The sequence below is a fragment of the Callorhinus ursinus genome, unplaced genomic scaffold (assembly GCF_003265705.2).
Source record: "Callorhinus ursinus isolate GAN/ISIS: 27379988/994484 unplaced genomic scaffold, GSC_fseal_2.0 scaffold12, whole genome shotgun sequence".
In the NCBI taxonomy this organism is placed as follows: Eukaryota; Metazoa; Chordata; class Mammalia; order Carnivora; family Otariidae; genus Callorhinus; species Callorhinus ursinus.
Genome location: NW_027397074.1, coordinates 65,888,373 through 65,960,461, shown reverse-complemented (window position 1 = coordinate 65,960,461; position 72,089 = coordinate 65,888,373). Strand labels below are relative to the sequence as shown.

General features: G+C 35.1%; 1 long non-coding RNA gene across 1 annotated transcript; it reads right to left on the bottom strand.

Moving 5' to 3' along the window:
- Nucleotides 1-15,123: 15,123 nt before the first annotated feature.
- Nucleotides 15,124-53,569, bottom strand: LOC141373817 (uncharacterized). Its single transcript, XR_012380140.1, has 3 exons — nt 53,498-53,569; nt 53,354-53,407; nt 15,124-15,379 (listed from the first exon to the last, which is right to left on the bottom strand). It is a non-coding gene; the product is annotated as an uncharacterized lncRNA (long non-coding RNA).
- Nucleotides 53,570-72,089: the final 18,520 nt, after the last annotated feature.

The window sequence follows — 72,089 nt, the reverse complement described above, 5'->3', positions numbered from 1 at the left end:
ACATTAAAAGGTACGAAAACTCGGAGAAAAAAATAAATCAAGTAATCTAAATCACACAACTTGGGGATCTGAAATTTGAAAATAGATATGCCTGGCTTTATAATTCATTATGTTTCAATTCACCAACATGTGAACAAAGTGTGGTGTCTAAATGGGGTGTCTCTCAATCAGATGGGGGCCCCCAAATGTGGGGCGATGACTGGGTGGAGGCCAGTGGTGCCGGAGGTGAAAGGATTCACAGGAGGCAGAACAAAGGAGAGAGTTTACTGAATACACTAGATGGGAGCAGTGGGCAGGACAGCTGAGGAGTGGCTGTTTGCCCTGAGGTAGTGGATGTGGGCTGTTTTTAAAGGGGGAGGACAACTCAGGGTGGAAACAAATGGAATTTTTCCTTCTGTTTGCCTGAAAGCGGCCTCCACACAAAGTATTCAAATAAAACGTCCCTTGCTTCCAAGAGCTTTCGTATTCAGACTGTTAGAGTAAATGAATAAAGATTTAGCATTTCTAATTATTGTTTTGTATCTATTTTTTTTTTAAAGATTTTATTTATTTATTTGAGAGAGCGAGAACGAGAGAGAGAGAGCAATGAGATGGGGGAGGGTCAGAGGGAGAAGCAGACTCCCTGCTGAGCAGGGAGCCCGATGTGGGACTCGATCCCGGGACTCCAGGATCATGACCTGAGCCGAAGGCAGTCGCTTAACCAACTGAGCCACCCAGGCGCCCTGTATCTATTTTCTTTAGTGGATGGAGTTTCGGTCATTGGTGCTTACAGGTTCAGAGTAAGCTTTTGGGGTGATCACTTTGTAGTATACAGATGTCGATTATAATGTACATCTGAAACTTACATAATACAAAAAAAAGAGGTAAATACAATTTCTACTTCATTCTCAAATTAAAATGACTTGCTTGCCACAATTTAATAAAAAGTTGAATGTATTTTTGCTGAAGGAATTGTAAGACTTTTGCTACCAGTTCAGAGAGATTTACCTTTAATTTATTGTTAACATTTTTTTAAAGGCAGTCAACCAGGTTACAAAACATAATGCAGTAGGGTAGAATCCAGCCCATTGTTTAGGGCAATAAGTATGGCAGAAAGTCCCCATTACCATATTGCCAGTTTTCCTGCTCATTTATCCATTAAGACTTAAAGATGCAAAATTACATTTTAGAACTTAATAGTTACAATAAAAAACACTGGTAATAACAGTAGAAAATATTTCTGTTCACCACAATTATAATTTATAGGTTACAGAATTAGTGATGAGGGTGGTAAATCCATTATTGCCACAGCGTTAAAACCAATTTTTAATTACTTGTAAATGAATACAACAGAGGAAGTGTCCTGTTATATATCACAGTATAATCAAAGTGGTATATTTTGTATTGAACCACTTGAATTATTTAAGTATTACACTGAAAATTTGGTCAACATCAAATGTAATCATCTCAGTTAGCAGTAGGGAAATGACAGAGACCTAAAAGAGCTTAATTTAAGTGTTTTTGAAATAAAAACCTGATGTATACTAGGTCCAGTATCAAGGAGACTATTACTAAATGTTAAATTAGATGTAGGAGCAATACCAGTAGTTATAGTATTATCAATTACGAGTATGGTAAAACACAAGAAAATGCATAAAAACAGGATAAAAGAAAAATGTAAAAAGATAGTATTTCAACTTTTGTGAAAAGACGGGAAACTATTTTTTAACTTTCTTAACTTACTTCAAATAACTGGGGATTCTGGACATCTATTAATAAACATTTTATTTAGAAATTATAAATATGTTTTTATCTTTTCTGGGTTGAGGAAATTATTAAGTGAGATAGTTCTGAAAGGATAGGAAATGTACCAAGAGCAGAAAGTACTGATAAACAAAATAGCAATGTAAGAGTAGATTTCAGTGATGAGTTTCAAATTGGTGAATTAGCTATTGTTTCAGGAGGAGACCAGCTGTGTGGAATCAATGTCATCCCTATATCCTAAGGCATGAAGTCTCTGGAAGACACTATTCAATAATTATAATGAGATGTAAATGAGTTATAATAATGTTACAAGTTGTGGTAGAGAGGCAGGTATATTCTTCCAATTATTTGACACACAATTCTTCCCTTATTTGACATGCAAAAAGTATGACTCTCAGGCCCTTTGCATTCAGGTGAAGCCATTTGACTAGTTTTGAGAACCAAATGGAAGCTGAAGTAATGTTTGTCTTCTTGGCTGAAACAAAATGTCAGCGGGGCCTTGCTAACAAGCCACAATAACCCAATTTTCTATCCTGCTTGCAGGTGCTGCTTGCCACCAAAAACTAAGGCCTGATGCCAGAAGTCCCTAGCTCCAAACAAGCCCCCAAGAACCAGTTTTTGACTGGTTCGATCCAGTTCAGACACCCTGCTAAACCTCTAGATGATCTTGAGATCACTATTATCTAATTATAACAATAGAAAACACACCTACCAGTTCCATAACAGATCCAACTGTGCCCATTTAAGGGAAGGAAAGAAGTGGGACTCTGATTCTGAGAAGCCTCCTCCCCCTTCCCAAAAAACTCTGATGTCAGCTTACTTACCAGCCCCTTAATTACCTTAACCCCATAAAACCCTGACCATGAGATCTAATCCAGGAGAAGGTACCTTCAGAGCATGAGCTCCCCTTCTCCATTCTCTGGCCACTGAATTACCTGCTTGCCATCAAATACTGTTCTGTTATTTGGCTTTTTGGTGAATGGTACTGAGTAGGAAAAGAACCTACCATTTTGTTAATAAGAAGAGGAACCTCATCTTTCTCTGGAAGTTACACGTTCAGGTATCTCCATCACAAGATGGTAGAATTCTATCAGCCTGGGTCCCCAAATGACATGTTGAACACAGCTCCACTCATGCCATAGATGTTTACCATGAGTAAAAAATAAATCTTTATTTTTAAAGCTATGAAACGTTAGCTTATGCTAATAACAGAACAGGAATATTTAGTGGCCAAGACTTTACATAATGGGAAGCAAGAAAATAAGAGAAGGGTCAGGGCAAGTGTAGTAGGGGGAAAAGGAAGTAAGAGTGTACAGTTTTGAATTGTACATAAGCCAGAATCTCCAGTACATCACTGACTTTCTTCCAGGCAGAGGAATGAATGATTATTCGTTCTTTCTGAGGCAAAGCCACCAATGGGAATATAACAACAAAAAAATCACATTTCTATGATTCTGCAAAATATGTATTTTTTTCCCATGTTGATAGTTCTGAAATCTCATTACATCTTACAATAAATGTCATAAGATACAATTGTATCATTGCTTATTTGGTCATTTCCTTAGTAGCACATAGTGCTGCATCTACAAATAGGAATGGCTTAGATTCACTGAAATATGTTAATTTTTGCTACTTTGTCTCCAATTTTTATTAGGGAATATGGCCTACTGAATATAAATTAAGTTCTGTGACCAAAGTGGGGAAGATCCAAACATTTAGGTAATTAACATTAGATTCTAAATGCATAAATACATATCTATTTTTGGGGGGGTTTCCTTTTTTTAAATTTTAAGTTCAATTAGTTAACAATATAGCGTATTATTAGTTTCAGAGGTACAGTTCAGTGATTCATCAGTTGCATACAACACCCAGTGCGCATTCCATCATGTGCCCTCCTTCATGCCCACAACCCAGTTACCCCATCCCCCCACCCACCTCCCCTCCAGCAAGCCTCAGTTTGTTTCCTATGCTTAAGAAGTCTCTTATGGTTTATCTCTCTCTCTGGCTTCATCTTGTTTTATTCTTCCCAGGTTTATTTTTTTTATTTTTATTTTTTTACTAACCAGAATCATGCTGTATGTATTGTTCTTTGATGTGCTTGTTGGAGATGTTCTCAGCCTAGCACACTCCTTTTATCCATTCTATATTCCACAGAAATATTTAGATGTCTGGGTTGCTTCATTCTGTTATAATTATTCCCACTTTTGTGCACAAACTTGAGCACAGGGGCTGGAATTTGAGGGGAAGAGTGTCAATTTGAGCCCTTGGCAATCTGAGGTGAAGGCATGTTGATTTGGCATTTAGCAGGTGGCAGGTCATGCATGCTGACTCAGGTAGGAGGGTGGCTGGACTGTGAATTTGGGACCCACAGGCCAATGGCATTGTGTGTGACAGGGACGTGGCTGGTTTTGCTTTTAATTTTTGTTTTTCTGGGAAATTTGATCTCTCCCTCTACTCTAAATGAAAGCCTTGCTGGATAGAGTATTCTTGGCTGAAGATTTTTTCCTTTTAGCAGTTGGAATTTATCATGCCACTTTCTTCTGGCCTGCAGAGTTTCTGCTGAAAAACCCACTGATAGCTGTATGGGGTTTCCCCTGTATGTACCTGCTTTCCTTTCTCTTGCTGCTTTTAAAATTCTCTCTTTATCACTACTTTTGGCCATCTTATTTACTTTGTGTCTTGGTGCAGACCTCTTTGGGTTGGTCGTTTTGGGGGCTCTCTGTGCCTCCTGGATCTGGATTTCTCTTTCCTTCCCCAGATTCAGAAAGTTTTCAGCTATTATTTCTTCAGACAAATCTTCTGCCCCCTTTTCTTGCTCTTCTCCTTCTGGGATTCCTATCATGTGACTGTTATGCCTGACAGTGTTGCTGAGTTCCCTGGGTCTATTTTCATTTTGCGTAATTTTTCCCCCTTTCATCTGCTCAGCTTGATTGCTTTCCATGACTCTGTCCTCCAGGTGGCTGATCCTTTCTTCTACTTCTTCTACTTCCTCTTGCTTGCTATTTATTCCAGATGGCCTATTTTTATTTCAATTTAGTGAGTCGAAGAGCTCTACTTGGTTCTTTTTTATGTCTTCTATCTCTTGGTGGAGGGTCTCATGGAGGTCCTGCAGTCCTTCCTCAATTCTAGCGAGTATCTTTATGAGCGTTACTTTAAGTTCGCTATCAGACATATTACTTACCTCCGTTTCGCTTAGGTCTCCTGCTCTGATTTTGTCCTGTTCTTTGATTTGGAACATATTCCTCTGTCTCCTCATTCTGTCTCTTGCGTTGTCTGTTTTTTTGTGTTAAGAAAGTCAGCTACGTCTCCTGCACTTGAAAGTAGTGGCTTTATGAAGAGGTCCTGCAGTGCAATGTCTGTTCCCCAGAACCTGGTGCTTCAGGGGGTGTCTCCTATGTGTGTTGCTCCAGGGGTGTACTACCGTTGTGGCTAGGATGTGTTTGCCTTCAGTCCTGTTGTCTGTGATGGCTCTCTGCCTGTTGTGGGGAAGTCTGGTGCCTGTGGTGTTAGTGGGCTGTTCCGGGGCTGCCTTGGGCTTGAGTTGAGTCAGACCAGTCATTTGCCAGAGATGCAGTGGCACCAAACTGCAGGCATTGTCCCCGTGTCGTCCCCGAAGAAGCTTCTGTTGGTGGGTGGGGCCTGCAGTCAGACCCACTGCCTGCCCCCAGCCCACTACTGGGGTCACAGTCAGACAGGTGTGTGGTTATCTTCCCCTCTCCCTGGGGCAGGACTCACTTTGGAGTGGTGCTGACCCTTGTCTGGGCCACATGCACACTGCCAAGCTTGTGCCACCGCTTTGACAGGATCTTGCCAATAGTGATTGGAGGGGGTGGATCTGCTTCGCTGTGGCCTCTTGTTTATGCCGGGCTGTGGAGAGTCTCTTCTGCCAGTTTTCAGGCTGCTTTCTGGGCTACTTATGCCGATGTGGGTGCTCTCTAGGCAGCCATGCGGCAAGAGGTGAGCCCAGGGATGACCTACTCCACCATCTTCCCAGTAGTCTCAATACCTATCTATTTAATTTTGAGTTTGCAGAAAACCCCTGCCAGAAAATGATCATTTTTGTTATCTGTAATCATAGTATATGTTGTGGTGAACTGCTTACATATTTGTGACTATACACAACATACATTCCACAGTGTAATGATCTATGTATGCTTAGAAATATTGATTTTCTGATAGACTCTGTGTGGCAGACATGAACATATATCACTCAGATTGTCCTTCAAGATTCTCCTTTACTGTCCAGTTTCCAGGAATGCGGGTACCATGAAGTCTCTAGCTGTTAGTTATTTTATACTTGGCCTCATTTTTTAGCTAATAACCTACTTTTCCAAGGATGGCTCCCAGCTAATGATTAAGCAAGGTGGTGCTACAAAGGCCTAGTCATTTCCACCCAAAGCAAGATTTCCCTATTAGGCATAGGTTTTTTTTTTTTTTTTTTTTTTTTGCTTTAGCTCCTCAATGAGCTGACAGAGAATTTATCATGTCTGTGTAATGGCATGATGACTCTTCCTGACCAATTGTGCTTCCTCCTGTTTTATTTCATAGGTGTTACTATCCAATAAAAGTTTGAACTCATAAAAAGTGTTCCTGCCTATTTCCCAGAGAATTCAACTGGCAAAACATGAATATACAATTTTGATCACAATCAGAAAAAAGGCATCTATTATCTTCTTTGACTTTGAAAATTGCTGGCACTTTATATTTTCATATTCTTTTTGTTTCTGAAATCTGGATGCATTTTACAAGTAATATGAATAAGAATTATAAGTTTTCAGGGGCGCCTGGGTGGTTCAGTCGGTTAAACGTCTGCCTTCAGCTCAGGTCATGGTCCCAGGGTCCTGGGATTGAGCCCTGCATCAGGCTCCCTGCTCTGCGGGGAGCCTGCTTCTCCCTCCCCCACTCCCCCTGCTTGTGTTCCCTCTCTCGCTGTGTCTCTCTCTGTCAAATAAATAAATAAAATCGTAAGAAAAAAAGTTTAAAAAAAATAAACTGATACAAATTTTTATTAAAAATGGTGGGTATTTTTGTGACATATTATCCTGATATGCATATAGCAAATTATACAGTGTGCTGTCATTTGTATTTAAAAGGCTGGAAGCTAGCCAACACGTGCTACAAAACAACTCCCCCATTTGTAGTTCAGTGTTCATGGGCTAGCTAATTAACCTCTCTGTCAGTGTCCACATGTAAAAATATGGATAATACAACCAGTATCAAAGCTGCTATGAAGATAAAATGAGATCATTACTATGAAAGGCCACTGAAAATTTAAGAGAACCCCGTGATTTCTCCCACCTGTGTTCAACAGACTTTGCATATAACTAACAAACAGCAAATACAGCACCACTTACACTTCTTGGGCACAAAAAAATGAAGTAGGATCCCTAATTTATACAATATAGAAATATTAACTTAATCATAGACTTAAATGTTAGAACTAAAACTATAAAATTATTAAAAGAAAACAAAGGGGTGGATCTTCATGACCTTGGAATAAACAATGATTTTTTAATGTATAATACTAAAAGTGCAAAAGGCACAAGAATAAATAAATTGGATTTCATCAAAAGTAAAAACTTTTATGTTTCAAAGGACACCATCAAGGATGTTAAAGACAATGTACATAATGACAAAAAATATTTTCAAGTCATGTATCTGATAAGAATATATAAAGAACTCTTAAACTCAATACAAATAACCCAATTGAAAAATTATCAAATTTTTAAATAGACACTTCTCCAAGAAAGATACATGAATGGCCAATAACCACATGAGACAATGTTGAACATCACTAGTCATCAGGGAAATATAAAGGAAAACTACAATGAGAAACCATCTCACATATACTAGGGAGGCTAAAATTAAAAAGACAGAGAATAGTAATAATTGGAACTCTCATACATTGCTTGAAGAATTTGGAAAACAGTCTGATAGAGCCTCAAATTGTTAAACATACAGTTACCACATGACTCAGCAATTCTACTCCTAGGTATATACCCCCCGAGAACTGAAAACCTATGTTCACACAAAAACTTGTGAAAGAATGTTCGAAGTAGTATTAGTCTTAATATTGAAAAAGGAAAAACAGCCTATATGTCCCTCAACTGATGAATGGATAAACAAAATGTGGACTATCCACACAATGGAATATTATTTAGCCACAAAAATATGAAGTACTGATCTACGCAACAACACGGATGAACCTTAAAAATGTTATGTTAAATAAAAGAAGCCAGTCACAAAAAGCCACATATTGTATGGTTCCATTTAAATAAAGTGTTCACAAAAGGCAAATCAAAATAGAAAATAGATAGTTTGCCAGGGGCTGTGGAAAGGGGAAATTAGGGAGGCACTGCTAATGGGTACAGGTGTTTTTTAGGAGTAATGAAAATGTTCTAAAATTGATAGTGATCATTATACACTTCTGTGATTATACTGAAGACCACACTGACTATCACACTTTATTAAAAAGGATGAATTTTATGGTATTTGAAGTATATCTCAATAAAGCTGTTAGTAAAATGAAACGTTTAAATAGAGAGAACAGTGACTCTTTGTTGGATAGGGCTATTATATAGAGGGATGGTTTCGTGGAGAGATGGTAACTTTGAAGTCTGTCAGAGAAGGCATTTCTGGGAAGATAAAACTTATCGGCAACCTAAATGATGAACAGCAGAAAAACATGTGAAGATCTGGGTAAAGAATATGCAGGAGTAGAAAAAAAAGAATGCAGGAGAAAGAAAAAGCAAGTGGAAAGGCCCGAAAAGGACTAGCTTGGCATATTTAAAGAAGAAAAAAGAAAGCAGTATATCTAAACCAGCACAAAAAAGGGGGAGAGTAATATAAGGTGATGTCGGAGAGGTAAGTAGATGCCAATCATGTGGCTCCGATAGATATCAGAATTTGATCAATTAGTCCAACAAATATTTATTAAGCACTATGTACCAGCACCTGCATTAGATGTTTGGGGGAATATCACAAAAGAGAGCAGCCAAAAGCTTTTTGCTTCAAGGAATTCAGTCTCAAGGAGGGAGGTAGGGAAAAAATAGCTTTCATTGGAAATTTGAGAAAAACTTGTAAGAGGCTTAGAGATGCAAGAACCTATGGGAAAATTATTCTTGGCAGAAGCAATAGCCAGTGTGAAAGCCCCAAAACAGAAGCATGCCAGGCAAGATCTAAGAGAACAATAGCAGTGACTCCCAAATAATGGTAATAGCATACAAATTTGTGGGATTCTGATTTTAAAATGTAGATTCTGATTCAGTAGGTACAGGGAGAGGGCAGGCTGAGCTTCTGCATTTCTACTAAGCTCGAAGGTAAGGGGGCTGGTGCTACTATTCCACTGTCCAGACTCTGAGGAACAAGCAGTCTTTAAGCAGATGGAATGCAATTATTAACAAACTCCACTGAAAGTTTACCATCTGAAACTTTTAGTATAGAAGCAGGACTCCAAACCTTATGCCTCCAGCATTCCTCCCTATGCTGATTCTACTAACTCTTGTTTAAATTAGGATTAAAAAAAATTCAACCAAAATTGGCTTTAGTAGAAACAGAGAATATATCATTTCCTGTAGCTGAGCTGCTTTCTTGCTCTTTTGAGCTCCAAAGACTCAAAGGCTGTCATCGTCAACTAGTCTCTTTTGACTCTGCTTTCCTTTGTGTGGGTTTTATTTTCAAGCAGACTTTCTCCACGTGGTTCCCCCCAGCAACTCAGACTTAAATCAACACAGCTCCAAGTTCATGGAAAGAGACTCTCTCCTTTCAGTATTTCCAAAGAGCCCCAGGATTAAGTTGCATTTGATCAGCCTGGATCAACTGCATATCCTGGACCAGTCACTATTACCAGATGATCTTATGCTCTATATGGTTATGACAGGATCAGGTTAAGCTACTGTGTGATCAGAGTTGTTTCCAAGTGCCCCTAAACCATATATAAATGTATTGGGGGCAAGGGGATGCCCCCAAGAAAATTCTGTTACTAGAAAGAGGGATTAGGTAATGGTAAGGGGGAAAAAAACCCCAAAGTGTTGATTACAACCTAGCACTATCTGAAACACATCTGATTCTCCACACCACAGTATGAGAAGAGGAATAGTGACGAACTTCAGTGAGCCTAGATGAGTACCTTTATTACATGAAATGGAAGCCAACCCTCACGAAGAATGAATAAACGCTATGTGCTAAAAGAGTAGATGAAATTAAAACAGAACCACAAACAAAATATCTAAAATATCTGTAAGAACATTAGAGAGATTTGCATTATATGTATGCTAACAAGAACTAACAGATCAAAGCCAGTGGTTGGAAGTTAGGAAGAGACAGATTTGGATACAACATAAAGAAATCTTTTTTTATGTATTAGAGTTTTCCATGAGGTTCCCTTCAGTGAAAATATCCTGATTTTTCTGGAGATACCAGAAATTTTATTTTTTATGTAAAATGCTAAAATACTGGTGATTAAACTTTTTGATCACTGTGAAGAAGTTTTCAGTCTTATGTTTAAATTATCACATGTAAATCAGGGGAACAAAGAGGTTATTTTATGTGCTAATTTACTGAATTAGTACATCAATGTAAATCAGTTGTAAGTGCTCTTGGACCTGCTAAAATCTACATACACAGGTTAGCTTTTTCATTGGCTTCCATAAAAAGATCAGTTATACCTGTTCTATAATGAAGAGTTAGAGAGAAGTACAATTACATCTCCATAGAATTTCACTGGAAGCTCTCTAGTAGATGTGATTCTTTTCCTGGCCCAGGTCTTTGGATCACTCTTCACAATCCTCGTCAGCCTCTTTTTTTTCAAGTTTTTATTTAAATTCCAGTTAGTTAACATACAGTGTAATTATTAGTTTCAGGCTTGAATTTAGTGCTCATCACAAGTGTGCCCTTCTTAATACTCATCACCCATTTAGCCTATCCCTCACTCACCTCCCCTCCTGCAACCTTCAGGTTATTCTATTTAGTTAAGAGTCTGTTTTCTGGTTTGCCTCTTTTTTTTCCCCAATGTCCATCTGTTTTGTTTCTTAAATTCCACATATGAGTGAAATCATATGGTATTTGTCTTTCTCTGACTGACTTATTTCATTTAGCATAATACTCTCTGGCTCTACCCACATCATTGCAAATGGCAAGACTTCATTCTTTTTGATGGCTGAGCAATATTCCATCATATATATGTATGTGTTTATATATATATATATATATATATATATATATATATATATATATAACTTCTTTCTCCATTCATCAGTTGATGGACATTTGGGCTTTTTTCATAATTTGATAATGCTGCTATAAATATAAGTGTGTGTGTATCCCTTTGAATCTGTATTTTCATATCCTTTGAGTAAATACCTAGTAGTGCAATTGCTGGATTATAGGTTAATTCTATTTTTAACTTTTTGAGGAATCTCCATAATATTCTCTAGAGTGGCTGCACCAGCTCGCATTCCCACCAATGGAGTAAGAGGATTTCCCTTTCTCTGCATCCCTGCCATCTGTTGTTTCCTGTGTTGTTAATTTTAGCCATTCTGATAGGTGTGAGGTGATATCTCATTGTAGTTTTGATTTATATTTCCTTGATGATGAATGATGTTGAGCATCTTTTCATGTGTCTATTAGCCATCTGTAGGTCTTCTTTGGAAAAATGTCTGTTCATTTCTTCTGCCCATATTTTAGCTAAATTATTTGCTTTTTGGGTGTTGAGTTTTACAAGTTCTTTATTTTTTTTCCCCTCCTTCTTGCTCCTTTATTACAGTAAGTTCCTCTGCATAAAGTGTGGGCGCTAACTTGCAGCTTTTGGCAAGTCCTATAAAGTTCATCTCTCTTTACAATGGAATTCCCACCACTACTAGGAAGATAACAATTTTCTCTATATTATCATTGTAGCATGGGAAAAAATGATCATTTTGTTTATTATCTTGGGAGACGCAGAATAAAAGACCCTAAAAACCCTTAACTACCCTTTCAAAGCTTTCTTTGCCATCAACCCTTTAATCAATTTATATTTACTGCATTAATTTCCTAGCCATACACATATACTTGCAACTTTTAAAATTCTATTAATGTTGGGGCGCCTGGGTGGCTCAGTTGGTTAAGCGACTGCCTTCGGCTCAGGTCATGATCCTGGAGTCCCGGGATCGAGTCCCACATCGGGCTCCCTGCTCAGCAGGGAGTCTGCTTCTCCCTCTGACCCTCCCCCCTCTCATGTGCTCTCTCTCTCTCATTCTCGCTCTTTCAAATAAATAAATAAAATCTTTAAAATTCTATTAATGTTATTATTTGAACTTACTAAATTTTAACTCATTTGTAGGATAATTAAAGAAATCAAATATGCTAGAACAGAAAACCAAGTTGTCAGTTCTCAGTACTTATTATTTCTAGATACTCAATTATATTTGACATTTGGACCATTTCATCTTCTTGAAAATTTCCACTTATCTTCCATGATATTCTTTTGCAGTGGTTCTCAAAATGTGATCTCCCGAATAGCATATCAGCATTACCTGAAAACTTGTTTGCTATTCAGAGTATCTGGCCTCATCAAGACCTAGTAAATCGGAAACTTTTGTGGGGACCCAACAATGTATGGTCTAACAAGACCTCCAGGTGATTATGATGTAGTCTATAGATTTTGGTTTGAAAAATGAACAATGTCCCTGACTCTTCCTCTTTCTTCTCCTTCCATTCCTTAATTAAGGGAAATCTTCTTGACTTCTTGAATAAAGCCCAAAACATGCATCCTATTGGCAGAGTTACTTGTATGCTAACTCCAAAAAAGAGAGAGAGAGAGAGAGATTGAGAAAACACATCTATCAGTCTGTAAACCACTTTAATTATTTTCAGTAAAATCCATTTACACCCCAATGCTTTACTGAGGTTGATTATATATTTTAAATAATTGGTATATTATTTCCTAAACTCCTGCCTTCACCATCCAGATACAGGAATTTGGTGAAATGTTACCTACACAACATTGCCAAGATAGGAGAATTACTTTGATTCTTAAATTATTTTTGTATCAACACTATATTTTTGGGAAGGCTAGATTTTATTTTATCAATAAACTACATTTTTTTTTATTTTTCTTTTTTTGTTACCAGAGTTGAACTAAATTCATCACACTTCACATAAGACCTCAGAAAGTTCCATTAGCAGTTCTGTGGATCTGGTTCACTTGCCAGAAAAAGGAAAGGAAATGAAGTAATAAAGTGAAACTTCGAAATAAGATTTGGATTTATGAAAGAAACTAGTTTTGAGAAGGTCATAAAAATCTCCTTGGTTCAGTAGAAGACTGAAACACAAATGAGAAAATAAATGACATCAGTCTCCTGGTTAAAAGATAACTCTTGATGGCATTCGTGACTGACACTTTTCTGTCTTCTGTGCTCTGACACATTTAAAATTTTCCCTGGCTTCTTCTCTAATTTCCTAAGAACACTTGTGTTTAAAGACTATTTGAAATAGTTACATCATTTATAATGGTTCTTTGAGTCTGCCTCCCAGCACTGTAAGGGACATCAGCTTTAAGTTGCAGCATAGCAGCAAACTCTCTAAAATGAGATTTATTTATTTATTTAATTTATTCCATTTTTGAATATTTTATTTCCTTAGAAAATTATGATATTTTCATAAGCAAAATGTATATAAATGTTAAAGCAGACTGTTTTAAAAATAATTAGAATGTTCAGAATGCTCTCTTCATGAAAACCTACTATAAAGAAAATATCCAGAAAATTGCAAGTTTGTTTATAAAAAAATCAAACAAAAATTTAAAAAAAATAGGGAGTATTAGATAACTACTTTGACGCTGCAGTAGGAGACAATGCATTAGGAGAAAATGCAAAAGGAAAGCATATCTCTTTCACCCATCTCTCAGTGGGAGTCAGAGCACTCTCGGCTCTAAGGCCAGAACGTGATTACAGTAGCATGGTGCAGGGGTTCCTTCAAGACAAGAGCTAGTGGGAAGAGGATGCTAGGATTGTTCTATTTAAAGATTTTATTTATTTATTTGAGAGAGAGAGAAAACAAGCAGTGGGAAGGGGCAGAGGGAGAGAGAGAGATCGAGAGAGAGAGAGAGAAGCAGACTCCTTGCTGAGCAGGAAGCCCAATGTCGGGCTCCATCCCAGGACCTGGAGATCATGACCTGAGCCAAAGGCAGACGCTTAACTGACTGAGCCACCCAGGCATCCCGATTGTTCTGTTTAATAAGAAAAATAACTCAAAGGATCAAAGAGTTAAGAATGGTTACACACTTGTATTAGATTTCTCCAGAAAAAAAGACCAATAGGATATATATCTAAAATGAGATTATAAGGAACTGGCACATATGACTATGGAGGCTGCAAAGTCCCACGATCTTGCCTTCTACAATCCGGAGACTCAGGAAAGCTGGTGGTACAGTTCAAAAATGTGAGAACCAGGAGCCAATGATAAAAATTCTGTCTCAGTCTGAAGGCCTGAGGAGCAGGAGCAGAGAGGGCTGGATAAGACTGCTCTTCCAGATCATACAGTCAGAGAGAAAGAGAGAGACACAGAGAAAGGGGGGATGGAGGGAGGTGGAGTGGGAGGGAGACAGAGAGAGAGCAAATTCTCTTTCCCCCACCATTTTTTTTCTATTCAGGCCCTCTATGAATTGGAATGGGGAGGTCAATCTACACTGGGGAGGGCAATCCACTTTACTCAGTCTGTCAATTGAAATTCTAATCTCTTCAGGAAATATCTTCACAAACACACTCAGACATAATGTTTAGCCAGATACCGGGGCATCCTGTGGCTCCCTCAAGTTGACATATAAAATTAACCATCACAAGTCTACACCTTGTCAATACATCACATCTCCTTAAACTATACTTAATCTCTAAATAATGGCAATAATAAGGTCATAGTTCCACCTAACATAATACAACTGTTCTGCATACAACTGAAATGCACTAAACTTTCCTTAGAAGAGAAGGAAAAGTCTGAGTGTGAGTGCTGTTTATTCTTCTTGATAACCCATAACTTAAATACTATGATGCAGTATTAATAATACTTAAATACTATGATATAAAATTCAATACCTCTTATGTTATATGATAAGGGGTAAGAGCAAGAAAAAAGGTATTTTATATCTATCTATTCAAATATGTTCAGAACAAAATAAGGAGAAATACGATAACTACAGCCTCATTTCTATAACTGGTCATGTGGTTGTAGCTAGTATTTGTAACAACATCCTTCCAGTACCCATTCCATATCCTTTTGCCTTCAGAAAGCACCTCAACTGTTCATGTTTTTTTCTTGGTGAGGTGACCCAAGCCTTCATGCTTGACAAGCCTGGGTCATTTGTAGTCCCACCTGCACTGGGTTGTTGTAGTTTCCACTGACCTTGTTCACAGGGCATGGTAATACTGAGACAGCCTAAGGGATCTCCGGTACTCCAGCATACCATTCCTTACATCTATTGTGGAATAGAAGTCCAATTTCCCCTTGGTAGTCAGGATGAATCACCCCATCAGCACAGCAACTCTCTTCTTTGCCTGTTGATTCAGAAGATGAGGAGTCCAAAGTGGCTGGGCAGCAGTCCTTTCTTCTAGTTCAGTGGAGTCATTGTTTTGTCTCCTGGTAGAAGTACTCCTCCCTTTGGAATCTTTAGGGCAGGAAAGCATATGGTCACAGGAATAGAAAGCAAAAATTTTGCTAGTGAACCTGTGATTCCTGGCTATGCAAGAAACAGTTCACCATATACTGGTTGCTAATTCAGAGTACACATACCCTTCTGGAGAACACTGCCCCAGCCTTGCAAAGTATTGCCATCTACCTGGTGTTATAATAAGTCTTCAAAAGACTTTTCCATTGTTCTATCAAGCCAGCTGCAGCAGGATGGTGAGGAACATGGTAAGACCAGTGAATTCCAAGAGAAAAGACAACTGCCACACCTCTTTTCTTGTGTAGGAGCAATATGTGTGGAATACCATGACAATGGATAATGTATTCTTTAAGTCCATGGATGTCAGTTTTGCCAGAAACACTGCATTCAAGAAATGCAAGTCCATATCCATAGTAAGTCTCTATTTCGGTAAGAAAAAACCCTGCCACTTCCACAGTAGAAGTGATCATGACAATAGGACTTGCCATAAGGTAGCTGGCTAATCACCCTAGGAAATGGTGCCTTATTGGAGACTCAAGTGTTGGTCCTTGCTGATGGCAGACTGGGCATTCAGCAGGGGTCATAACCATGTTGGCGTTGGTGAGTAGAAGTCCATATTGCTAAGCCCATGTATAACCTCCACCCCTGCTACCATGACTTTATGCATGAGCTGACTAGTATCCACAGAATATGTCATCCCATCCACTTAACTACAATTCTTCCTCTGCTGAGGTCACACTTGGGTAAGCATTCACATATAAAACAAATTCTTCATTTTTTTGTCCTTTCATAGAGGTATATCCACATACTTCTTTCCCAAGTTTCCTTGTAACCAATATCCCAATCATGTTCCTTCCAAGTCCCTGATCATCCAGCCAAACCATTAGCCAGAGTCCATAAATTGGTATATAATCACATGTATGGCTATTTCTCTTTCCAAGCAAAGTGAAAAACCAGGTGCACTGCTTGAAGTTCTGCCTATTGGGAGGATTTACTTTCATCATTTGTTCTCCAGGGATATTCCAGAAAAGAGCTGGGTAGTGCTGCAGCTGTCCACTTTTGATTGGTGCCTGCATACTGTACAGAATCATTGGTAAAACAGTCCTGGGTCTAGCCTTCCTCACTAGGAACTCCCCATGAAGACACAGATACAGCCTAGGAGAGAGAAGGCAGTGTAGCAGGAGTGGGAAAATGGGCATTTGAGCCACTTCTTCATGTCATCCCTTTTATGCCCTGAGGGTGTGTTTGGGTCCAATCACTTGCATTCCACTTCAGTTTATGATGGAGTTTGGCTGTGCATAACCAACTATAGCTTAGTGGGTCAAGTAACACTAGTTCATAATGGACAACTCAGGTTACATAATAACTTAGTGGTCAATGGTTAAAAGTCTCTTCTCAACTAAGGCCCAGTAGCAGCCTAAAGCTGCTTCTCAAAAGGAGAATAGTTATCGGAGGGTGATTTCAGAGCTTTGATCCCAAGTCCTGTGGATCTATACTGCCGTGATTCACTTAAAGGGACCTACCAAAGGCTCCAAATAGTATTCTTATCTGCCACTGACACATTAAGCACCACTGGCTCGGCTAGATCATATGGCACAACTGGCAGAGCAATTTGTCCAGAAGCCTGGACTTGTTTCAGAGCCTTGTCCTATTCTGGACTCTAATCAAAACTAGCAGCTTTTTGAGTCATTCAGTAAATGGGCTGGAGTAACACATCCAAATGAAGAATATGTTTTATACAAAATCCAGATGTCCATGAGGCTTTGCACCTCTTTTTTTAGGTGTAGGAGGGGCAGATACAACAACTTACCCTTTACCTTAGAAGGGATATTTCAGCATGCCCTATACCACTGGACCCCCAGAAATTTCACTGGGGTAGAAGTCCCCTTAATTTTTCTTATATTTATTTCCTACCATCCAGCTTTCAAATGTCTTACCAATAAGTTTAAAGTAGTTACTACTTGTTCACTAGGTCCACTCAGTATAATATCATCAATGAAATGGACCCATGTTTGATATCTTATGTGAAGGAAAAGTGATAAAGATCCGTGCAAACTAAATTATGACATACGGCAGGAGAGTTGTTGTATCCCTGAGATAGGACAGGAAAGGTGTTTGTTGGCTTTGCCACCTGAAAACAAACTGCTTCTGGTGGACCTTATTGACAGGGATGGAGAAAAAGGCATTTGCCAGCTCAACAGCTACATACTAGGTAATCAGGGGGTGCGTTAATTTGCTCAAACAATTAAACCACGTCTGTCATAGCTGCTGCCATTGGAGTCACCACCTGGTTCAGTCTATGATAATCCACTGTAACTCTCCAAGATCCATCTGTCTTCTGTACAGACCAAATAGGCAAGTTGAATGGGGATGTGGTAGAAATCACCACCCCTGCAAACTTCAAAGTCCTTTCTGGTGTCACTAATCTCTGCAATCCCTCTAGGAAAATGGTATTACTTTCATTTGCCATTTTCCTAGGTAAAGACTGTTCTAGGGACTTTCATTTAGCCTTTTCCACCATAATAGTCCTAACTGCACAAGTCAGGGAACCAATGTGGGAAGTCGGCCAGCTGCTGAGTACATCTATTCTAAAATTAGCATTCTGAAACTATGTAAATAACCACAAACAGGATTGTGGAACCACTGGGCCCACTGTGAAATAGACCTGAGCTAACTACATTGATCACCTGACGTCCCATAGCGCCTACTTTAACTGGCAGATCACAGTGATGTTTTGGGTCTCCTAGAATTAGTGTCAGTTCAGAGCCAGCATCCAGTAGTCACAGAAAGGCCTGATTATTTTCTTTCCCTGTGTACTGTTACCCCAGCAAAAGGTCATAGGCCCCTTTGGGGAAAGTTAAGAGAATGATTAACAATATAAATTATTTGTAGTTTACTGGTATCCTTTCTCAAGGAGACCTGGCCTCCCCTTCATGCAAGAGCTTCTGGGTCTGTATATCGACTCAAATCTGGTAACTGACTGAGTGACTCTTTCCGTTTTTATGATTCAAGTCAGACTTCTGTTCATTTGGCCCAGACCTAAAACTTCTCTGCTATACAGATTAAGTAAGAATTTATTGGGCTATCTACTTCACTTCTAGAAACACCATGATCAACTAGCCAGCTGGACTGCCCTAATGATCCTCCTGTGAGCACTGCCGAGGCCAGTGGGCTGGGGTGGTCCACTTTGAAATAGACACCACAACTGCCTCTTGGAGAACTTTTTTTTTTTTTTTAGTTTAGTAATTTTCACAGCTGATAAAGGACAAGTAAGTAGGGATGTGTCTGTGCCAGCAAGGTGCGAGACAGCTAGAAATTCATTTAAAAAGAGGCAAACCGTTCCTAGAATTTGCCACTGAAGTATCTGAAACTGAAACTGCTCTTCTTTCTCTTTCCCAGTCTCTTGCTCTCATTGCCTCAACACTATACATTACTTTTGAAGCTTTTGATTTCATTGCAGAGACTATACCAAAAACCAAAACTTGGTGTTATAGTGAACAGGTCTGGAATCAAAAAGAGAGAAAAAGCATAAATTGTATGTAATCCAAAAATTGTACTTATTTTCATGGCTTCATAAAAATAGGAGCATAATATTTGCAACATTTCACAAATTATTAAAATGATGTTTTTACTTAAAGGAATGGCATTAGAAGTGAATATTTTAATGTAGTAGATTATTTCACTCCTTTCTTATATTTGAATTAAACTATTTCCTTAAATGGTATTTTTTAAATACGTATGACACACTATTAAGGAGCTTTGGCTCAATGTATTACTTCTTTATTTCCTGTTACATGCATATTTATTTTAATTATAGTTTATACTGTGAACTTTTTTTTTATTTTGCTTATTTGGACACTCAAAAACTTAAGTTCTTCTTCAAAATGATACCATTATTATATCTAGTTTATCTCAACTATGTTTTACCTGGATGGTTTAGGATACCTGGATATTTATCAAAGATGTTTATTAGGGACAAAGTAAGTACGTGAAGTAAATATGTGCTGTTTGTGAGTAGTGTCTGCTCTAAGCAAATTTTGAAAATTTTTCTAGAAAAATTTTGGGGAAAAAACATGACTTTTATATTTGTGATTTCCTTGGTTCTCAACACTATCATCCTTCACCGAATTTATCTTATTAAACTATGTATTTTAAAAGACTTTTTCTGACAGTGTTAACACATTTTTTTTTTCAGTGAATAGACAGGAGTGTTGCTATTATGTTACCTGAGGTGGTTTATAGTATATATCGATACATAACCAACCTTATTTTTTATGGCCTACATGTGAAATAACACGTTTCTGGCTATTACAAGTTTATAATGTAGTTTACTATATTGTCTTACATGATGTTGCGAATCATTTAAAATATTTTAGTTGAGAAGAGATATAAATGTAAAACCTACACTTTTAATTACTAAAAATTGCCAATTACTCCATAGTCTTATATTTAGAATTTTGCCTATCTTGAGCTTTTATTACTAATAGATAAATTTATTAATGGATAGGAAGTTTGGAGTTTTTATTGGGATTTTACTTGCATTTTACTTTGATTTTTTTGATGTCTATAATAACTCATAGCATTATTTTAAAAAATAATGTAATACCAATCTTCAAAATGTAGGAAAATAGTTTATAACCTCAACCTATATAGAGCATCCATCTCATATCAAAGGTAGAGCATGGAGTCACACCAAAAATCTTTATAAAGTGACTAAATTTAAAAGAAATAAATGCTAGTTTTTATTTTTAAATATATATATTTAAAATATATATATTTATTTTTAAATATATATAATATTTTAAATATATATATATATATATTACGTATTTGGATTATCATACTATTATTTCTGTCATTTTGCAGGAACAAAATATTTTTTATGACCACAGCCATAAAATGAAATAGCATGATTGCATGCAGTTATGCTTCCTTAGAAATACCTTTTATTAAAATATTTGGCAAGTGAATAGGCTCTGGAGTCAAAAGATCCTAATAGACCTGCAGTACGATCAATGAGTAGGGAGTCAAACAGAAAGGGTAATCATTATTTATCAATGACACATAACTTTAGATCTGTGAATGCCTTTGAAATAGTTTATTATAAACTTCTTATAAAGAAGTGCTAGATGGGTCAGTATAAATATTTCTGTTGAAAAATGAAACAAACATTATGCTCTGGTATTGGCTTCAGGGAGACTCATTTGACGGGCCAGAGAAAAAATAGGGATGCGGGGTAAATTGTGCAAAATTCCAACTATAATTCTGTACTGGTTTCAATTTCTCCATTTTTTCTTTCTCTAAGAAAGATTCAGTTTATCCGTAATACAGTGAGTTGACAATATTATATAAAGTCGAGACTCACTTGGTAGTTCAGGTCTTTTAAAACAATTCTAAGCACATAATTCTCAATTAGTTCAGTGATAATGCTATTAAGCCAGTTTTAACCTAAGGCAGTTATTTTCAAAATCTGCTGCATGTTAACAATCATCTGAAAAACTTGAAAAACTTTTCAATGCCCAAGCTCTGCCCTGGTGTATCCCTAGACATGAGGTCCAAATATGAGTGTTTCAGAAAGATCCCCCAAATGATTCCAACTGCAATCACATTTGATCACAGTTAACATAGAAACTAGACAAAACAAATACTTGAATCAAGAATTAAATCACATGGAGTCAGAATCAATCAATTGCTCCTCATATATAAACAAACAGGAAACGCTTTTCCAAAAATATGGCTAACCCTACATATCACCTAAAGATAACTGCATCACAGAATGTTAATGTTATAGCTGATGTTAGATGTAATCTTGCTTATTTTCTTACTGATTATATAGCTGACATTGTCTGTGAGTCCTCCTTATTTTTCTGTAATAAAGAGAATTCTGTTTTTTTTTCCCATGAAAAGACTTGACATGATCAAATGATAGAGTTTCTTATTTCCTTTCTTCTTTATGTCACATTTTCTTTTCCTTGATACTGCTTTCATTTCCTTTTTAGGCTACACAATTTATTCTGTCTAGGACATCTTCATCCTTTACACCACTATTTATCTAAATGCAAACTGTGGACCAACTGCATCAGAATAAATAGGATTTAAAAAGCAGATTCAGGAGTGCTACCAAGAACAACTTGAAAGAACTTCTAGAGTAAGACCTCATTTACAATTTATATAAGAGGTGATTTTTATGCACATGAGAACCACTACTTGCAGCATTCCTCATGCTCGAAATCTCACTTTGTGCAGAAGAGCAAAATCATTAATAAAAATGTTCAGTACATAAAACTACAGGCCACTATAACTTTCTTCAGTTTTCAGCCCTCAGTAGCTCAAGGTAATCCATACTTTTTTTTCTAGGCTGCCAATCATGACTGTCAGCTGACTATTGCTCCCAGTTTTGCTGGGTTTAGTAATAATTGGGCTTTTATGTCCACCTGTCTGCTCCCCACTTGTATCCTCTGATATGTTCAGGCATCAACATTTAGTATTTGCTATCAGCAAATCGACACCCTTGTAGCATAAGAAAATGAACTGGTTTTAAAAATTACTGATGCCTTAGCATGACTTCCTAGATCACAAATTCCTCTAGGATGGAACTCAGGCTCTTTATTTACTTATTTTTAAACCTCTGCTGATTGTAATAGGCAGCCATAGTTTAAAACCACTGTGCTACTTGTTAGCACAATAGTCTGGTCTCCAATTTTATCAGGAATTCCGGTTTTTGGTTCATTATGATTTCAAGCATCAGGTCTAAGGTATAATTACCTAGGAATTAAGGCATGATAGATAGCCTAACCACACAAATAGCAGAATACTGGAAAGAATAATAACATCTCTCAGTTTGAAAAGTCCTGTTTGCAAGCTGCTATTACATCCATCTTCAGAATTTATTGCTTAGGGGTTGCAGATGGTAGAATGCTACTTAGAAGAGACACCCTGTTGGGAAAACCACATTGCAGTGCAATTAATAACCAGAGGAGTTTCATTTTCCACACCCTCTTAAATTATCAGTTGAAAAAAACCTCTATTGACTTAGGTTAACTAATTAACGTAATAATATATAAAATACATTTACTTTTTAAATAGGTTTTATCTAAAAAACAGATAAATATGTTGAAAAATATTTTTACACGCATCTGTTTCAGAGGCAAGTCAGTGGACACTTATTCTTTATCATTGTTTTTATACAAAATATCATTTCAGTATCCTGTGGTATTTTTGTAGTATCAGATAGGAAAACTAATCCTTCAAAGCAGATGTTTCATTATTTTTGTTGACATTCTGTCTGACAAATCAGCAGCGACCAAGCAGTATGAAACTTTGCTGTGGCCTGTATATGTCTTTATATTGTTTCCCCTTTTACGAGTTTAGAAATTCAAGATTTGCTTCTTAATTACTGCTAAAAGAAATGCATGGATTTTAAATAGTCCTTTGGATTAGTTTTAAAAGATCTATGAAGCTATCACCCAAAACAAGGTGTAGTATATTTCCATTATTTTTCCACAAAAAGATTCCCTGTGCTTCTTTCCTCCCCCTGACATTATTTGATTTCAATCACCATGGATTAATTTGGACTTTGGATCCATGCAGTACGTACTTATTTTTTAATGGCTTTTTCTCTTATCATAAAATTTTTGAGATTAATCGAGAATCATTTATGACATTTCATGTATCTGTATATGTGAGCTTATATGCATTTACTCCTACTGTTTGTTTGAGTTTGCTTAACAGTATTTTATTAGATAAATATATAACGTGATTTGTTTTTTCTCGTTTTGGGCATTTTGATTGTTTCTGTTTGCACATTATAAAGAAGGCATATCATTCTTGTATAAGTCTATTTGAGCATATATTCTTATTTCTTTTCTTTACCTAGGAATTAAATTACTTTATTAAATAATAGGTATGCATTCAATTTATAAGAAACTTAAAAATTTTATACTCCAAACAGCAATGAAGAGATGAAAGGATCCTTATCAAAATTCTGTTTGTCAAAAATTTTTGGTCCAATACATTCTGGTGCATTGGAGTGGTATTTCATTGTGAATTCAATTTAGATGTGCATATTGACTACCTTGAGCATCTTTTCATGTGCTTTTAAGTCATTTGCATCTATTAACCTGTGAGGTGTGTATTCATACCTTTTATCCATTTTATATTGTTATTAATCATTTTATTATTCATTTGTATATGATACATATGTTGGATAAAGACTTTTAGTCTTTATACATGTTGTGATACATGTATGTATCACATATATGTATGAAATACATGTTGTGATAAAATATCTACCAGTATTCTGGTTTTTGTATTCATTTTATTAATGGTTTCTTTGGCTGAATAGATATTTTAATTTTAATTTTGTTGTTGACTAATTTTTTTATTTCACTTTGTTTTATAGTCTGTTTTTTTGTTTGCTGTCCAATAAAATATACTGTTATATTCTCCTCTAAAAGCTTTATGATATTAGATATTTTGATGTTTTGAGGGTTATAGAAGAGTTTCATTTATTTCTAATATGGATATCCAATAGTTCAACATTTTTAAAAAGATTTTTCTTTCCCTATTGGATTTAGCATCTTTGTCAAAATCATTTTATTGAATATTTGAGAGGACGTTTTTGGACATTCTACTTAATTACACTTATTAATTCTATATACCAATATAACATTCTCTTATTTTTATAGTTTCATAGTAATTCTTGAAATTAAGTAATTAAGTCCTTAAACTTTTTTTTTAATTTAAAGAAAGCTGAGCAGTTTAAAGAAAAGCTGAATTAGCCTCATAAAATGACTTTCCCATTTTTACATTTGTTTGATATTTAGCAATTTGTTCTTTGTTCTTACTTTTCTACCACCTGGTGAGTGAATTGTAAAGATTAAAGTATTTGATTTTATCTCCTATATTAATATCTCAGCTATGTCTCTTTTTGCTGTTTTTAGCGATTTCCATAGATATTGCCATCTGCATTTTTTAAAAAACTTATTTGTTTTAATTCCAGTATAATTAACATAACAGGGTTATATTAGTTTTAGGTGTATAACATAGTGACTCATCAAGTCTATACAATCCTCAGTGCTCATCATGATAAGTGTACTTTTTTTTTAGATTTATTTATTTGAGAGAGTGAGAATGAGAGAGAGAGACAGAGAGTACATGAGAGGGGGGAGGGTCAGAGGGAGAAAGAAGCAGGCTCTTCGTTGAGCAGGAAGCCCGATGCGGGACTCGATCCCGGGACTCCGGGATCATGACCTGAACCAAAGGCAGTCGCTTAACCAACTGAGCCACCCAGGTGCCCCAGATAAGTGTACTCTTTAATTCCTATCACCTGTTTAACCCATCCCTTCCCCTACCTCCCCTCTGGTAAATGTCACTTTGTTCTCTATACTTAAGACTCTGTTTCTTGGTTTTACTTTTTTTTTGCTCATTTGTTCCTTAAATTCCACATATGAGTGAAATATGGTATTTTTCTCTCTCTGACTTATTTCACTTACCGTTATACTCTCTAGCTCCATCAATGTCACTGGAAATGGCTAGATTCCATTCTTCTTATGGCTAAATAATATACCATTGCATACACACACACACACCATACATAAACCACTTCTTCTCTATCCATTCATCTATCAATGAACACTTGAGTTGCTTCCATAATTTGGCTATTGTACAAAATGATGCAATAAGTATAGGGGTGCATATATCCCTTCCAATTAGTGTTTCTGTATTCTTTGGTTAAATACCCAGTAGTACCATTACTGGATCATAGGGTATTCTATTTTAACTGTTTAAGGGAACTCCATACTGTCTTCCAAAGTGGCTGCACCAGTTTGCATTCCCATCAACAGTGCAAGAGGGTTCCTTTTTCTCCATATGCTCACCTATACTTGCTGTTTCTTATGTTTTTGATTTTAGCCATTTTGACAGGTGTGAGGTACTATCTCATCGTGGTTTCAATTTGCATTTCAATGATGATTAGTGGTGATCCTGATCATCTTTTCATGTGTCTGTGGGCCATCTGTATGTCTTCTTTGGAGATTTCTGTTCATATCTTCTGCCGATTTTTTGGATTATTTGGCTTTTTTGTGTGTGTTGTGTTGTATAAGCTCTTTATATATTTTGGATACCAACCCCTGTTAGTATGTGCTTTTTTTTGTAACACTGTAGCTTCAAACAATATGCTACTTCATCCACAGTGTAAAAAAAAACTTCCTCAAGTTTTTATGTTCATATTATTTTGTTTTTTATGTATGCCATATATGCTACATTATGTTAATGTGATTGCTTTAATCACTTACTAATCTTTGAAAGAAACTAAGAAAAACAACTATGTTTGCAGAGTACCAGTTATTTCCCATTTCCTGTGCTCTTCATTCATTCTTACATATCTAGAATTTCATAATTTTACTTCAGCAAGAAGTTCTTCTTTCCACATTTCTTATAGTAAAGATCTATTAAGGACAAATCACCCAGCTTTTGTCTGAGGATGATTTTGTGAAGGTTAACTAGAGTTAGAATTCTACTTTGAGAGTTATGTTTTCTCTTTTAGTATTTAAAACATTCAAATATTATTTATTATTTCTGGTGTGAAGTCAATCTTTATTAGCGTTATTTTTCTCTTATATATAAGAAGGTTTTTTCCTCCGATTTCTCCTTTAAAGAATATGATTTTATCTTTAACTTATAACAGTTTAGCTGTAATGTGTGTGTGTGTGTGTGTGTGTGTGTGTCTGTGTTTGCATGTATGAGTGAGCCTATATATTTTGTATGTATCTGTTTATACTCCTCAGGGCATTCACTGAACTTCTTTGAGCTCTGAGTTGACTTTTTAAATCAGTTTTGCAAAGTTTCTTTTGGTCACTATCTCTAAATATTTCTTCTTTCCCATTGTCTTACTTTTGTCCTTTTGAGACTCCCAAGTACATATATAGTAGACCGCTTGATATTTTCTCATATCCTTGATATTTCTCTATTTCTTCTTCCACTTTCATATTTTTATTTCTGTTTGTATATTGTCTCTTCAATGATCCTTTCCTTTTTGTATCAAGTCTTAGGTTAAATTCATTCAATGAATTCTTTATTTCTGATGTGGTGTGTGTGTGTGTGTGTGTGTGTGTGTATGTGTGTGTGTGTGTGTGTGTGTGTGTATAATTAAAGCATTTCTATTTTGTTCTTTATGTAGTTCCCATATCTCTACTAAAAGTCCCATATCTTTATTCTTCCTACCTTTCCCACAAAATTCTTTTTCATTTTTATTACAGTCATTTTAAATTTGGTGTGATAATCCCAGCATCTAGGGCATCTTAGCATCTGTTTATAATGATCATTGCTGCTCTCAACCATGGTCCATATTTTCCTGATTTTTTGTATGTTCATTATAATTTTTTATTACATGCTGTTTTATTGCATTACAAGTAAATAAATAAATATTTACTCCAATAAAGGGTCATGTTCTTTCTTATATAGAATTTATTGGCAGTTTACTTAATCCTGGGTTTACTTAACCTTTAGCTAGAATCAGTTCACAATGGCTTTAAATATTTTGAAGATGAGCTCATAACTTTTTCTTTAGCAGAGTCTGGGATCTAAGCTCTGGTGAAATTCTGAAGATCTGCTTATGCCTTCCAAGTTGAGCTGTAAAGCTTTTACGAGTGGGATATCACTCCTTGATTTCTAGCCTTGCTACAAGTATCTGTGATGGTTGTAGAGTCTTCTTTGCTCTTTATATCACTCCCTGATTTCTGGGCCTCCAGACACTGTTTAGCCTTACTTCCCTGTTTCAAGTTTTCTGATTGTGGCTCTTCCCTGTCTTCCTTAGGAGAAAGTACAGATCACCTGGGAGAAGAATTCCCTCAGTTCCACTCGACCCTTAGCCTAAAAGCCTTTTAGAGGGTTTATTTCAGCTCTTCTTTGTACTCTGATTTTAGATGAAGAGTCACAAGAAAAATTTGTATGTATAATCTTGCCCTCGGGCAAGATATTTGTTTTTAATTTAATTTGTTTACTCATATATGCATTGCATAATAAAGGTAATACAAATGAAATGAAGTCCTGTAGCTTAGAGTAGCAAAATATTTTTACTATCTTTGGACCAAATTAATTACAAGGAATAACACAACTCTAAAAAGACTTTAAAGATGGTAACTGGTATTCCTTACATGACTAATAAATATTTTGTAACTAGATATTGAAAAAAATACACAAGATGTTGAGGAAAATGCATACTTTAAAAATCTTTTTAAGAGATATGTTCAGTAAGATATTACTTGAAGAGAAAATTTGATACTTTTTAAAACCCTGATGTTTCATTATCCCTTAATCTTTTTTTTTTAAGATTTATTTATTTATTTATTTGACAGAGAGAGACACAGCAAGAGAAGGAATACAAGCAGGGGGAGTGGGAGAGGGAGAAGCAGGCTTCCCTCTTGAGCAGGGAGCCCAACGCGGGGCTCGATCCCAGGACCCTGGGATCATGACCTGAGCCGAAGGCAGACACCCAACGACTGAGCCACCCAGGTGCCCCATTATCCCTTATTCTTAATATTTAATTTGTTTTCTCATTACAACTTAAACTTGAAACTATTCAGGCAGCTAACAGATTCTTTTGTATAACTATGAACATTACTATTACTTAAGAATTATCATTTCAGCAATGCTAAAATTTAGTATGTATTTAATCAACAGGCAATTGAGGATAGTTACAACTCCTAAATTTAGGAGAAAAATTTATAACTATTGTAGAAATTTCCTTAGATACTAGATTATTTGGAAATCTTCTGTTTGGGAAATAATCATTCAGACATTTATGAAAAACATATACATATTTTTTAAGTGATCTCAGGGCTAAAACCAGGGGTAACATTATAATGATCTTTATTTGGAAGATAGCATGCTGGGTGTGACCATTACTCTAGATAGATGGTAAAAGCTTGTGTAATTATTATTTGTCTTAATAGTTCTTAAGGAGGTACAATCTGTTGAGATCAGACCATCAAACCCTGACAGATCTTTGATCACTTCAGTAAATGGACATGAGAATTTCATGTTTCTTGTAATGCATCTTAGTATCTTTGTAAAGAAAAAAAATGGGGGAAAATGTCCTGATTTTCTTTATTTCCTTTCAGAATTTCTCAGAAGTATCTATTCATATTTCCCTTTAACGACATTTAAAGAACACAAGAGAGATTTTAGGATAAGATCAGTTTCAATTCTGTGAATGAGGAGAGTCAATGCTACAAAAAGACATAAAAAACTGCTGCTAGGCTACAGGCACAATATTCATACTACTCTGAATCTAAAATGATCCTATATTATGTAGAAATTATATTACTGTCATTGAAGTTGCCTTCACAATTAATATCTATTAAACAAGGATGTGTTTTGTTTTGTTTTGGAGCTTAATACAGTCTGAGCTTTGTTGAAAAAAAAGTCCAAATATTTTAGTAGATTATAGCTCACATTTTTCATCATACTATTTACATGATAATTCAGTAGTTTGTTTTTTTTTAAAGATTTTATTTATAGGGCGCCTGGGTGGCTCAGTCATTGAGTGTCTGCCTTCGGCTCAGGTCGTGATCTTGGGGTCCTGGGATCGAGCCCCGCGTCGGGCTCCCCGCTCAGCGGGAAGCCTGCTTCTCCCTCTCCCACTCCCTCTGCTTGTGCTCCCTCTCTTGCTGTGTCTCTCTCTCTGTCAAATAAATAAATAAAAATCTTTAAAATAAAAAAAAAGATTTTATTTTAGCCTACAGTGAATTATAGTCTATTATGAATTACAGTGAATTTTATTTAGCCTACAGTGAATTATTTTATTTTAGCCTACAGTGAATTATGAATTATGGGGAGGGAGAGGCATATTGTGAGAAAATGATAGTCTAACAAATCTCTAAAAAATGACATTATAGCCTTCCAATATCCATTAAAAGGTATATAGAAACAAAAAGGGGAAGTTTTTGTGTGAAACATGTTTATGATATTACTCATTATCTTATCCACAGAGGTGGTTGTGTTTAACTTAATTGATTTTATTATATACTTTATAACAATATATTTTGAAGTTTTGGAAATTAGTTGATTTACTTAGATTTTTGTACAAGGTTTGCACTCTAAATGTGTCATATACAGCACAATGATAATCAGCAACATGTTATTTCATATTACCCTTGCTCCAAAATCATTTTTTTCTGCAGTTCCATACTGTTTGTAAAATTTTCATCTCTTATTTTCAGTTTTTCTACACCTGAATATTATTCTACCATGGAATTTCTCCTAATTGCTTATCTTCTTATTTTTTACCTTCTGGTAACATGTTTTATTAAATATAGTTATTGGGATAAACCAAAATTAAAAAGGAATATAACACAGTATATATCAAGATCAGATGTTCCCCACCCCAGATGTTATGCTTGACCATGTCTGTGCTTGTAGGCAGAAATAAGAGAAAAAAAAAAAAAAAAGAAGAAGAAGAAAGAAAAGAAAAGAGAAGAGAGGAAAAGAAATAATAGCATGCCAGTTCTGAGCCAAGGTCTTAAGAGGCTTTGTGCGTTCCTGCTCTGTTCTCTTGAGTCTTTGACTACAAGCAAGTAAAAGACATGTTCCAGGAGCCATTTCTCCTTTAGCCTAAGGCCCAGAATGAAGAAAATAGAGTACTGCCTAAATCTAAAGCCTGAACTTAGTCCAAGTTTCTCTGAACACAGGATCAAAATCTGCCCAAACCAAAGCTGATATGCAAATCCATGCATAAAAAAATAAATATGAACTTTCTTAAGCTACCAGTCAATATTTTAGGGTCTTTTATTATGCAGTATTATCAAAGCATAATCATGGAGGACTGAGAGACCAGGGCCTACTTTGAGCAATGCAAGTGCTAAGTCAAACTTGCTGATACTATGAGCATGAGTTGGGATGTAATGAGATTAAGCAGGAGAAATGGATTTAGACACCAGGTTTAGTACTTCATAATTTATCCTAAAATCAAAGTGATCGACTGAAGGATTTTATTTATCTAGGTAAAACAATCACATTTTAAAAAATTTAGAAAGATTGCTTGCTTAAATTTGTAGCAAATGCTGACTGAATGATTTCTCCATAAAATATGTTACAATTCTTTTATTCCATGGCTGGAATGTCAGGAAAATCAATTACACAAATGTTAAGAAAGCTTTATTACAAAAAGAGAGGTGAGCTCTGTCCCTGGCATTTTCCTTGGGGATATATGGTAGGATAAAGCTGGGGTTTTAACAAGTATCTGGCTTAGAGTACAAGAGAGACAGCTTGAATATTGCCAATACTTTAGGGTCATATTAGAGAGACACTCCACTTCTACCCCTCATGAAACTTAGAACCCTGAAGCACAAAACTTTGCAGAAAAAATCACCCTAAACAGAGTTAGAATATATGCCTTTCTCAAATTCTACTTACAGCAGAACAGATAAAATAAAATAAACATCCCTTAAGATTACTTAATCATGAACCTGAATCTGGTCCATGAATTCATATTACCTGTGTGGTTCAAAGCACACTAGTTAATATTTTATTTTAGTGTAGCCCCAAATTAGTAGGTTCCTAGGTGCCTGCTAGAAACAACTAGGGTTCCTAGGTGCCTGCTAGAAACAAATATACTGAAAAAATGATCTTCAAATGACAACCTCCAGGAACTCCTACCAATTAAAAATTAAACGATATGAGGACATAATATTTTAAAAAATCATTAAACACATTAATGAGCCAGAATTCTAAAACACAACAGTAATGATAATTATTAGTTACAGAATATTAGTTATTTTACAATATTCTTACTATATAAAGGAGGTATTGAAATTATAATGAAAAGTAATGATTTATAAAACCTGAACAAGAAGATTTTTTTGCTGACAAAATATCTAAGATTTTAATATATAATAACCAAAATTAGAAACTCAATATGGGGAAAAGGTAACAGATTTGACATTGCTGAATAGTGAATTACTGAACAAAAAGATGTTTCCAAAAAAATGCCAGGATTAAAGCATGTCATTACTGAGTAAAGTAAAAATATATATAGTATATATTATATTATATTATATTATATTATATTATATTATATTATATTATATTATATATAATAATCTGTTCTCTCTGCCTGACTCATTCATTTCTCTTCTGTCCTCAGACTGGGTCTTACAGCATTGGTTCTCCTGGTTCTCAAGACTTCAGACTTGGCATGGAACTTAGACTACTGGCTTTCTTGGTTCTCCAGCTTGCCAAGAGCAGACTGTGGTATCTCTCAGACTCCGTAACAGCATGAGCCAATTCCTTATAATAAATATCTTTGTGTATGTGTGTATGTGTGTGTATATATGTATACATGTATATATGTACTATATACATACATATATGTATATGCATATATAACCTATTGGTTTTGTTTCTCTAGAAAACCCAAATAATGTACTAGAAGGAAAAAAGAGAGAGAGCAAGAGAAACAGGGAGAAAGGGAGATAGATAAATCAGATCAAATTGTTAATTATTCTTCACATTTTTATAATATTAACAAATTTCTGTCTTACTAAGTCATCTCAAGAGATGCTGGATTTGTTAGAGCCTCCCACAGTGACTATTGTTACTTTCTGATATGTCAATTTCCTCTTTTTCAGGGAATCTTTTGAGTCATAATCTCTAAAAATGAAATGAGATCAAATCATACATATATAGCCCAATGAATTTTCCTAAACTGAACACATCTGTGTACTGAGCACTCTGATCAATAAATGGCATTATTTATTAGCACACAAAAAACTCTTCTCATACTCATTTCAAACCATTTAACTCCTACCTCTTCAAGGTACACACTGTCTGCTTTTGGTCACCAAAGATGGGTTTTTGTCTGTTTTTGAACATTCTATAAATAAAATAAGGTATATACTGATCTGTGTCTGGCCTCTTTTGCTTAACACTATGTGTATGAAGTTCATATAATTTGCTATACGTAGTTGCAGTTGTTCACTTTTTTTTTCTGTAGTTTCAAGTTTTTATTTAAATTCTAGTTAGTTAACATACAGTGTAATATTAGTTTCAGGAGTAGAACTTAGTGATTCATCACTTACATACAACACCTAGTGCTCATCACAACAAGTGCCCCCCTTAATACCCATCACCCATTTAACCCATCCCCCACCCGCCTCCCCTCCAGCTACCCTCAGTTTATTCTCTATAGTTAAGAGTCTCTTATGGTTTGTCCCTCTTTTTTTTTTTCCTATGTTCATTTGTTTTGTTTCTTAAATTCCACATATGAGTGAAATCATATGGTATTTGTCTTTCTCTGACTTATTTCACTTTGCATGATAGTCTCTAGCTCCATCTACATCATTGCAAATGGCAAGATTTCATTTTTTTTTTATGCCTGAGTAATATTCCATTGTATAAACATACCACCTCTTTATCCATTCATCAGTGAATAGACCTTTGGGCTCTTTCCATTATTTGGCTATTGTTGATAATGATGCTATAGACATTGGGGTTAATGTATCCCTTGAAATCAGTACTTTTGTATCCTTTGGGTAAATACCTAGTAGTGCAATTGCTGGATCACAGGGTAGTATTATTTTTAACTTTTTAAGGAACCTCCATACTGTTTTCCAGAGTGGTTGCACGAGCTTGCATTTCCACCAACAGTGTAAGAGGGTTCCCCTGCTCTGCATCCTCACCAACATCTCTTGTTTCCTGTGTTGTTAATTTTGGCCATTCTGATAGGTATGAGGTGATATCTCATTGTAGTTTTGATTTGTAATTCCCTGATGACAAGTGATGTTGGGCATCTTTTCAGTGTCTGTTAGCCATCTATATGTTTTCTTTGGAAAAATGTCCATTTATGTCTGGCCAATTTTTTAACTAGGTTATTTGATTTTTTTAGGCATTAAGTTTGATTAAGTTCTTTATAGATTTTGGATAATAACCCTTTAGCAGACATGTCTTTTGCAAATATCTTTTCCAATTCTGAAGGTTGCCTTTTAGTTTTGTTGATTGTTTACTTTGCTGTGCAGAAGCTTTTTATCTTGATGAAGTCCCAATAGTTCATTTTTGCTTTTGTTTCTTACCTCAGGATTCATATCTAGTAAGAAGCTGCTAATGTCAAAGAGGTTGCTACCTGTGTTCTCCTTCAGGATTTTGATGGTTTCCTGTCTCACATTTAGGTCTTTCATCCTTTTGAATTAAAGTTTGTGTGTGGGGTAAGAATGTGGTCCAGTTTCATTCTCTCGCATGTTGCTGTCCAGTTTTCCCTTACCGTTTGTTGAAGAGACTGTCTTTTTTTTTCCATTGGATATTCTTTCCTGCTTTGTTGAATACTAGCTGACCATATAGTTGTGGGTCCATTTCAGGGTTTTCTATTCTGTTCCATTGGTCTGTATGTCTATTTCTGTGCCAGTACCATACCAGCTTAATGACTACAGCTTTGTAATACAGCTTAAAGTCCAGAACTGTGATGCCTCCAGCTTTGCTTTTCTTTTTCAAGATTGCTTTCGCTATTTGGGGTCTTTGTGGTTCCATACAAACTTTAGGATTGTTTGTTCTAGCTCTGTGAAAAATGCTGATGGTATTTTGATAGGGATTGCATTGAATGTGTAGATAGATTGTTTTCAGTAGTATAGACATTTTAACAATATTTGTTTTTCCAATCCACGTGCATGGCATGTTTTTCCATTTCTTTGTGTTGTCACCTCAATTTCTTTTGTAAGTGTATTATACTTTTCAGAGTACAGATCTTTTACCTCTTTCATTAGGTTTATTCTTAGGTATCTTATGGCTTTTGGTGAAATTGTAAATGCGATCGATTCCTTGACTTCCTCTTTCGGCTGCTTCATTATTGGTGTATAGCAATGAGACAGATTTATGTACGCTGATTTTGTATCCTGCAACTTTACTGAATTTGTGTATCAGTTCTAGCAATCTTTTGGTGGAGTCTTTCAGGTTTTCTATATAGAGTATAGGGTTGTCTGCAAACAGTGAAAGTTTGACTACTTCCTTGCTGATTTGGATGCTGATTTCCCCACTGAGGATGGTATTAGCTGTGGGTCTTTCGTATATGGCCTTTATGATATTGAGGTATGTTCCCTCTAAACCTACTTTGTTGAGGGTTTTTCAGTCGGAAGACTGACAGGACAAACTGCACAACTGGAGGGAGAGGAGAGGCGACATTGTGGAAGGTAGGAGGTGTCGAAACATGGTTTCGGGGAGAAATGTATCCCAGGTGCTGGGGAGGGGAGGGAGCCCTGGTCATGGAGAGAGGTGAGATAGAGAGAGAGAGAAAGAGCACATGAGAGAGAGGAATGCACAAGGAATTGCACAAAGAAAACATTTCCCCAAAACCACTGACTGGGAAAAAGAGAGGGGCTGACTTTGGGGAATTTTTATGAACAGCAGGGCTCAAAGACTGTCTTTGGAAGTCTGTAGCAGGCACTGCAGTGTCCCTGTGGAGAAGGAGGGCAGACATCCCAGAAGGCAGACAGTGCTATCTGAGGATCCCCTGGGATGCAGCTGGGAGAGACAGTTCCCCCTACTTGAAGCACATCTGGGAGAGGTGGCATTGCCTCACTGGGAACAAAAGAGCCAGGGGTACCATTTCTCTCCCCTATCCCCCAGCACAGGTGCAGAGAAACTGGCTGAGGGTGGCTAACCTGGACACTGGCTCTTTGCTGGGCTTTACTCCAAACTCCACATCCATGTGCTTTGGTGCAATTGCCCTCCTGGGACAAACCTACACCAGTCCCAGTGAGGCAAGACCCTCCCCCAGAGGACCAGCATGGGTCCTTGCCATGCCAGGTCCCTAACGTTTGGGGTTTTAAAATTCAGCCAGCCTGCCTGGGATAGAGCCCAAGGTGCACTGTGCTGCCAGGCAGGCAGACATCCCAGACACAGACAAGATGAAGGCAGTGAGCTGAGGGATATCTGGGACACATGAAGGGAGATTGTTCACTCTTCTGTGAGGGCTTCCAGGAGAGCTGCAGGTATGAACTCCCCTCTCCAGGGATGAGGGAGCTAGCTGGCACCATTTTCTTCCCCCACCCATTAGAATAAACTAACTTCAGTGAGCAGCACAGTGCCAGCAGTGGCAGCCTAAACCACTTACCCCAAGCCCCACCCCTCTGCATTCTGCAGGTGCTACTTTTCTAGGGCAAGGGTGCCCAAGAACCAGAGCAGGGGCCCCCTTTCCCAGAAGACCAGCATGTCTACTGACCAGTATGTCACCCCCCACCCCCATGTCTACTGACCATGAGTTCTGCAAAACTTCAGCTCCACTGGAAATAGCCTCAGGTCTTTTTTAACAAGCAGACCAGAGCACATCTAGTTAAAACCTGCCACACTCTGGCCAAGGTCCAAACGCTCCCCACTGCAGGCAAGGACAAACTCTGCAGAGGAATGACCTGAGGGAAAGAGCAGCCAAAACACAGCACAGAGTGCACAGAGCATACATGAGATACACTTCCTGAAGCACCAGGTCCAGGACAATATACTACCTTTTCTTAATAAAGACATTACTCTCAGAAGCAGGAAACATAACAGACTTTCCCAACACAAAGAAGAAGACAGAAACCTAGATAAAATGCCAAGACGGAGAAATCCATCCCAAAAGAAACAACAAGAAAGGGTCATGGCCAGGCATCTAATGAAAATAGATATAAGTGATATGCATGAGTCAGAATTTAAAGCAACGATCATAAGGATATTATCTGGCTTGAGAAAAGCATAGAAGATACCAGGAAGTCCCTTACTGCAAAGATAAAAGACCTAAAAACTAGTTAGGTTAAAATGAAAAATGCAATAACTGAGATCTGAAGGAAGGAAACAGACATCCAAATCCAGGAGGCACAGAGAACTCCCACCAAAATCAACAAAAGCAGGTCAATACCAAGACATATGGCAGCAACAGAAAACACAGATAAGGAATGAATTCTAAAAGCAGCAAGACAAAAGAAATCCCTAATTTACAAGGGAAGACAAATAAGGCTAGCAACAGATCTCTCCACAGAAACTTGACAGGCAAGAAGAAAGAGGCATGATATATTTAACATGCTGTATGGGAAAAATATGCAGCCAAGAACACTCTACCTAGAAAAGCTGTCATTCAGAATAGAAGGAGAGAAAAAGAATTTCCTAGACAAACAAAAACTAAAGGAGTTCATGACCACTAAGCCAGCCCTACAAGAAATATTAAAGGGAACTCTTTGAATAGGAAAGAAAGACCAAAAGTGACAGATTAGAAAGGAACAGAGAAAATCTACAGAAACAACAACAAAACAAATAATAAAATTGCACTAAGTTCATATCTATCAATAATTACTCTGAATGTAAATGGATTAAATGCTCCAATCAAAAGACAAAGGGTATCAGAATGGATAAAAAAAAAAAAACAAGACCCATCTAAATGCTGCCTACGATTCATTTTAGACCAAAAGACACCTGTAGATCAAAAGGGGGATGAAGGAGATGGAGAAATATTTATCATGCAAGTTGATGTCAAAAGAAAGCTGGAGTAGCAATACTTATATCAGACAAACTAGATTTTGAATCAAAGACCATGACAAGAGATAAAGAAGGGCACTATATCATAATATGGAGTCTATCCAACAAGAAGATCTAATACACTATGAAACTTGAAGTCAACCACACAAAAAAATTTGGGAAGATCACAAATACATGGAGTTTAAAGAACACCCTACCAAAGAATGAATGGGTCCATCAGGAAATTGAAGAAGAAATTAAACAATACATGGAAGCTAATGAAAATGAAAACATGACAGTCCAAAATCTTTGGGATGTAGAAAAAGCTGTCATAAGAGGGAAGTATATGGCAATATAGTCTTACCTCAAGAAGCAAGAAAAATCTCAAATACACAACCTAGCCTTACACTAAAAGAGCTAAAAAAGGAACAGCAAATAAAGCCTAAAGCCAACAGAAGGGAAATAATAAAGTTCAGAGAAGAAATACATGATATAGAAACAAACAAACAAAAACCCCAGTAGAACAGATCAATGAAACCAGGAGCTGGTTCTTTGAAAGAATTAATAAAATTGATAAACCCCTAGCCAGACTTATCAAAAAGAAGAGAAAGACCTCAAATAAAATCACAAATGAGGGAGATCACAGCCAACACCACAGAAAGTACATACAATTATAAGAGAATATTATGAAAAATTACATGCCAACAAATTGGGCAATCTGGAAGAAATGGATACATTCCTAGAAACATATAAACTACCAAAAGTAAAACAGGAAGAAATAGAAAACTTGAACAGACTCATAACCAGCAGAGAAATTGAATCAGTAATCAAAAATCTCCCAACAAACAGAAGTCCAGGGCCAGATGGCTTCTCAGGGGAAATCTACCAAACATTAAAGAGGAGTTAATACCTCCATTTCCAAAAAATAGAAATGGAAGGGAAACTTCCAAATTCATTCTATGAGGCCAACATTACCTTGATTCGCAACCAGACAAGGACCCCACTAAAAATGTGCATTACAGGCCAATATCCCTGATGAACATGGATGCAAAAATTCTCAGGAAGATACTAGCAAATCAAATCCAACAGTACATTAAAAGAACCATTCACCACGATCAAGTGGGATTTACTCCTGGGTTACAATATTGGTTCATTAATCACAAATCAAAGGGATACACCACATTAATAAAAGAAAGGATAAGAACCATACGATCCTCTCAGTAGATGCAGTTAGTTCACTTTCATTGCCATATAGTATTCCAGTGTGCAATTTCTACCATAATTCATGTATACATTTCTACTGTAGATGGACATTTGGGTTGTTTCCAGTTTTTAGCCATTTGAATAGTGCTGCTATAATCACACCTGAGTATATCTTTTGATGAACATATGCACACATTCCTGTAGCTATATTCCTAGAACTGGAATGGTATGTCATAGGATGGGCATTATTTTCAGCTTTAACCAATACCAAAAAACCCACATCACATTTAGGACAGATAGCTCTGGGCAACCTTTGGTTTGGGATACCTTTCTTCCAGTATACGCTAGCATTCTGAGGAAGAAACAGATAAATCTTCATGGAAACACTAGCATTTATTTACTTCACAGAAAACCTGAGGAAGTTTTATTATAGTATTTTTATCTCATAACAAGTATCAGTTCAACAGAAGGAAGAATAATTTGGCAGAACAGTTATACATTAATCAAACTGTTGAGGAAGTATCTTTATAATGTCAAATCTTAATGTGACCCCATAAGTCAAATCAGCTCATGAATAACATAATGGAAGTAAAAGATTTACACATAGTAAAAAATATACATACAAGTAAAAGACTATATAAGAAAATAACATATAAACAAAAGACAGAGAAACAAGCCTTTTATCTCCTCCCTTGGACTCCCAATTTCATGTACACCTTCTGTTTGTTCAGGGAGAATAATTTTCTGAACTTTTGTAGACACAGATTAAGATAAGAATTAACCAAAATGCTTACTTAAGAAAGTGCTGACAAGATCAAAGAACTCAAAGAATCAGTTAAGATATATCAATAATTTTATGGAACATGGAGTAAACTTGGATAGTGGCAGCCATCTGCCTTGAAAGTAAATTATTTATCCCTTTAGCAATTCATGCATTGCACAAGGCATCAACCTGAAGTATTTACATAACAAACAGAGCAGCAGTTAATAATACACAGTGATTTGCCAATTTAAACCACCAAACATGTTTCTAATTACTGTACAATAATTTCAGGGCCACTATATTAAAATGCAATCAGTCTTACAGGGAGTTCAAAATATTTCAGAATCTGAAATGATGATCTTACTAAAAATGCCAGGTAACAGTAATGGCAGCATTACTTTGGTGTTAATCCTTTCGATCTACAATCAGATCTCTTGAGCTTTAAATGCGTTACTACAGACATCTACACTCCCACCATCAAGGCAGAACAAGATAAAGTTAAGCTGAAAATCTATCAAACGTTTTGGTATGTTATGTAAGACTGGAATTAATATTTACAACATCATCAGGCCCATGTAATTTTGTTTTCTGAAACAATGTTTTAATCCAGAATGTTGCTTCTTGACCAATCCTAAATTATGTTTAAAAAAAGAAAATAAGCAAAAACATTACTTGTGTAAAGGCACCAAAATACTAAAATTTTATGTGGAATACTGTAACCATGACAAATCTGCTATATAATTCTAATCTTCTCTTGTTGACATAAAAAAATTAGCCACTGAGAAATCACAAAAACACCAAAGGAATATTGGAAAAGAAGCATACTATATAACTGAAGAACTTGGAGCAGTAGGAGAATTTTCATTTATTTAAGCTTCCTGGGAAAAGTGCAGACAGTGCAGGGTCTGCTACTTAGAAGGGTATCATTGAAGGGACAGGGGGCAGACAGAATTTTAGTGAGACAATTAGGTGCTGTAGTGGCAGCCTTTTCTTCTGTATCATACAGCAGTCTAAAATAAGTGAACCAATTACAGTGAGTGAAATAAGCCACTAACAAAAAAAAAAAAAGACAAATACTGTATGATTCCATTTATATGAGCTACTTAGCACAGTCAAAAGTATAGAGGCTAGGAAGCAGAATGGTGGTTTCTTCTTGGGGGGAGAGAGGGGTAGGGAGATACTGTTTAATAGATATAGAGTTTCAAGATGTTTCAAGATGTTGAAACTTTCAAGTTTCAAGAGTTTTACAAGATGAGTTACAGAGAATGATGGTGGTTATGGCTGCAGAACATTATGAATGTGTTAGTACCCCTTAACCATGCACATAAAAATAGTTAAGATGGTCAACGTTATGCTATGTGTATTTTGCCACAATGAAAAAATAGGAAAAAAATAAAAAATAAAAATAAATAAAATAAATGAGCCCATGGAGAAAGCTAAATTTTTCTCTGATTTCTCGCATCCCCACATTTCAGTAACTGACTGGCTGCTGGTGAGAGCTGAGGACTGTGGGAGTTGCCTAATCCAAACACATCATGTAGGGGCATCACAGTGGCAATGTTGAAAGGTGCATATGGTGAAGATAAGAGTCAGACTTGCTTACAGACCAGGTACAGCGGTTTAACTTGAGAAAAGAGAAATCATAAGTATTGGTATAGCCTTATAAACTGCACATTATTACATGAATACGGCACAACTTAGTCGGATGGCTGAGGTTCATAAGCAGTAGAGAGTTTAGTGATTGTACCTGAGATACTTTCCCAACACAACATATTGAGGTTATGCCATGGAAGAGTGACAGTTAAACATCAAGAGGTCTCATAATCTCCAGGCATTTTAGCCTTCTAGCTTAAGGTAGCAGAAGAATATTTTTCCAACTCCACTGATTGTTGGGGAAAAAAACAGCCAGCCAAGATGAATTCCAAGGCAAGGAAAACTTATATATTACCTGTAGATAGCTCTAATTAGGTTATGGTAGAACTGGTCTTGGCAAAATTTAGGAACATAATAATAGATGTCATTTATCAAAAGTTGATCAAGTGATAATCACTAAATTGATGCTTATTACTACATGCTTTGGAAAAAAACAGTTTTGAAATTCTACTCGCTGCTATAATATTTAATTGATTTATACATATTATAAAGTTAATTTAGTTGAAAATTTAGTGCAATTGATACTCTCCCTCCTCTCCTCTTTAATTCCACGTTAATTACAATATTCTTCTTAAACCACTGACTTTCTCTTATATACTTTGCATCCAATCTATCAGTACGTTCTGACAATTTTATCCCCTAAATCTTACTTCTTTCCTTCTTCATTGCCATATCATTAGTCAAAACCATCATCATTGCTTGCCTAGATTACTGTAGTACCTAACTGTTCTCAAAGTTGCAGTGTTCATTCATTCATACTCATTATCCAAACAAATGCCTATTTTAAAAAAATGGACTGCCACTAACATGCTTCAAATATCGTATAAGTTTGCTATTATTAGGGATAAAAACCTGAATCATTTACATAACTCATAAAATAATCATCCGTAGTTTATTTCTACAGATAGCTCTGCACTTTTTTTTTTTATGCTTCACTTACTAGTTTAATTACCAGTGTTCAGGATTTTCTCCTGAAGATCCTTTTTTCTCCCAAACTTTATTGAGGAATAATTGATATACATAATTACATATATTTAAAATGTACATCTTGAAGATTTGATATACATATGCACTGTAGCATGGTTATACCAAGATCAAGACAATAAGCACTTCCATTACCTCACATAGTAGCTCCTTTTTTGTTGTCGTTTGACAGTGCTTAAATTCTACTCAGCAATTTTCACACTCCTTTTATTCACATCTTTGCTCACCCCATTACAGCCACACAAGTTTTTTTCTCCACTCACACCAGATTCAAGGCCTTCTCACACAGATTAATATCTGACGTAGTTTATATTCCACACCTAACACACTGTGACCCAATAACATTGTTTAATAAACCCATGAATGAATAAATAAATTACATATATAAGTATATATAAGAAACTATAAAAAATTCTTCTGGACAGTGTTAGAAAACAAAATTTATTGTAATAGGGCTTTGTTGAATAATACTGATAGTCTTATTTAATATTTATTACAGTAAGTTTTTTCTCTTTTGAAAAAAAGATAGGCCCGTTTTCCCCTGTCACTTGGGTTTCATGATGAATGATGATTTGTTAAGTATAACCCTAGCAGGGCTTTTAATTTCATCCTATTATGTGCATTTTGAAATCCCGTAGACAATGTATTCATATTGACAAAAATATACTGAACCCACACCATGTGTCAAGCACTAAGCTATGGCATTTTTAAAGATGAAGAAAACATGACCCTCAATATTTTAGACTTTTCGTCTAGCACATGTAAACAATTACGGCCATACAATGTGTTAAAGGATGAAAACAAGGACTGCAGCTATGTGAAGGTCTCCAGAGCAGCAGAGTGCTATGAGATTTCCAAGGAAGGTGATAACCAACTGGGTCGTGAACGGTGAGCAGAAGCTTTTCAGGCAAACAGGACAGAAAATGACATTCAAAGAAGAGAAATATCATACATATGTCAAAGTGTTTGTCATCATTTTGTAATGGTCAGCTAGGAGAGCTCAGAATCTCCAACTTCATGAAACCACTGATATGGGTTCAGAGGAATGAGACAATAGAACCAAATTGTTAAATGATCTGTCTACAAGTCACTGTTAAGGCTAGAATTGTATCTTCTAAGTAACGACAGTCCACTTTTAAGTGAGAATGAAATGGTCAGATAAAAAATTTCAAAGTGCTCTACGCAAACAATGAATCATGGAACACTACATCAAAAACTAATGATGACTAGTGACTAACGTAACATAATAAAATAAAATTTAAAAAAATTTCAAAGTGCTCAGGTTGTGCATCTCACAGATGTATAAAACAAAGTAAGACAAACATAATAACTGAATAGTTCCTTGCCAGGCCTGTGATACTTAGTGAGGTACAGCGAGTAGAACAAGCGCAAGAGGAGGGGAACATGCAGACGCATCTCACTCAGAACCTTTCCTTCCTTCTCTCCCTTCTTTCCTCCCCACTTCCCTCCTTCCGGTCCCTTCTCTCCTGTCTCCCCTCTTTCCTTCCCTTCTCCCCTTTTTTAATTCAACAAATACCTATTTCATACTTTCCACATGGCCAGTCATTATTTTAAGCATTGGGAATCTAGAATTTACCTCTGGGTGAAGGGAGGCAAAAAATAAACACACAGATAAAGACACTATAGACCCAGCTTCCAGTTCAATGCCTGAAAGTTTTCATCTCTGTGTAACAACTGAGAATGAGAGCTTTGGGATAAAATGATTTTTTCAGTCTCATTTCTACCACTATCATGTGACCACATGCAAGTTATTTAATCTCTCTGGAGTTCAGCATCCCAGTATGTAAAGGGGGGGTATCTGTACTTACAACATATGTTTGATCATTAAGTGATATATTTTATCTGGTGTCTGACACATCTCAAGTGCCCATGTTAGTTACTGAACTAGCTATTCATTATGTATTTGCTAAATCAGTGTATTGGAGCAGAATAGAAATAAAACTAGAAAAGTATACGTTAATAAAAATTAAGAAAATAAAAAGCTGGAAGAAGGGTAACTTTCCACTAAGAAAGAATACTTTTTTGCAAACTTTTACCTTTCTTGATTTTCACTTCTTGACTTCTATCTCTTTCCAATTCTAAACTTTCACCCTCAATCTCTTCACATGCTTTCCTTACTATTAATAAATACAGCAAAAATACTATGAGTTATAAGTCCCTCCAAACTTCTGCAACTTATCAATTCATGTTATTTCCTAATAATTACTGAGTTCTCTTACTCTTCTAAGAGAAATGGAGAGATTTATTTCATTTTTCTGAAAACTAGACCCCAATTAATCAATAATAAACAGCAAATTCTTTCAATAAAATTTTCGTTAATTCACTGACTTTTTAAGGATTATTTCTATTGTGCTCTATAAAAACACTCAGAGACATGCCCAGAATAGCATTACTTCAACATCAAATAGTTTTAATTTAATCAGATCAAATAAAAAATTATTTTAATGCACATACCTTTAATAACTGTGCTATGCAACAGTATGTTTTAAGTTATTTGCTATAACCCAGATCAATAAGTTATTAAATACTTCCTCTTCTCCAGAAGACAAAGAATCAGCCTATTACACAAGAGAACACTTAGCTCCTTGTTTTCCTAGAAGTTCTAATATAAATATATATTATGTATTAAATATATCTATGATATCTATATTTATTAATTCTTTCAAATACAATGTCTGTATAAAACTTTTTACATCATTGAGATTTTATATTTTCATATACACTGACTACATAAACCTTTTTACATCACTGAAATTTATACTTTTGTTTATTTTACTTTTATTTTACTTTTAGAACTACTTTCTAGCAGGCTATAAAAGTACCTGCTAAAAAGTAAATTTTCAGCATTTTTAAATGAATGAATCTTCAATAACTTATGCAATAAACATGTACTGAAAACCATGTTTCTATACTATAATGATACATATTAAGATACTGATTTATTATGAAGCTCATAAACTGCCAGTTCATGCATATTATAGTATGAATGGGTAAGCCAATATACAAATATAATACACGGTAAAAGCACACTTATAAAAAAAGTCTATACAGATAAAAGCCTTATGGGTTTCTGAACACTAGTGACTACATTAGTTGGATAGAGGCAAGAGTTATAACATTTGGAAACATAAGCCAATAGACAACATCTGAAAAGACACATTAACAGACATGGTACATGGTTTATTGATATTAAATCAAAATACATGATCTTTCCAATGTGTTGTCCCTCATTAGCAATGCATACTTCAATATGCTTTGCAAAACTGAAATGAATGTAGTATAAAACACAGCAATTCTATCAATCTCAGCAAATGAATCCATGATACACTTCCCTAGACAGAGTGTCTCTGATTTTTACTTGAAAAGAAGTTCAACTTTAGCATCCTCTAAAAGGCATAATGAGAGTACCTAATTTATAAAGAAATATGAGATCATTTATTTTCTAGATTGTATGGTCACTATTCATAGACAAAACCAGATTCTATCAAGCCTTAACTATCTACAGTTGCCTTTGAGATACGGTATTTTAAAAGTACGTTTTTTTATTCTTTATGCTTTTAAAATTCCTGGAATATGATATATTAAGTTAAAAATGTATCTCACTAGCTAAACACACAGTTTTCTGATAATATTAAAAATAAAATAATCTCTTTGCTTATTTCCATTAAAAAAATAGCATCTTTTATGTTCAGAGTGGTGTACCTGGTAACAGGAGAGACATGTTGACTAGGTTAGGTCCCCCTTATATCCAGAGGGACACCACACTTCTCCCTAGCACCCAACTCAGCTGATTTCTATAACTAATGTTCTTTACTTTCCATCTCCTCCTCTAAAATACACACTTGGTGACTAGAAGGTCTGTGTCTTTCTTTTGTCCCCTATTAGCCCAATTCCTTTCTCACACTGAGAAAGTAAGTAATTATTTGTTAAAATTTTGATTGGTTTGAAAAGAGTATCATCCCTGTCCTTGAGAGGTTTATGCATATGCATGACTGTGTCATAAGTCTCTAAAAAGGAACTGGATTTTATCAGATTTGGGGTATGGGTCCCACTTTTATATCTGGCAATCTTGGTCAGAATGCCAGCACTATCCAGTACAAATATAACTGGTGCCATAAATGTTAGCCATGTGTGTAATTTTAAACTTTCTATTACCACATTGTAAAAATTAAAGAAACAGGTAAAATTAATTTTAATGTATTCTATTTAAACTGATATATTGAAAATATTTTTAATTTTACCATGTAATCAAGATAAAATGTTAATAAGATATTTTACATTTTGTATAGTAAGTCTTTGAAATGGGGCATTTTACAATTACACATCTCAGTTCAAACCAGCTACATTCAAAGTACTTAAAAGCAATATATGGCTAGTGGCTACCATACTGAACAGCAGAGCTCTACAGTGAAAGGGAAGATATTAAAGTAATTGTGTTCACTTTAGTGGAAAGATCATCAAAACATTTATTTAAGTAGAAAAATCTATAAAATCTTCCCCAAATTTGGAATATACTATTGGAAACCTATCATAACTCATTTTTCTCAGACTGATTGCTTGAAATGGAGTTTGAGCTCTCTCTGGCGGCTTTGATCCCACCTTTCCATTTCTATAGGGAAAAACTATCCTTTATGCCTTCCTCTGCCATTTTTTTCTCTTTTCATTTTTTCAAATTATTTTCCTTTTTTCTTACTTCCATAGTAGCGAAACAAAAAGAGAATAAGGAACCCCTGATTTTGAAGATTTAATTACTGCATTTCTGATTTTCACTTCTAATGCCTGGGGGGAAATCATTCTTCACTGAAAGACTTTTTCCTGCATAACTTCTTTGACAATTTTGTTGAAATTATAAATATTGTTTGACATACTGTACCCAGAAACACAATTTTAGAACTCTCTTATTCAAGAATTTTCACAAAGTTGCCCAAACTTATACCTTCAAATGAAAGGAATGAGTTTGTGATGCTGCCTACTCTAATGCTTTTGATTCAACTTTAATTTTTTATAGTTCAACATGTTGGATTGTTTGCAGTGCTCTAATCATGATTCTTCCCAAGAAATACTGGTGTGCAACAATCTCTACTCTTACTTATCTGTGTCCTATAATGATATATCAGTTATTTTTATGTGTATACTGTGTGGTCATAAATCAACAAAGGCTGCTTCCTCAGGGTGCTTGAGCACAGGTTTCCCATGCTAGGTTTATTCCAGGGGCATCACAGAGTTTTACAGAATTTTGGCTTATGTGGTCCTTTCACTATCCCTGCCTCTCTCCTTTCTCTTTTCGTTAAATTAGGTTTAGCATGCTGTGCCAAGCATAGAGGATTATGTATCTCTCTTCAAAACAGCCCAGTTTTCAAAAATATTATTAAAAGACAAAACCCTAGGCATTTTTAAATGCCCTGCAGTTTAAAAGGCTGGTAACCATCATTTCAGTTGGCCTACTTAACATAAACTGTAGCAATTATCTGTTGTTATAGTCCTGTAAACAGTAAACAGGATACTAAAATAGCATGTATTTTCAAGTACCAAAGCTTTGAAAAGAAAGTACAAATTTTGTTTGGCATATAATCTAAATGTTACTGATTTTAGGCTAATGTTAACTGATTTCATTCTGTTTTTTGCTCCTCTAAAATTTGCATTTTATAGCTGGCTTTTGAAACATCACAATTTTAGTGTAAATAAAATGCCCTGTATTTAGGCAACAAAAATGTGAGCTTCAAAGAAATTAGCTTCCAAGATAGTACTAGAAATATTTATTTTGGTCCATGCACAACAAACTCAAAATTACCTCTAGCAAATTATGCAACTAGCAATTATATTTAGCTAAGAAACACAATAGAAAAAAATTCTAAAATAGACTCTATTAAATATTCAAATAGGTCCAACTATTTACAAATAACATTTCTGTCTTTCTTTTACTCCTCACCTCCAGTCTGTTGAATCAATAGCATATATAGTATTTATAATTAAATAATCCTATTTGAAAAAGTAGTAAGTGGAATTTTCAGCTGGGCATTTTAAAATGATAGCTGACAAATATTAATTCTGACCAGATGGTGCCTGGATGGCTCAGTTGGTTAAGCGACTGCCTTCGGCTCAGGTCACAACCCTGGAGTCCCTGGATCGAATCCTGCATCGGGCTCCCTGCTCTGCAGAGAGTCTGCTTCTCCCTCTGACCTTCCCCCTTCTCATGTGCTCTCTCTCTCTCTCTTTCTCTCTGTCTCAAATAAATAAATAAAATCTTTAAAAAAAAAAATTCTCACCAGAGAAAACAAGTCCATTTTCAATGTTGTCGTGACCTTATCTGTTCTACAGTCTGTTCTAGCAATGCTATTCTAATTCTTGTAATCTCCCTAATTATTTTATAGTAACAAGTTAATGATATAAGATTATTCTATGAGTCTAAAAGAAAATAATATTTCTTTTTATATAAAAATAGAAGGAACTATCCCCCAGCGCTAGAATTACAGCCACAAAAGGTAGCTATACTTGATCAGCTGTTCTTTGACACAGTGCAAGAAAGGATCCAAAATAAGCAAATGTGTGTTTGGGGCAAGATCTTTTGCTGCATCACTGACTTGGTGGTGGAGTAGAGACATATGGAACTGAAAGGAAAGGGGAATGGAATTTTACCTTAATGAATACAGTGAATATGTTTATATAAGCCAAAGAGTTTTCAATGTCACTGTATGACTAATGCTGAAGGAAGACTTGTTTGTGTCTATAAATGACATTGGTGGAATTCCTCAAGGCCATTTTATTATGTAAAATATTACTCCTTAGGAAAAATTGGACTTTTCCTAGTAGGAAAAGAAAATACGCTAAAAACTGTTACTCTTACTCATGAATTAATATATTTTAGTTTCTATCATAAATTTAAGATATAAACACCATTTTCTAGCCACCTGGCAGCAATTTTTTCCAGAGTACAATGTGCATGAAATGTAAGCAGTCACAACTTTACTGATTCCATTCTGTTCAGCATTTTAGCAATTAAAATAGAGTTACTTTAATAAGAACTTCATCGTTATGACCCTACCACATAAATAAGATAAACAAAAAGGAGGACAGCCTTGGGTTATTTGAGGAATGGGAAGAGCATCAGCAAATGACCACAAATTGAGAAAATCATCTTCTTTGGAATTCAGAAGATGACAAGGGTGACTTTTGCTTTGAAACATAAATGGTTTTTAAGGGTTTTATATGAATGTCAGGGACTGGTTTCATTATCACATTATTGCAGAGAGTTAGCAAAAATATATTACTTAAATCTTAGAATTAGTTGTGCTTTTATAAACAAATTTTTGCTGTATGGATAGATACAAATGGAGAGATGCTATTTTCCTCAAGTAGGGATTTATTGACATTAAAGATATTAGTGAAGTCAGGAACTGAAAAATAAAGAAATGCTTTCTTACAGCACATGTGCTGGTCATGAACTACTACATATATTTTATCCACAAATACTACTTTCCAGTTGATTATCCAAGATAATCTGTATAGATCGGTTACAAGTAGGAAGCTGACAAATTTTGTCATTTAGTGAGCTTAATTTGATTTAAACTCTAAGAGAACAGTGATGAAAATGCGCCTATCATCAACTGTCTCAAAATTAATTTTTAGATGATTGAAAGCCTACTCTATTTCCTTAGGGGGCTAATTCCAAGGCAGGGGCAAACCTGACTACTCCCAAAGAATGAAGAGTTTATAATAAGCTCTTGGTTAAACCTGATCAAAGTAAGAAGAATGCTGTAATCATCAATCTCATTACTGTGAGAAAATGGAATAGATGTTTAAAGCTTTATTACTCCAAGTGTGGTCCATGGACCAGCAGCATGGGCAAAACCTGGGAACTTGTTAGAAGTGCAGAATCCTAGGCTCTACCCAGATCTACAAAATTTTAACAATATCCCCAGGTGATTGAACAAGCACTAGTTAAAAGGAAAATGGCAGAGTAACAATAAAATTCTCAAATTCCCTTTGATGGTAGTATGATTTCAGAAAGAAACCCCATCAACCATGGGCCAGTAACAGAAAAAAAAAAAATTATTGTGAAAATTATAAAAAAATGCAGTCAATCTGAAAAATAAGAGAAGCAAATGAGAAGACTAAAGCAGAAGTAGATCAGAACACATGTTTGGAGAGGTGGCACAGGTGGTGGTGTTTCACACCATCTATAGATATAAAGTTACAGATCTAAACCCAGCAGAGGCTAGATGTTCACTGTTTAGGTGGACAGGTCCTATGTCACTTCATGTGTGACAAAGCACCTGAGCTAGACTGCTTGCACTGTCTAAATGGAGTCTGAAAAATATATTTGTAAAATAAAATAGGCATGTTAACATATATAAATCAATATTTCCTGTAGGGGCAGACGGATGGCTCAGTCAGTTAAGCATCAGATTCTTGGTTTCGGCTCAGGTTATGATCTCAGGGAGGAGTCTGCTGGAGATTCTCTCTCTCTCTCTCTCTCTCTGCCCCTCCCCTCTTCTCTCTCTCTTTCTCAAATAAATAAATCTTGAAAAAAAACAATCAATATTTCCTGTAAAAAATAGAGACTATGTAAAATTATTTTATGTTTAATAGAGAGAAAACTATAGGCAGTAACAAGGAATGTGGGAGGTATTATTTCAGTGAGTAGTTTAAGCATGCCAAGGTCATTTTCTTGTTTGTGAGGAAGACAGATATACTTAATAACTTTAATTATTTTACGAGTGATATACAATGTTAGAATGTGAAGTTAACCATTACCAAAAAAATTAATCAAATGAAAAATACATTGTGACATGAATGGAAGGTCAGACATGAGAAAGTATAAAGTTAAGACAATTTACGACAAATAGAAAACACAACAAGCATGGTGGAAATCAGTTTAAATATATCAAGTTTCCCTAACATGGATTAAATTCACCTAAAATGTACAAAATCAAATAAAATGAAAAAGTGTAAGAAAACACTAAAATTAAGTGACTCAAAACTCCAAAAATAAAAGAATGGGTAAATATATAACAGATAAATATTAAACAAAAGAAATTTGTAAAAGAAATACTGCTATCAGAAGAAATAGATATTCAGGTAAAAGTAATAATGAGAGCAATACTATGGTATTATGCTATATAATGAAAAAAGGAACAATTTTTCAAAACTAAAGATAAAAACTAAGATGTTACATTAACCTAATAACAAAGCTTGAAATCTATAACAAAAAATTAAGAACAGAATACCAAGGAGAAACAAATTCACCTAGAATTTGGCAATGACATTGTAAATAACACTCTGATCGTCAGATTAAAAAATAAATTTAAAAATTATAAAAATATATAAGATTTCAACAAACCAGTTAAACTTTATCTAATACACATTTAGAGAGATACTCTAAACATGATAGTGACCAATTGTCAATCGCACATGAATCTCTTACCAAAAATGAGCATGTTTAAGGCCAGAAAGTCTTTACAATTTCCAAATAGTAATATGACACTGGTAAAGTTTTCTACTAATAACATTTCAAAATAATAAAAACAAAAAGGGGATTTTAATACTACATTTAAAACTCAGGGATGTTTACGCTTCCAGGAGGATGAAAGAGACATACTTTGTTCTGTCTTTAATACTTTTTAAATTATCTAAATTCCAGTTAGTTAACACACAGTGTAATATTAGTTTCAGGTGTACAACATAGTGACAGTTCCATACGACACCCGGTGCTCATCACAATAAGTGCACTCCTTAATCCATATCACTTATTTAACCCATTTTCAATACTTAATTTATTGTTAACAACAAAGAATCCTGAGGATTATATATAAAACAAAACAAAAAAAATCTCAAGTGTGGAGAGAAGACAGACCAGCTAGGGACATCAGGACACAAGAAATGACACAGTAGTGAGTTCCCTGGGGTTTCTTTTTATCTCCTGTATCTCAGCACTGGAGCGGAAGAAGCAGACAATCTGGAAATATCAACTGATTGCAGACCCAAAACAATAACAAAAAAACCCTGTTATATCGAGCCAAAGGACAAGGAAAAGGGACGCCTGCCAAGATATAAAAGCTTTTCAGTGATAGCTACTCTGCTGCTGCCAAACATCACAGAAAAAAACTGTGACATCTAACTTATCTAATTTATTGATATACAGTTGTTGACACTATTCCCTTAAAATCTATGTCTGTAATGTCAGGACTAATGTTCTGTCTTTCATTTTCTATTTTAGTAACTTGAATCTTTGTTTTTCTTTGTCAGTTTAAAGATTTGACAAATTTGTTTATATTTTTGAAGAACTACCTTCAGTTTTGATTATTTTCTCTATCATTATTCTCTTCCTTGTTTTATTTACTTCCATTCCATTGTTTATCATTTCCTTTCCTATGTTTGCTTTGTTTATAATTTGCTCTTTTTCTTTCTATTTTCTTAATATGGAAGTATAGATCATTGATTTAAAATTTTTTTCCCTTGGGGTGCCTGGGTGGCTCAGTCGTTAAGCATCTGCCTTCGGCTCAGGTCATGATCCCAGGGTCCTGGGATCGAGCTCCGCATTGGGCTCCCTGCTCTGCGGGAAGCCTGCTTCTCCCTCTCCCACTCCCCCTGCTTGTGTTCCCTCTCTCGCTGTCTCCCTCTCTGTCAAATAAATAAATAAAATCTTCTAAAAAATTTAAAAAATAAAATCTGTTTCCCTTTTATAATATAGGGATGTTGTTTAATTATGTATTTTTCAATTCTCAGTTTTGCTTCATGTATTTTGTGGTCTGTCCCTATGTACATATGTGGCTATAATTGTTACATCTTTTTTTTATTATTATTATTAATTTTTACATCTTCTTCATGGATTGAACCATGTGCCATGTCCTTTCTTTCTCTAGTAGTAGTATTTTCTTAATGTCTGTTTCATCTGATGTTAGGATAACCACTCCAACTCTCTTTGAATCTAAAGTTTGTCTCTTGTAGATAAGATATAGTGCATCAGTTTTTTTAAAAAACAATTCTACCAATCTCTGGCTTTATGTAGATGTTTATTTTAAGTAGATGTTTTCTAGTGTATTATTCCAGTTCCTGTGTTGTTTCTTCTCTATATTTTTTGAACTTCTTAGTAGCTGCCCTTGGGATTCCAATTAACTTCCAACATTTAAAACAACATCATTCAATTAATACCAACTTAATTCTATTAGTACACAGAATCTTTGCTCCAATATAGTTCCTTCCCTTCTACCCTCCTTTGTAATACTATTTGTCACACCAATTACCTCTTTATACATCATAGCCCATGGAGATAGTCTTATAGTTACTGCTTTATGCAGTTATCTTTTAAATGAGAATAGAGAAGCTAAGAGTTTCAAAGAAGATTATATATATTCTATCATTAATACTTGTGTCATCATCTTTACCACTCTCTTTATTCCTCCATGCAGATCTGAGTCATTATCTATTGTCCTTTCATTTCAGCACAAAAAAACTCCCACTAGTATTTCTAGTAGAGCAGATCTGCTAACACTGGATTCTCTTAGTTTTTATCAGCTAATGTCTTTATTATTCTTTTGTTTTTGAATGATAGTTTTAGTGGAATAGATCTCTTGGTTGATAGTCCCTTTTACTTACTTATTTTTATTACTTTATTTTTTAAAAAAATACTTTAAATATGTCATCCACCTGCCTTCTGTTATCTCCCTGACTAAGAAGTACCTCTGATGGGATGCACATTCTTAATAAGCTGATTCTGCAGCCAAAAATAGTTATAAAACCTTGAGGGGAACATTAAGTGAGAGCTAGGGAGAGTGAACAAAAGCAGAGAGATTTTAGGAAAGAGGGAATAATAAAAAAAAGTATTCATGTAAAAATTATAAATTACATAAACATGAAACATAATGAGAATGATCACTTACCTCTTATCAAGTATCACGGAGGTTGAAAAATAGTGAAAAAATATCTTTGCAGTGCTGAAATAAAAAGGAAGTGTATCAATTCAGAATTCTCTATTCAGTGACATTCTTGAAAAATAATGAATTATCTGAAATAATAAGAGTTACCTGAAAGGATTAAAGGGGAAAACAATCCCAGCTCACAAACTACCAAGAATAATGTTTGTTCATAACAGCCAGATCAGAAAACCTCGCATTTTATGGGACACTGACATTACTCAGACGGGTTTTATCTCAGATGGGAGGGCAAACAAATCTTAGATAAAATAATGTAGTGGTCCCACTGAAAAGCTTAAAAGCAAGACCTAAAAGTTTTAAGTTGCTTCTGAGGAAATTGACAGCATCCCAGGACAAACTCAAGAATATCTATAGTGTGTAGAAATATCCAGCACCCATAAGGAAAATCTACATTGTCTGTATCCTGCTAAAAACTATCAAGTAGGCAAAGAAGCAGACAATAGGACTCATGATTATAACAAGAAAATAACAAAGATTGACCCTAATATGATATAGCAGATATAGTTAATTGAAAATGATATTAAAAGTTAGAATATCTATATTCCATTAGTAAGAAAAGAGGAACATGCTTTTTAAACAAGCAGAAAACAACTGTAAACATTTAAAAGTTTCATTCACAATAGAAAAATGAAATAAAATACTCAGGAATAAATTCACAAAAGCCATGCAATATCTCTACACTGAAATCTACAGAACACTGCCAACTCAAAGAACACTAAAATTGAACATACCTTGTTGTACTTTGGGAAAATCCATCATTTTATCAATTCAAGGCAATAACTATCAAAATTACTACAGATATTTTTGGAGAAAGTGATGATTCTAAAATTTTATAGAAATATAAATGACCCACTAGAGACAAAGTGGTTGTGAAAAAGAAGTGTCCAGTGGTCTGATTACACAACCCAATTTGAAGGCATAATATAAATGTAAAATCATCAAACAGCATGATATTGGTGAAAGAACAGACACACAGATTAATGAGACAGAAGAGAATTCAGAAATAGACCCAACTATATATTTTCAATTAATTGTTGAACAAAGATGTCAAGGCAATTCAATGGTAAAAGAGAAGGTTTTTCAAAAAACCATCCTAGAAGTATTTGGTTATACATCTAGGAGAAAAATAAACATACAGCAAAATTAACTTGAAATGGATCAGAGCTTAAATTTAAAAGCTAAAATTATAAAACTTCCTGAAGAAAACATGAAAGAACATCTTGTTGCCTTGGGTAAACAAAGTTTTCTTAGGTAAGACACAAGAAATGCAAGTCATAATTGAAAACCTGAGAAATTGGAGTCTCTCAAAATAGGAACATTTTATCTTCAAAAGATGCCACTAAGGAAACAAAAATGCAAGCCACAAAATGGGTACAGTTTCAGTACATATATGTGACATATTGTAACCAGAATATATCAAGAAATCTTATGAATCACTTATAAGAAGGTAAACAACCCACTTAAAAAAGTACAACTATTTGGACAGATAAATTGGCCAATAAACACATGAAAAACTGTTTAGCATCATTTGTCATCAGGGGAATGCAAACCAAAATCATAAGGGACTCCACACAATTACACATTTATGAGCATGGCTAAAATGGTAAGAATTGTCTACACAAAGTTTTGTAGTAGATGTGATGCTGCTAGAATGTAACATATTGCTGGTAGGAACTTAAAATGGTACAATTACTTTGGAAAAAAAATATTTGGAAGTCTCATAAAATATTAAGTATATGCTTGCCATAATTCCTGGGCATTTCATTTCTATGTATTTACTCAATATAGAGAGAAACATTTTTCAACATAAAGACAAGTGCATATGCCCCAAACTCTTCCACTTTTAGTACCGAAAGACTGAATGCTAAGAAACCCCCAATCCTGGGCAAACTGGGATTTTTTTTTGTCACCCATCATATAGATATTAACAGCAAATAAATAAGTTGAAAGTTTGATGAGTAAAGATATTTATATATTTTCTAAGTGCCTCTCTCTAAATCACATTTACAAAGGAGCAAAAATAAGTTTTCAGTGTAGAAGTCTGGCAGACACTATATTAATCAAACGATCAAAGTGAGCATCATCAATCACGGTACAAATGGAAATCTTGTGAGACTTGATAGGATGCAATGAAAATCATGCAGCACGTATCCGTGACGTTCTCGTCAAAAAGTGTAGCCTGCATATAATCATAAGGGAATATCAAGCAAATTCATATTTAGAGACATTCTTTAAAATAATTAGGCTATAATTTTCAAAAGTATTAAGCTACTCAAAGTCAAGGCAAGGCTGAGAAACTGTTCCAGAATGAAGGAGATTAAAGAAATATATGACATCTAAATTCAGTATGTGATTCTGAAGTGGACACTTTCCCTATTAACAAAACTTAGTGAGGCAGTTGGTAAAATGGAACAGGCTGTAAGATCAGATGATAGTAATGTATCAATGTAAATTTCCTTATTATATTGGTCCCACTCTGGTTATGTAGGAGAATGTCCTTTTATTTATAGAAAAAACACCCTGGAGTATTCAGGGATGATGGGCATAAGGTTAATAACTTACTATCAGATAACTCAGGAATAATTTTTCTATACTCTTGTTTTTGTAAGTTTGTGATTGTTTAAAAGTACAAGAAAAAACTTAAAATCTTCTAAATGAAAAAAATGACACCATATCTAAGGTTTGTAAAAAGTTATAATTTAAGAGAAGATGAATGGTCAGAAGCTATCTCTGTCTAACTCAATATGAAATGTTAAACACATTAAAGCAACTAAAACAAAAATACACTGATCATTAAAATTTCTATAAAGCACTTCCATTTTCATATTCAAACTTGTGAAATATAGTTTTATAATTTAAAAACTATTTAAATGTATGGAAACTAATCCAATAAAACTTACACTCCTTTAAAAGTTATTGATTAAATTTATTAGTACTAAATTTCACATATTCCCATTTTAGTAAAGTATGCCACTTTCATACAAGTTCATTTTTCAGCATATATGTGTGTTTTTTACAATTTGGATAACGAATATATTTTGCCTAACCCTAGATAACATCCCTTATGAAAAGATTATCACAAATTCAGATATATTTACCCTTCATGAAGTAAACACAGTGAAGTGGAAATTTCACTTATATCCCAATAATATTCCAGAAGTGAATCAACAGCAGCACTGGTACAAATTATTTTCTCTAAGTCTAATTTAGAAAAATTAGGAAAAATTAAATGAATTCCATGGAGAATATTATGATTTTCATTATTTATAAGTGCATTTCAAAGGAAGAATGGGTGATTTGAGGAGGGAGAGCTCACCTTCATTAGTAAAACCAAATTAAAAGTTTGATTATATAAGTGCAAACATAGCAATAAAAACGGTCTTTGCCATTGCAGGTGATTTGCATTTTCCTCTACATAAACAGAATAAAATTTAGGGGAAATAATAAAGAATAAAAAGAAAGTGAGTGAAAGAAAAGAGAACAGCTATTCAATCCTAGCTTCTGGAAGAGAAATTTTATGACAAGCCCAAGGTCAATTTAAAATCTTCCAGCATGGCTTCCTGGGGAGCCTGCCAATAGGCAAATGCTAAAGCTAGAAAAATTGCCTTCAGAGCTTGACATCAGATCTCACTGAGGGGCTGTTAGGGGTTTAGTGGTGACCTGAAGTTCTGACCATCTCAACAAAATAAGAAGGAAAATTTAGGGGGAAAGATGTTGGAATATGAATTGATATGTTTGTGACCTACACATGGTCCTCACAAGTCATTCTACATGGATATATAAATGGTATATACTCTTGACACATTAGACACAATTACAGAAGTTCGGAAGAAAGTCTATCTTAACAAACTTGGCTTAAATCTTTAGAATTCATACTTTCTTTATTAGGTACCTCAAATATTAATGTCCTATTTTGTGGTAAACAAATAATACATTCATATCATTTTACTTTTTCAACATGTTTTAAGTTTATTCACTGCACTAGTACTCTCCCGAATCCTATGTCAATTACCATTTTGTTAATATTAATTCGCCTCAATTAATTGTTTCCTTTTGTTTATGGTAAAATAGTTTTATGTTTTTATTTTCAGAAGGTTATTTAAAGTTCCAGTGTTTCCTTTAATGGGTTCCTGCAATACCTAATAGAGTATTTGGCATAAAAGGGGGACTCAGTTCTGTTTATTGGTAAAGTTAGAACTACTACATAGAGACTTATATTCTTGAAATATAAAAATTATTTGAAATTTTCTTCCTAATGATCTTGACTTTACCAGAGACAGAATGTACCAACAAATCAGAAGACAGAGGAATTTAGGAGGGCTTCTTATTTGAAACACATAGGTTATTATATTCTATTCTCTTTTATCACTATTATAATGCAGATTTCTGTAAACACAAAATTACTGAATAGAAATGGAAAGAAACAAGTACCACTCATCCTACAGTCTTTATGAAATAGAATTGGTTATGCTGAGTATTTTGGAAAACCATTCAGAGCACACACATATCTAGAGAGAGAAGGACTTACTGAACCAAAGTTAAGGGAAACAGTATACAGAGTAGGAGCATCCTCAGAAGGATGGGGAGGTGCAGGTGTAGCAGAAAGGAAACTATAAAAGGAGAATGTCAAAGAACAGCACTAAGTGAAAGACAGGCAAGTGAAACCTTTACCAATAATAATCTCTTGAGGGTTCAAATTTTCATTTCCAAACTTTCACAAAATAAGGATTTGCCCTATCCTCACATCTTTTATTTCAGTTTCCTTTAGGTATCTGCCCTCCAGAGTGGCTTTGGCTTTTTAATATATCCATTAGGTGATATATTAAATAAAAGAACCCACACTGTCAAATAGATGTTGGTGTTTAAGGCTAATTGCTGGGAGGGAGAGGTGGAAGAGGTGGAAATACTGAAAATACTGGAAGGCTACTTGGGATGTTACTGATATTCTGAATTTATGGAATATAAGCCTTGTTTGACTTGGTAAAAAGTTGATTCCAATAGCTTTAAAGATACCTTGGGTATAAAAGACGTTATTCTATGATGCTGCACGCTAAATAAACCCTGCTTCCAGGCTTCTTATTTCACTCTCCCAGGACTCAAGGGACCATTCAAGCATGAGATGGATCACGTAAATGAACATACTCTGCTGCCTAGATTCTATATGAGATATTTAGAAATAGGGTTAAAATTAATTGAACATATGGAATTCTAGTATCTGTAATGCTTTCCTATATGCCAAATTTATCCCAAAGGTATTATTTTTTTCATGATTTTACCAACAAATACATTTATATTAGTATTCTAAAAATTATTTTGTATTTTGAGTGCATTGAAATAAATTTCAATGACTTTGGTCATTTCTTTTCTGATTCTGAACCAAAAGATAATAGAGGCAGTATTTAGCATGTACATCCTAAGTGCATTTTTATTACCATTGGTAATATACCTGAATGTGGTTATATGCTAGGTGCTTGCAAAATAGAACTACATATAGCTAGCAATTACATCAAAGAAACTACAGACTGTTTTGTTTAATTGGTTATATAAGAGATACATTTTCTAATGAAAAATGACTAGAGCCAGCATCAAGACATTTATGAATATAAAAAGAGCAAATAAAATGTCCTCAGAAACAAGCAACTGTTCAAGTTACTCTTTGTGGTAAATTTGTTGTGATATGCTGTTGACTCAGGATAAACAAGCTAACAAATGGGAAAACATATATTTTACTAAATGTCACTTGCATGAATTAAACTTTCACAAATACCCTAATAAGCCAATTCAATTAGGAAGAGTTTCACATGTTTACAATTCACTTGAGGCACAACTAGATGGCCCTCTTAGGAATGAAAATGTCACATTTTGATCATTTTCTGATAGACAGTTAAAGGAATTAAGACATACAAAAATTATCTTCAATTCTTTTTCTTCATTGACATTATAAAATACAGCTTACATAATAGTTTAGTAACTAATGTATTAAAAATTGAAGTTTAGTGTAAATTTAAATAATACATAATTATCTATGTCTAATCTAGATTATTTAATAGTCTTCGTTTATGGGCGCCTGGGTGGCTCAGTTGGTTAAGCGACTGCCTTCGGCTCAGGTCATGATCCTGGAGTCCCGGGATCGAGTCCCACATCAGGCTCCCTGCTCAGCGGGGAGTCTGCTTCTCCCTCTGACCCTCTTCCCTCTCGTGCTCTCTATCTCTCATTCTCTCTCTCTCAAATAAATAAATAAAATCTTTTAAAAAAAATAGTCTTCGTTTATTTTTAAAGATATTAAGAGTTTTGGGGGCACCTGGGTGGCTCAGTCCATTAAGCATCTACCTTTGGCTCAGGTCATGATCCCAAGGTCCTGGGATCTAGCTCTGCATAGGGCTCTCTGCTCAGCAGGGAATCTTCTTCTCCCTCTCCCTCTGGCCCTCACCCCTCGCTCATGCTCTCTCTCTAATAAATAAATAATCTTTTTTTAAAAAATGAAGATATTAAAAGTTTTAAATTATAAAAGCTATTCATTTAATGTTTGTTAGGTAGTTTTAAAACTATTTAATTTCAGATAATTGTAGATTCACATTCAGTTCTAAGAAATAATACAGAGAAAGATACATCTTACATAGCTACAGTAAGATAATACAACCAGGAAATTGACACTGATACATCTACCATCCATGTTTGCATTTTACCAATTTTATGTGTGCATAGGTGTGTGTGCATGTGTGTTCAGTTAAGTGCCATTTTATTTTACACGTAGAATCCTGTAACTGTCACCATATTCAGTATAAGAACAGCTTCATCACAAAGATGCCTTGTACTACCCTTTTATAGCCACATCCACCTCTCTCCTTCTTTTCCCTAAACCCTAGCAAGCACTAATTTTTGTTCTATATCTCTATAATCCTATCATTTCAAGAATGTTATATAAATTTAATCATATAACTACATACTGTATTTTGAGATTGGCCTTTTTTAATCAACATAATTCTCCTGAGATTCAAACAAGTTTTGTGTTATCAATCCATTTTTTTATTTTATTGTTTGCCAAGTAGTATTCCACAACATGGATTTACAGCAGATCGTTTAACCATTCACCTACTCAAGGACATCTGGGTTGCTTTCATTTTGGGGATATTATAAATAGAGCTACTATGAGCATTTGTTTATAGGTTTTGTATGAATGTAAGTTCTTAGGTCTCTGGGATAAATGCCCAGGATTAAATTTACCAGGCCACATGGTCATTATATGTTTGTTTGTTGAAAGATTTTCTTTATTCATTCAAGAAAGGAAGCAAATGAGAGAGAAAGAGGGAACACAAGCAGGGGGAGGGGTAAAGGGAGATGGAGAAGCAGGCTCCCCACTTGATGCAGGGCTCAATCCCAGGACCCTGGGATCATGACCTGTGCCAAAGGCAGACGCTTAACTGACTGAGCCACCCAGGTGCCCCATTATATGTTTAATTGTTTAAGAAACTATTATAATCTTCCAGAATGGATATACTATTTTACATTCCCACCAATAGTGTGTATAAGTGATTCGATTTTGCTGCAACCTCGCCAGAATTCGGTATTATTATTCTTTACTTTAGCCATTCTGATGGATAATAGTTGTACCTGTGGTTTTAATTTGTTTTTCCCTAATGGTTAATGATGTTTAACATCTTTTCATCTATATATTTACTATCTGTATATACTTTACAGTTAAATGTCTATTTATGTATTTTTCTCATTTTTTAATTGGACTTTTTGCATTTTTCTACTGATTTTTAGGAGTTCTTCGTATATTCTAGATACTAGTCCTTTGTCAGAAATGTGGTTTGCAAACATTTTCTCCAAGTCTGTAGTTTGTCTCTCCAACCTTTTAATAGGGTTTTTCAAAGAGTAAAATTTTTTTAATTTCAAAAAAGTGCAATTTGTCAATTTTTCATTTGTACAGATCATGCATTTGAGGTTAAGTCTAAGAACTCTTTGCCTAACCCTAACTTTGTTTCTTCTTTACTTTTTTTGCAAATGTTCTGTATTTTCATGCTTACCTTTAAGTCCATGATCAATTTTGAATTAATTTTGGTATAAAGTTTGAGGTTTAGTCTGACGTTCTTTTTTGGAGGACTGAGATAAAGACCATGGATTTCTAACTGTTCCAACATCCTTTGTTGGAAGTGCTATTCCTCCTCCATTGGATGGATTGCTGTTTCATCTTAGTCAAAAATCAGTAAGGCATATTTGTGCAGAATTATTTCTGGGTTTTCTATTTTTTTCCATTGATCTATACCAATGATTTATGTATCCCTCTTCTGGTACCAAAATGCCTTAATTACTCTAACTATAGAGTACAGCTTAATATAAGCAGAGTGATTAATCTCATTTTATTATTTTTTATTCAAAATTGCTATATCTATATTAGGTCTTGTTCTTTTCCATATCATTTTTAGAATATGCCTAAAATGTCTATAAAGAACGTGATGAGATTGTAGTAAGAATTGCATTAAGCCTATAGATCAATTTGGAAAGAATTGACAGTTTACTAATGTTGAGTCTTCTAATCCATGAACATGATATTTTGCTCCATTTATTTAGGTCTTTTTTGATTTCTTTCATGAGGATTTTGTAATCTTCAACATACATATATCCTACATGTTTTAGATTTATATCCAAGCATTTCATTTTCATTAGATCAATTATAAATGGTATTTTCTTCTTAATTTTGGTATCCATATATTCGTTGTTCACATAGAGAAATGAGCTTGATTTTATTTATGTTAATCTTGTATCCTGAGACCCTGCTGAATTCACCTCGCTGTAGGGGTTCCTGTATATATTGCTCAGGGTTTTCTATGTAAACTATCATGTCCTTTGCAAATGAGAACAGCTTCATTTCACCCTTTGTAAGTTTTATGTCTTTTATGCTTTTTCTTGCCTTGCTTCTTAGGCTGGTTAGAATTTCCAGTACCATTTTGAATAATTATGGTGAGTGCAAACATTCTTGTCCTGTTCCCAGTCTTAAAGGGAAAGCATTCAACTTTTAACAATTAAGCATGCTGTTGCTAGAGGTTTTTGTATGTGTTCTTTTTCAGGTCAACAAAGTCCCCTTCCATTCCTAGTGCTCAGAGTTTTTAGTCACGAATGGGTGTTGGATGTGGTCAAATACTTTTTCTGCATCGACTGATTTTACCGAATAATTTTTCTTAGACTACTGATACTGTGGATTTTATTGATTTATTTTAAAGTGTTAAACCAGACTTGCATAACTGTAATAAATCCCACTTGGTCAATAATATATAATTCTTTTTATACATTGTTGGATTTGATTTGCTAATTATTTTGTTGACAATGTTTCATCTGTGTTCATGAGAAATAATTGGTTTTTAATTTTCCATTCTCATAATTAATCTCATTTTAGTTTTATGGTAATCCTGGCCTCATCAAATGATTTGCAATCTCTTCTGGAAAACAATATAGAGAATTGGTACCATCTCTTCCTCAAATGTCAGTAAAACTCTCTAGTGAAACCATCTGGGCTTAGTATTTTATTTTTTGGAAGATTATTAATTACTGATCCATTTCTTCACTAATATATTTAGGTGAATTCATATTCTTTATTTCTCATTGCATGAATTTTGGTAGACTGTATCATATCTTCCAAGGAATTGGCCTATTTCATATAAATTATGAAATTTCTGGGCATAGAGTTTCTCATTTTATATTTTAATTTTAATGTCCATGGGATTAGTAGTGGTGATCTCCCTTTCATTTCTGATATTAGTAATTTTTGTGATTGAGAGAAAGAGAGAGAGAGAGGAAAAGAAAGAGAGATCTGTTGGTTAGCCTGGCTAGAGGTTCATTAATTTTATTTATTATTTCAAAAAAGTATCTTTTGGTTTTGTTCATTTTCTCAACTGTTTTCCTCTTTTCAATTTTATTGGGCTGTGACTCTATTATTCCCCTCCTTCTGCCTACTTTGGGTTTATTTTGCTCTCCTTTTTCTGTTTTTTTGAGGTAGAAACTTAGATTACTGACTTGAGACATTTCATTTTCTTTTTTTTTTAAAGATTTTATTTATTTGAGAGAGAGAGAGTGAGAGAGAGAGCACAAGAGTGGGGTGAGGGACAGAGGGAGAAGCAGACTCCATGCTGAGCAGGGAGTCTGATGTAGGACTCAATCCTGGAACTCCGGGATCATGACCTAAGCTGAAGACAGACGTTTAACCAACTGAGCCACCCAGGTGCCCTCCTCTTTTCTATTGTAAACATATAGTCCTATAAATGTCCTTCTCAGTACTGCACTAATTGCACCCTAAATATTTTGATATATTTTCAATTTCTCTTAGTACTATAATTCCCATTATTTTAAAAAGGAAATACATACACCACCACCAAAAAACAAAACACAGTATATCAGGTGATATAGTTACTTAATACAAAAAGAAATTCCCCTCTTTTCTTCTCAAAAATAGTTAATAGTGAGGCAGCCTGAAGGTTTTTTCCCTAGTCATGTAAAAATGAATTGCCATATGAACATGTACATAATGCTTCCTTATTCTGGTCATGAGGGTGAGGTGGTTTTTCTGCAAGGTTGAATGGAATATGTCCATTCTACCTAACCAGTCAGAAACTGGGGAAACAAGTACATAGCAGGTCACAGAGTCACATGACTATATTGTGAGTAAATCTAATCAAATTTCAACGGATCAGTTGAACTTTATAAGCTCCCATTCTGAAAGGTGAACATGTGTTGCATATTAGTTTAGTGTAAATTCAGAGTAAGAGCCCAGTTATCTCCATAAAGTCTATGTATGTCCACATTCTTAGTGTACAAACATGTTGGTAATGGCTATGTGTTTCTTTAGAAAGACCAGGAAAAAGATTTACCTGACTAAATACAGAACTTTAGTCTAGCCCAGTGTGTTAATTTATTCATTTGTGCAATGTGCTTTAGAGGCGGGCTTGTGATGAACTAACTTGTTGCCAATGAGACATATGAGAAGTCTTTTGAGAGTCTCCTGTATAAAATCTTTTTCCTTGATAAAAAGATAGTCCCACATCAGGCTCCCTGCATCAGGCTCCCTGCTCAGCGGGGAGTCGGCTTCTCCCTCTCCCTCTGCCCCTCCCCACCACTTATGCTCTTTCTCTCTCCCTCTCTCTCTCAAATAAAGAAATAAAATCTTTAAAAAGAAAAAAAGATAGGGTCTTTGTATTCTGACTTGTATGCTAATACTTAAGACATGATACATACTAAGAGGTTTCTGTAGCTCCTCCTCCTACACCCCCTCCCCCCTTCTTTTAAATCACGACAGCCACAAGATAAAGCAAAGTTGACAGAGTCCTACAGAATTGAGTATGGCCTGTTTCTAGACTTTATGTTAAATGAAATCATTAAATGTTCTTATTGTTAAAATAACTTTTACTGACACATTACATTGCTAGAGGCTTAAAGCATGTAAACTGATATATACTAGCATTTCTTTTGCTCTTTTTCAATTTTAACTTTTCTTAAAAGAAAAATGATGAAATTAGAATGTCTAATCATAATTTAAGAAAAATTTTTATTTTACAACTTAAGATACTCAGGGCATATGTTATTAAATATAAGATGCAATTAAGACAGCAGATGGAACATATAGAACTATATACCTTTTCCACCCTGAACCCTGAACCACCAGGATTGAAATAAAAACTCTACAAAACAAAAATACATGACATGCTCATCCCAGAATGATTTTCTAGGAAAATACATACATTCAATTTATTTGAGAAAACCTCAATTACCATGGGAAAACTGAAAAGCTAATAAAACTGATTTATCAGTGTACTGTTAAAAATGGAATTCATAGCACATTGATTCTCTACTCAAAACTTTCCCATCATTTCCCACTTCTTTCATGGTAAAGACCAAATTCATACTGTGGGTCTTTAGGACCCATTATCTAGACTTACATCATCCCCTACTAGAGTCCATATTATTCCTTCTGTCACAAACACACTGACCATCTTGCCATTCCCAATGCCAGTAACAGTCCCATCTCAGGGTGTTCACATTTGCTATTCCCACTGCCTGGAATAATCTTTCCCATCATAACATCTTGTTTCACTTCCTCAGTTTTTAGAGTCTTCATTAAAATTTTACTTTCTTAATGAAATGGTTATTCTATTTTTATGTGTACCCTAACCCTAATCCTCTCCCCTTTATCATTTGTTTCTTTATATTTCCCAAGATACAGCATACAAGATTTTTGTCTTGTTTACTAATTGAATTACCACTAATTCACGAATTCTATGAAGGCAGAGAATTCACTGCTATACTCCCACAGGTCTAAAACTATGCCTGGAACATAGTCTTGTTCAACAATTGTTTATTGAATAAACAAATTACCTAATCACCTGTCCTAATGGTTAAGAATGAGCCATCTGGTGCCAGATGTTTGGGTTCAAATCCTTGTTCAGACAATTTAGAGCTGTGTTATATAGGGAAACTTATTTAACACCTCTGTGGTTTAATTCAGTCATCTCTGAAATTAAGAAAACAGTAGCATTTATCACAAAGGAGTTGTTAGGAAGATATCAATAAAAATTTTTCACAATGCTTGCCACACAGGAAGTCCTAGAATGTTATTTATTATAATTTTTGTTATTTTATTGGCATATAAAGACTAGAAATATCATTAGAAATGTATTTACTAAATTATGTATATTGGTTAATTGGGGGACCTGGTGGTAAAAGACATATTTTACATATTTCTGTATTGCTCAGGTAAAAATAATTACAAAAAATGTATGTATCTATATATAATGTCTCTATATATCATACAGGTATATGTATTTACCTATCTGCTGTTTATCTTCTTTTCCTTAGAAACAATTATTCTATTAATTCTACTCATTACTTTCCACTAAGGAGTGATTACAGATACATTATTTTTCACATCTTCCATGGTCCTCTGGTGAGGTTGGTTTATGATTCCTTTACTGCCCCAAGGGTCCAACTCTAACATCTGAGAGTTTTATTCCTCAGGGCTTTCCTTCTCAACTTCCCAGGCAGCCTGCTTCTCATTTGCTACACAGCTGCGTGGTGGCACTTCTATTAAGAATATAGACCCATAGCTATCAAAACCAGCAATATACTCAATGAAATTTTGAAGCTCTCATAGACTCAGTGTTTTCCCCTCAAGAAATCCATGATATTTCACTTCAATCAGCATGTAAATTCCTTTACTAAATCCTTGTCATGATTGAAAATCATTTGTTATATTTCAGTAATCTCAGAAGTAAGAGGAAAGTAATGTAAATGTTTTGGAAGATTGTTTTCGTTTCTTGTTATAAGAAAAACAATTACTGAAAACTCTGGTGTAAAAACACAAAGATAGAAATAAAAAATATTCAGATTACCATTTTAAAAAAATATGAACTGTACAGCAATGAACATTTATATATCTTAAGATTTTTATATAACTGTGCATTATCCTATACTATATATGTGTATGTATGTATATAACACATTTACAAATATCTATGTGTACATATATATCTTATGCCTTTGCATTTCTATTTTTAAATCTACAACATATAAACACTATATAAGTGCGAGGATACAAACACACTAATATTATAAATTTACACTCTAAAATAAATGTACCATTTTACATGCTCGAAGAACTATCAAAATGGCCATATTCATTTCACTCTCAATTATTTTTTCACTCTTCTCCCTTCCCTTCTCCTCTCTCTATTCTTTCTTTTCCTCCTCCTCCTCCCTTTCCATTTCTCTCTCATTTTAACCAAAAAGAGAATAACATAAATCACATTAAAGTTTTGTGAAAAGCATTTTTATCCCACTTTATATCCAATTAGTAGCTTTATATGGTCTTATTTCAATTTTCCTTAATGATGCTGTCTGGACTGAATTGTGTCTTCCCCACCCCGAATTAATATGTCGAAGTCTTAATCCCCAGTCTGTCAGAGCGTGACTGTATCTGGAGATAAGGTCTTTGAAAGAAGTGATTAAGTTAAAATGTGGTCATTAAAATGGGCCTTAATCCAACATGACAGGTGTTATAAGAAGGACACAGACATGAAAAGAAGTAAAACCATGCGAAGACAAAGAGAGAAGGTGAACATCTACAAGCCAAAGAGAGAGGCCTCAGAAGAAACCAACTCTGAAAACACCCTGGTTTTGGACTTCCTCTCCAGAATTGTGAGAAAATACATCTTGTTGTTCAGCCACCCAGTCTGTGGTACTTTTCTTTGATAGCCCTAGAACACTAATACAGGTGTTAATCACCTTTTCCCCCAATATATGTTGAAAATGTATTCTCTAGTTTGTCATTTGGTTTTTGTTAAGTAAACATTTTTGAAATATGACTTAATGCCAGAAAAGTACAACATCATAATTGTATGGCCTCATGAATTTTCTCAAAAGGAGTAGACCTGGGTAACCATTTCCAGGTCAGGAATTAAATCATTAACACCCAGAATTCACTCTCATTCTTCCTCTGATCACTACCTACCTCCAAATATAGAACACTCTGTCTCTATTAACGAGACATGAGTCACAAGGCATGTGTATGTTCAGCTTTAGGAGATATCGCCAGCTGGTTTTCCAAAGGCCAAGAAAATATAGCCACATACCAGAGCTCCATTTGCTTTACATCCATGCCAGCACTAGGTAATGTCAGTCTTTGTTCTAGCCATTCTATTCTGTCTGTAGTGACGGAGTTTTAATTCTCATTCTTCTGTTGAGCATGAGACTGAGCATTTTTTCCAAATGCTTTTTGACTAATTCTACTTCCTTTCATATGGCACCCTTGTCCATCAGTGTTAGCCATATTTTTATTCCTTCATCTGTCTTTTTCTTACTGATTATAATGGTACTTAATATTACTGGAAATACACAACATTTGTTATCTACATATATTACACACTTCCATATTTCACTTGCCGTTAAATGTTTTACTGTATTTAAATAAACAGAACTATTTTATGTAGCCATTTTAATCATATTATTTCTTTTATATTTAACGTTCTTTACATCTTCTTTAAGAAAGCTTTGGCATATCAGAGTATCAAGAAGTTGTTCTCCTGTGTTTATCTTCTAGAGGGTTTTGTTTTGGTTTTTGTCTATTTGTTTTAGATCTTTAAAACATCTAACATTTTTAATTTTTAATTTTACAATTCAAGATTTCTTTTTTTTTCAGATATTCAATTCATCCAGTATCATTTATATTTTTTTCATCACTGCATTGTAGATTCACCTGTGTCATAAACTATATCCACATGGTCGTAATTCCTTTTCTGGGTTTTCTATGCTCTCTCATTAATCTATTCCTGAACAAAAGCCAACTTGGTGGATAGTCTCTCAGATTTTCACTCTCTGAAAAGATCTTTACTTTGTCCTCACTTTTGAAACATGTGTTTCCTAGGTTTAAATATCAGGGCTAGCAGTTATTTTCAGACCTTCAAAGATATCATCTCCTTTTCTTTTGGCTCCCTTTGTCTCTTTTGAGAAGTCAACAGTAAGCTTTATTGTCCCTAGTCAGAAGATAATGTTTTCATTAGGCTGACTGTTATGACTATTATTCATTCAACTGTAAATGTATTTTGAAACAACCTGGAAACTTTTACGAGGGAAAGAGAGTAGCATTAAATATGACACCGGAAAGAAACAAACATACATACACAACCCAGTATTATTTATGCAAACTATGATAAACTATCACATATCACAAACTATCACATATAGTCACCCTAACTATAAAGAACTCAGGTAGGTTTTCTTTACATTATTGGAGTTCTTAGTTTTTCCTGAATCAGAAAAAAGGCCTCTTGAACTGCTGGTGGGAATGCAGACTGGTGCAGCCGCTGTGAAAGACAGTATGGAGATCCTTTAAATAGTTAAAAATATTCAGCTCAGAGCAGTCAGGGACAACTGCAATAGAGAAACTGGATACATTCTGCCCTTTTCCTGTTTTCATCTTGTTTTGTACTTTATACCTCTGTTCATTATGCTGTTACAAATTCCTCCACACATGGACTGAAGAGAGATGCAGTAAGGAGACAGAGAGGTGTCAGTTGGCTCTTCCAGTTCTCATAGTTCACCATCCAATGGCTTCTACTGTTGGGGTCTACCTCAATGGGTGCCTCTCTCTGAAACAGTATTTGAAAGTGGCCCTAGCTTTACTACCATCACTTGCCTCTTGCCCCGGTTGTCCAGGGTACTCCTACTATGTCACTAACCTTTCTCTGCTATCACAAACACATTTAGCCAGACTCACCTTTTTTGCTTTTCCAGATAAAACTGAAAAATGGGTTTTTTTATTTCTTCTAAGTCTAGGAGACCTGGAAAAATTTATTTTAAGAACCTTCTCACCCATTTCATTTTTGTAGCAATGCGAGTGGGATTAAGCTGTTTTACAGATCAGCAATAATTGTTCTGGGGTTAAGATGTTATTCTGCACTCCTGGTAAATACTCCCTTGAAACACCTCATCTACTTTTCCCAAGAGGTATAATGATGCATAAATCGTTCTGACAGTTCTCTTCAAAGGAATTCTCACGTACTCTCTCTGATCAACCTCCTGTCTTTTCAAAGACATAGGCTAAATACTGATTGAAGAAGTGTTATTGATTTGTTTTTGAGTCCTCTAATGCAAATCGTTTAGCATCTCCCATTTGAACTCTGGGAAATGTGATGGGTTTTTTTCCCCCCAATTGTTCCTCCTCTGCCAGGAATCTAAGTCAAGTTGTACTCTCCTATTTAACATCCAAGTGTAGGGGATTCATCTACACTATACAGTCTGTTAAGAAGTATCAATAGAACAAGCTGTACAGATTGCACAAAGTGCCTCAGTTCTGATAATCTGAGCTGCATCTCTTGCCTACTGGGACAAGGGCCAGGTCCGAAGCTGCAGAGGTTTCTCTCAATCTTATTTAAGGTGGAAATTAGTAGCTGTCTGTGTGATGAGAGCTGAAAAGAGTAACTCTAAATCTGGGGGAAAGATCCAATGGAAAAGAGCAGAGAAGTCAAATTATGAAACTGAGTGACCACAAAACCAAAAGCATGTGAGCCAAGGAAAAGAAGAACACGTAAGATAGAAGAAGATACGGTACAATTCCAAGGAAATGTGGTGGTTTTTACTCACTCCCAAGGTGCCTCTACAGGAAGCTAAGACTGGCTAAGGCAGACATAAGGCAGCTTTTTGTGTTTCTCAAGATTTTCAGGTATTTTTTGTTGTTGTTGTTGTCTCTTTTGAGAAAGTTTGTGTATGCTTTATTATTTATTTGCCAAAGCACCATAAAATAAAACCTAAACTTATTATTTCCATTGTATCAAATCTTTAAAATGTGCTAATCTCTCTAAATATCAAGTACAAACAACTGAAACAGCATTTACATGACTCTATTGCTTTAACGCACCATCTATTTTAAGGACACGGTATTAAGTGAAGATTTTCCATTTCTGCCATACCGTTTAAAGTATTTTACAATTTTATTTTAGCTTGAGGGGAAAAAAAAGCAAAAATTCATAACGTTGTCCTTCTTACTAAGCTAGTCCTTGGTTTGGCAAATTAAAAAAAAATCATTTTTTTCAAAACTGTTTTAATCTCATGACTTTTAAGGCTATTTAAAAATTTGATATCAGGGCGCCTGGGTGGGTCAGTCAGTTAAGCATCTGCCTTTGGCTCAGGTCATGACCCCAGGGTCCTGGGATTGAGCCCCGCATCGGGCTCCTTGCTCTGCGGGGAGCCCACTTCCTCCTCTCCTCCCTGCTTGTACTCTCTGTCTCTCCTTCTCTCTCTCAAATAAATAAATATTTTAAAAAAATAAATAAAAAAGTAAAAAATAAAAATTGGATAGTGTATTGTTTGCTCTGACTGAGTTTAATTAACACATTTTCTTCTACGTCAAGCAATCTCTCTGCTGCAAAACAACTTTTTCATTAGTGACTCAAAGTCTTCCCTAATTACAATCAATGTCTCTCTATATACCTATATCTATGCATCTCTGTTTTTCTCTCAATTTAAGTTAACCATATGTATTTCTCTGAATCCCACTTCTCCTCTCAAGTTGATTTTTATATCATATACAGCTTGATTTTCTATTTCTACGACAGTTGAAGCAGGAATACTTTGGAGAGATTTTTAATATTTCTGAAGACATTAGTGTAAACATCAGAGGGATCTTATAGCTGATACTTGAGGCATCATTATTGATGGAGGAGGGAAGAACTCTTAACTCTTCGGCTTTGAGCTGCTTTGACTAGAGAAAGACCATTTCCAGTCATCAAGCAGGAAATTAACTCGGGGATTGTTAACTTTCATCAGTGGTTCATAAACCTATCAGTAATTACCTATATAGTTTTCAAAAATGCAAATTATTTCCTAAAACTCTAGAGTTCCAGATTTAGAAGGTCTAGGTTGGAGTGTGTTTGACAATCTACTCTAATGGAAAGGAAAAGAGAGACTCTTTGTCTATTTATCTCTGATTTTCTAAGGAGCAAAACTTATCAGCTCTTGGTAGGTTTGGTTCTGAATACAAGGATGTGCTATGTAAAATTTTTCTTAGACATCTTTTTTGAAAGATGAAAGCTTAATAACATACTGATGATTTTTACTGTTCCCTAATTTCTTCCAATGACAATTCAACTATTCAACTAAAAACCATATTTGAAGACTATATTTCACACAGTAAAGAAAG